The 72089-nt window shown below is 41.1% G+C and overlaps 1 protein-coding gene and 1 long non-coding RNA gene across 3 annotated transcripts in view; one reads left to right on the forward strand and one right to left on the reverse strand.

The window, feature by feature from the left end:
* Window positions 1-10981: 10981 nt before the first annotated feature.
* On the reverse strand, window positions 10982-52656 carry LOC133563757 (uncharacterized). Of its 2 annotated transcripts, XR_009809093.1 has the most exons (5): window positions 52296-52656; window positions 44793-44857; window positions 39891-39950; window positions 12286-12586; window positions 10982-12209 (listed from the first exon to the last, which is right to left on the reverse strand). It is a non-coding gene; the product is annotated as an uncharacterized LOC133563757 (long non-coding RNA). The 2 variants fall into 2 exon arrangements; XR_009809092.1 differs by having other exon boundaries at window positions 10982-12586; window positions 52296-52649.
* Window positions 52657-57188: 4532 nt separating this feature from the next.
* Window positions 57189-72089, forward strand: part of LOC133562880 (LHFPL tetraspan subfamily member 3 protein-like) — a 63530-nt gene continuing 48629 nt past the window's right edge. Inside the window, exon 1 of the mRNA XM_061916690.1 lies at window positions 57189-57921. Within this exon, the coding sequence (XP_061772674.1) occupies window positions 57495-57921 (427 nt within the window). The 5' untranslated portion in view covers window positions 57189-57494. The remainder of the gene's footprint in view (window positions 57922-72089) is intronic.

Consider the following 72089-nt stretch of genomic DNA (forward strand, 5'->3'; position numbering starts at 1 on the left):
AAGTCCCACAGCATCAATGCCATGTCTACAATCAGCTCAGGGGGAGTTTACGGCTTCATTTGCTCACCATAACCTGCCTACCAACAAATATGACACACTGTTTTTTTTAAAATAGGTCCTCGAGGTTATCAAATAAGAAAAAAAAAAGGTATTTACTAATGAACATAAAAAAAAAGTAAGCTGTGAAGGTGTGGCTACCAGAGTGCCCTGTATTAAAATGAGCAACATCCCTAATTAAAACAATATCCAAGACTGTGCACTCATTGCATTGATAAATGTGTGCTTGCTGTGCTTAATGCTATGATGGAATGAATGCAATGTTTTGCCCATAGATTAACTTTTAATGTCATTTAACACGTAACGTGTGCAAGCGGTCCTGACTGTTTCCAGGCCTTGGTGACATCAGCCAAGAAGTCTGACAGCAGTGTGACAAGGAACAGCCTTGCTGCCATTTTAGGAGTTTGTGTTGCTATGTTGTTCAATACACGTTAGTGCTGTGATGTGAAAAACATTTGAGCTGCATTTGAGTCGTACAAGGTGAGCTGTATGGACTACTGTGCATCAATGGAGTGAATGTTTACACTGTATTAACAGCACTGTCAACATTAACCTGTTAACACATGTGATTAGTTAAATTAAATTCATCGTGTTACCATAAATAAATGATTAATTACACTGGGGGTTTTTTATGCGGCGGAAGGCAACGTGCAAACTCTGAATTTTTTATTAGATAAAACTGAGGTATTTAGTTAGTATTGCAGCGACAAACTTTCTTGTCAAGTTTAAAATAGCATCTTAAAGCAAAACATGAACATAAAGATGGCGTAACGAGGCCTTTTAGATTTACTAAGGTCTGACATGTTTCTTAACTTTCCTAGTGGCAGTAGGTAGACGCACAAACTGCGTAACTGGCAACCTGGATGTAAAACACTCACGGACTTTCTAATTGGTTAAAACGGAGGGCGGGACATCGAAAAGAAAATAAGATTTCAGGTCTGTAAATCTTAATTTTGAAATGAGCATATGACGGCTGGACTACTGTTATCAGTTATAGAGGTATCCGAAAATATGATTTATTAATTCCTTTTGACATATCAGGGCCACACCATTTAATGACTTGGCAAGGAATTCGTACATATGGATCCTTTAAGGAGAATTGAAAAATAAAAAAGAATATTGTGGATCCGAATCTTTTGAAATGGATGTCACAGATGCGTTTGAGCCCTCAAACATATTTTTCTTGATGGATTTTGGTTTCCTGCTGGCTCCACTGTGGACGGGACTCTCTCTGCTGTGTTGGATCCACTTTGGATTGATGTCTCACGGTTGTCTTGGATCCACTATGCATTGAACTTTCACTGTAAGATATTAGACCCGCTTGACATCCATTGCTTTCGGTTCCCCTAGAGCAGGGGTCGGGAACCTTTTTGGCTGAGAGAGCCATGAAAGCCAAATACTTTGAAATGTATTTCCTTGAGAGCGATATCATATTTTTTAACACTGAATACAACTAAATGCGTGCATTTTTTAAGTAAGAACGACATTTTTAGAGTATAATAAGTCTTTAATTATTTTTAATAACATTGTTATTTCTTGAACAGGTGCGGAAGAAAACGGATGGATGGATTAAAAGGCATGAGAATGTTTTATATTTTGAACGTTATTTTTAACAATGTGATTACCAGCGGAATTATTCATTACTTATCGTGTTAAGCAATGTCAGCTAAGATTTATCTAGGAGCCAGATGCAGTCGTCAAAAGAGCCACATCTGGCTCTAGAGCCATAGGTTCCCTACCCCTGCCCTAGAGGGAGGGGGTTTCCCACATATGCGGTCCTCTCCAAGGTTTCTCATAGTCATTATCACCGACGTCCCCCTGGGTGTGAGTTTTCCTTGCCCTTATGTGGGCTCTACCGAGGATGATGATGTGGTTTGTGCAGCCCTTTGAGACACTAGTGATTTAGGGCTATATAAATTGCTTGATTGATTGAATCTTAACAGGTCAAAGAGTTTAACATTCTCCTGGAATTAATTGTGTTTTTGTACATAGGGTCAAGTTGCTGTAATAATATTTCTTGCATTTATGACTTCCGCTGCAGCTACTCTGAGGCCTACCGTCAACACAATATGAATTTCTTTAAATGCAGATCAATAAAGGTAAGGCATGCAAGAGCACTGAACAAAAAACATTTTACGGACCATAGGGCGCACCAGATTATAAGGCGCATTAATGAGGTCATATTATATATATTTTTTCTGAATGTAAAACAATTCCTTGTGGTCTACATAACACATAATGGTGGTTCTTTGTTAAATGTTGCATAGATCATCTTTAAGTCGCTTTCTGACAGTCGCTTCAGGATGTGCCGTTTTGTGGGCGGTCTTATTTACGTGGCTCACCTTCGACAGAGTCTTCTCCCCGCCATCTTTGTTGTAGCGGTGTAGCGTGCAAGGACGGGAGTGGACGAAGTGTCAAAAGATGGAACTAACTGTTTTAATGACATCCAGACTTTACTTCAATCAATACTGCATCTTCTCATTCAGAAACAACAAACCAGAAATGTGTCCCGCGAAAAACTGTCTGACCGGAACTCTAATAACTAAATTTTATTTGGTGAATAATAAAACTCACTATACCGGTATGTTTTAGTGCTTTTCATTGCAAGTTTACTGACAAATATATGTACAAACTTTGCACTACTTTATATTAGAAATGGCAACAGCGGAGGATGAATGTCCCATAAAAAGAAGTTCATCGACTATGTCGGCACGGACTACAAAGGCGGAAGCGCGCAGTTTTTCAGGATTCATGCAGATCCCAACTACGATCAGCAGGTACCAGAAGGTAAAAAAAGTTGCTTTCGCATAATATTGCAAAAAAAAATGCCAGATAATAAGTATTACGTTATACACACTCAATAATACTCGTATGTTTAAGCACATCAAGCGGTGCGGCTTCATAGCTTACCAAAGTCATACTAAAATTTTGATGGATTTTTCAGCGCTGTGTGTAATGTTCTATATTTTCAATGGAACATATAAAATATTTATGTTTACTTGAGTCATAATGCCAGCATAGTGCAGTCTACACGTATATCTTATGTTTCACTGCTATCTACTGGTCACACTTATTACACCACGCACCAAATAAAATTGCTTCGAGGTCAGTAAGCAAAACCAGATTTCATCTGTACATTAGGCGCACCGGTTTATAAGGCGCACTGTCAAGTTTTGAGGGGAAAAAATGATTTTAAGTGTGCCTTATAGTCCTTAAAAATATGGTATTATCACAGCATTTTAAAAAATTGGAGCCCTTTGAAGTTTTGGGACATCAAATGTCAATATTTTTGATTAAAACATCATGAAAGAGGTAGGTTGTGTCTAAACAAGTGATATTTGCACATCTCGCTTCTCCATCTAGGTCTTGTCCTGTCCAACACCCTTACACCATAACCATTATGTCGGCCATGTGTGCACACACAAAAACTTAAACACACATTCTGTATATAGTGTGAGACTGGGGGCGATCGTTCTCCATTATTAAAACTAGGTCAGGGAGGAATGGGGCAGTAATTATTTTCATCATTATTAATTTCCACCTCCAGGATGCACCAGGGCTTTTTTGTCCATTTCAATCTTCATTTCAGACCCCCTGCCTGCATCCATACACTCAGGCACCACCATCACCACCACCACTGTCTTTATACAGGCTGCGTGCCAAACCAGGCAGAACAGAGGTCGGGGGCACAAAAGTGAAAAGAGCTAAAAGGGATGCAAAGAGCGCGCAATCAGAGAGGGAGAGATGAGCAGAGGAAGCAGGAGGGGTCGGATTCATCACTCACTGGACCACTACCAGTTGTTTACTCGATATGGCAAATGAAAAGCTGGTGTTGGAGGAGGGGAGGAGGCAAGGAGAAAGAGAAGCCCTGCGGGAGCACTTCAGCTGTGATGGCTTGTACACTCCAATTAGTCCCAAGAAAAGCTACTAAAGGCTGTGGCCCCACACCCCAAAAAAGAAAGTTATAAGGAGAGGGAGCTACTTCGGCAAGGAATCACACCCAAAAACTCAATACCACTTCCCCTCTGAGACATCAATGATATTACTGGGTGGCACGCTGTCAAGGTTGTTAACCCAGCAGTCAATAAACACAATAAAAACACACTTTATTTGAACTGTTTTACACTGGTTTGTATATACCGTATTTTTCGGACAATAAGGCGCACTTAAACTCTTTTCGATTCCTCAAAACTTGACAGTGCGCCTTATAACACGGTAAGCCTAATGTACAGAATCATTTTGTTTGTACTTACGGACCTCAACGCTATTTTATTTGGTACATGGTGAAATGATAAGTGTGACCAGTAGATGGCAGTCACACATAAAAGATATGCGTAGACTGCGATATAATGCCAATCTAAGAGATAGGTGTGACTGCCATTTAATGGCAGTCACATATCGATAAACGTAGACCGCAATATGACTCAATTAAACAACACCAAAATGTTATATGTTCCATTGAAAATATAGAACATTACACACGGCACTCAAAAATCTATCAAAATGTTTTAGTACGACTTTGGTAAGCAATGAAGCCGCACCACTTGATGGATTGTACTGTGCTTCAACATACGTTTATTATTATGGTGTGTGTATAAGGTAAGACATTATCTGGCATTTTGTTTTGCAATATTATGCAAAAGCAACGTTTATTACCTTCTGGTACCTGCTGATCTGTATTTGGGATCTGCATAAGTCCTGAAAATTTATGCACGTCTGCCTTTGTAGTCCGTGGAGACACCATAGTCGAGAAGCTTCTTCTTTTTCCTCTCTCTTCTTGTTATGGGACATTCATCCTCCGCTGGTGACATTTGTAATATAAAGTAGTGTGAAGTTCTTATATCTGTCAGTAAACCCGCCATGAAAGCGCTAATACATACCGGTGTAGTGAGTTTACATTATTCACCAAAGGAACTTTACTTATTAGAGAGTTCCGGTAGGACGGCTTTTCACGGGACACATTTCCGGCGTTGTCCTTTCACTAGTGAGCCACGGATGAGGAGATGCTGCTCTGTTATTGATTGAAGTAAAGCCTGAATGTTATTAAAACAGTTAGCGCCATCTTTTGAGACTTCTTCCACTCCTCTCCTTGCACGCTACAACAAAGATGACGGGGAGAAGACACTGTCGAAGGTGAGCCACGTAAATAAGACTGCTCACAAGACAGCGCATCCTGAAAAAAACTGTCAGAAAGCGACTTGAAGATGATGTGTAAAACATAATCTATGCAACATCTTGACCAAAGAACCATCATTACATGTTATACAGACCACAAGGAAGTGTTTTCACTTTAGAAAATAAAATTATATGACCCCATTATTGCGCCCTATAATCCGGTGCGCATTTTGTATGAAAAAAGACCTGAATAGACCCGCTAATCGGCAGTGCACCTTTTAGTCCGGTGCGCCCTATGGTCCGAAAAATGCGGTGAACACAGCCTCTAATTTATTAAGGGTCTGGGTATTTAGAATAATATATATAATAATGTATTTGGCAATTAATTGATAATGAAACCATTTACAGCTTAAAAAGGCTCATAATTTGGCTGCTCACATATGCAATAACAGATTGTGTCTATTATTTTCTCAAAACTTGTATTAATCTACTTGCTGATTTATTGTTAAAATCTGGTTACTTTGGGCTGCAACACAGTTCTATCTACATTTCTGTTAAAATGTCACGGAATGTCTGGAGACTTTAGACTTAGACTTCCTTTTTAATGTCATTCAAATTTGAACTTTACAGCACAGATAAGAACAAAATTTTGTTACATAAGCTCATGGTAGTGCAGGATAAAAAAAAAGCAATAAGGTGTATGTATAAAATAAATATAAATAAATAGATTATTGTACAGATAAATATATTGCACTTTTTCACATATGTCCACGTTATGGATGTATGTTATATTGTCTTTTTTATTCCAGCGAGTTAATCCATTTTGGGGGGAGTTGAGGGGATAATTTAATTATGACGCCTTCAAGAGTCTTACGGCCTGAGGGAAGAAGCTGTTACAGAACCTGGAGGTTCTGCTTCGGAGGCTGCGGAACCTCTTTCTAGAGTCCAGCAGTGAAAACAGTCCTTGGTGGGGGTGGGAGGAGTCTTTGCAGATTTTCACATTTTTTACATCAGTTTTGTGCGATTCTACAAATTTGGGTACCGAGTACAGGGGCAGTATTGGCCATACAAATGCTGATGCTTAAAATTTTCAGATTATTAAAATAATACATTTTAAAATAAAAATTGTAATCATAAAAAAACACAGGATGGTATAACAATATCAATTAAATATTTAAATTGTTATCGGCTTTAGCGGTTTAGCTCGGTTGGTAGAGTGGCCGTGCCAGCAACTTGAGGGTTGCAGGTTCGATTCCCGCTTCTGCCATCCTAGTCACTGCCGTTGTGTCCTTGGGCAAGACACTGTACCCACCAGCTCCCAGTGCCACCCACACTGGTTTAAATGTAACTTAGACATTGGGTTTCACTATGTAAAGCGCTTTAAGTCACTAGAGAAAAGCGCTATATAAATATAATTCTATAAAATTCGATTCTATAATGTCCTTAAAAAGTCCTTTTGCATCAAATTACTTATTTCCTGAGTTTATAAACAATAACAAATATGATTAAAAACATTTTTGCGATATGAATAATAGACCTCACCACTATAGTATCAAATATATTGATACTATTGCTGTCGATATCTGTATCGATCTGCCCACCTTTGTTAACATTCAAGAGCTCTCGCTTGCATTTACAATGTCCTCCTGTAGTGTGTAGTGTAGCATGTTTAGCTATCAACATGCAGTATCACGATATAACTAAAGCATTAAAAAAGCTCCATTTTCGGCTAAATGCTTCTTGGTTTGAACGTACGTCGTTTATATTGCGCAACCCCAGTTACAATGAGTAGTTTACAATATGGAGTAAAGTCTCTGGACACAGCTCTAAATCAGTTACGAGCTAGGTTTACCTTGAATCTTTATGTCTTATCTTAGCAAGACATTACTGTGCTTCAGAATGTGTAACAACAGTTTAAGGAGGGCACCTGATGGTGTGGCCGCAGTGCACAAAGCAAGGATTATGAATGATATGTTGGATGAGCTTCCAAGGAACCCTGACCTATATCCTATCAAAAATGTTTGGATCAAATAGAACAAGATGTCGCACAAACATTTGGTAGGGCCGGCGTGCCCATCACTCACAGAAAAACAACTTTTCTGACAATGTGCTCAAGGGCTGCAACAATTAATCGATTAATTTCATGACAAAAAGCTTTGATATCCTGTTGCTTCTATAAATAATTTAATGAAATAAAAGTAAATATGTATAAAAACCGGACTGAAACTTAAAATATGCAGACAGTTTCTGTAAGGCCGTTGCAATATAGCTTAAGGGCCGATGTGCACATGTTAAAAGTGCAATTTCAATGATGAAATGCATTTATTGCAAAAACGATTGAAGGTTAATGGATGGCAGAAAAAATATATATTTTAAATATTTTTCGGGAAATACACATTGAGGCTATACTCACTTATTATTTGAACAAACTAATCTATGGATTACTCAAATGCTAAAATAATCGATAACTTCATTCAGAGTGTGCTCTTTACTCTAGAGCAGTGGTCCCCAACCTTTTTGTATAGGCGGACCGGTCAATGCTTAATAATTTGTCCCGCGGCCCAGGGGGGATCCTTTTTTCTTTGTCATGAAAAAGGGACGTTTTTGTCATGAAAAAGGGAGGTTTTTGTAGTTGGTGCACTAATTGTAAGTGTATATTGTGTTTTTTATGTTGATTTAATAAATTAAAAAAATATATTTTTTTTTAAATAAAAATGAATTAAAAATTCTTCTGCGGCCCGGTGGTTGGGGACCACTGCTCTAGAGCACCGGTGTCAAACTCCAGGCCCAGGGCCAAGACCGGCCTGACACGTCATTTAATGTGGCCCGCGAAAGCCTGGGAATAATGTGGATACTTCATCTTTCTTACTAATTGTTTTGATTGTATCCATTATTACAGAAAAAAATGTAGGTAATAACTGAAATGTCACGTTTATATACGTACAAATATTCAATTGTTATTGGTGTTAACTTTTGAGCCCCTCGCCAATCGATTTCGATTCTTGGGGTGAGGATTTGATTCACAAAAGATACCCGATTCAAGACAATTCTCGATTCAAACTGATTTTTGCAATGTCTTTGGTACAATAATAAGAACACCAAAACAAAACAACTTACAGGATACAAAACCTTTTGGTTGCTGACGTAAGACACATATACATGCACCAAGTATAGAGATGGCCTAAAAAATGTTTAATTTTTTATTGATTTGTCAAGAAAAAAAAAAAAAAAATACATTCAATTAGAGCTGGGCGAAATTGGCTTTTATTAATATAGCGATATTTTTATGCCATATTGCAATATACGACATACATTACGATATTTTGCCTTAGCCTTGAATGAACACTTGATGCATATAATCACAGCAGTATGATGATTCTATGTGTCTACATTCAAACATTCTTCATACTGCATTAATAAATGCTACTTTTAAACTTTCATGCAGAGAGGGAAATCACAACTAAGTCAATTGACCAAAACTGTATTCATTAAATACTCTTCATTCTCTCACGGGTGACTTTTTAAATGAAAGAACAAATTAATAGTGATGCTACCTTTTTGTAGTAACACTTCTGCTGCATACTTTGTATATTGCTGTTGTCTGCTTAATATCTTCCCGCTTGGAGCCAAACCACCGCCAGATGATGGATCCCTTGCTGTTTATTTTGGGCATTTATTGTTCTTCCTCCATTGGTGATCAGTTTCGCACCTTCTCTCTCTTGTAATGTCCCAAGCTCCGCTCCGCTTGTACGACCTGCCTCAGCCAACGTAAGCCATGCTGCTACCTCTCTGGTCGGCGAAGGTATATGATGCTACACTCGCGACAGTATGTGACGTATGTAAGAAGGCGGGCTTGTTTTCCGTCTCCGTGAGAAGGAGACGAGGAGGAGTGAGAAACGCCTGAATTTTAATGCCCTCAGCTAACGTTAGCCATGCTGCTACTTCTCTGGTCGGCGAGAGCGTATGAAGGTAGACGCACGAGATTATGTGATGTATGTAAGAAGGCGGGCTATTTTTCCGTCTCTGTGAGAAGGAGAAATGACGAGGAGTGAGAAACGCCTGTAGTGTAATGCCCGCAGCTAAAAGCAACTGTGTGAGAATATATAATCAAATATTACGATAGTCATTTTCTATATCACACAGAGACAAACCTGCGATATATCGTTTACATCCATATATTGCCCAGCCCCACATTAAATTTTTGAACATTTCTAAAAAAAAATTTAAAAAATCGGGATTCGAATGTGATGGAAAACATTTTTTTTAGCAAAGTTAATTATATAGCATATGATAGTGGAAAATAAATGACCAAATAAATGAAAATAACAATAAATACTTAAATATCTGCTTGTCACCTTGACTTACGATTTCAAAGCAAGTTATCCATCAATTAGTACGTACATAAATCAAATAACCAAATGCATAGGCAGTAATATAATGAGGCTTTTTAACTTTTATATTTTTGCATTTACTGTTACATGCGACCCTCAGAGGGCGGCCATGACTGCGATGTGGCCCTCAATGTAAACAAGTTTGACACCTCTGCTCTAGACTAGTGGTTCTCAAATGGGAGTATACGTACCCCTGGGGGTACTTGAAGGTATGCCAAGGGGTCCGTGAGATTTTTTTAAAAATATTCTAAAGATAGCAACAATTCAAATATCCTTTATAAATATATGTATTGAATAATACTTCAACAAAATATGAATGTAAGTTCATAAACTGTGAAAAAAATAAACTATGCAATATTCAGTGTTGACAGCTAGATTTTTTGTGGACATGTTCCATAAATATTGATGTTAAAGATTTCTTTTTTTGTGAAGAAATGTTTAGAATTAAATTCATGAATCCAGATGGATCTCTATTACAATCCCCAAAGAGGGCACTCTAAGTTGATTACTTGTGTGTAAAAAATCTTTATAATTGAATCATTTGTTTATTTTTCAACAAATTTTTAGTTATTTTTATATCTTTTTATCCAAATAGTTCAAGAAAGACCACTAGAAATGAGCAATATTTTGCACTGTTATACAATTTAATAAATCAGAAACTGATGACATAGTGCTGTATTTTACTTCTTTATCTCTTTTTTTCAACCAAAAATGCTTTGCTCTGATTAGGGGGTACTTGAATTAAAAACATGTTCACAGGGGGTACATCACTGAAAAAAGGTTGAGAACCACTGCTCTAGACTGTCTACTCTCTCATTGCAGGAGCTAAATTCAGCTAAAATCAAATATATTGCCTATAACAAAGCCAAAGTAAACTTAAAAGGTTTTAAAAAGAGGTTTTCCTTGATTTTTTTTTTTTTTTTTTTCAAACTTTCCTTGAATGCTTCTGGCTCCTCCCAGTGGAGGTCTGCCACTCATTCAAATGACAAACTCCAAAATCTTAGAAGAAACTCCATCCATCCATCCATTTCTACCACTTATCCGTTTTGGGGTCACAGGGGATGCTGGAGCTTATCTCAGTTACAATCGGGCGGAAGGTGGTGTACACCCTGGACAAGTTGCCACCTCATTGCAAGGCCAACACTGATAGACGGACAACATTCACACACTATGGCCAATTTAGTGTTGCCAATCAACCTATGCCCAGAAAAGTGGAAGCGTTTAAAAAAGGGTCTAAAACGTTTTGGTTTTATCCATTTTTACTGTTGGTTTGATCGCGCACGCCATAAAAAAAGAGCACGTCATCTTGCTAGTTAGCACAATTTACTACAGGACATAAGCACATACACAAAATAAGAAGAGATTAAATATTCTTGTCTGCCTGGTTCACTGGTGGAACTAAAAAACGTGCTGTCTGAGTCTGCAGGCCCCACAGCAGATGCAGTTAAATGGTGACGACACATGGCCTGGCACCATTTAAGTGTGATACATTTTTCAACAGCTCTGAGTCACCGTTGTGAGCTCTGAGCATGGCAAAGTGCGCCGCTCATGGCTGCTGGCATGCACAGACAGCTGGCCTTGGACTTCTTATGCATTTGTTAGACACAGAATCCGCTTGCCAAACGTTCACTGTCACTGAAGCGCCCCCTCTCATGCTGCCGTCATGGTAACAAGAGCTGTGAAAGAACAAGCTGAGAATTATGAGAAAGGGAAATGACGGACACAAGGCCACGTTGTCACAGAGACAGACGAGTGCTCGGTGGCTTTGTTAAACCAACTTTTCCCCCCATCAATCATAACGCATGCAAGAAATTAAGTCTCTTGGGGGGTATTCATAAGCACAATATGAGGAAAGTATTTTCAAGTTTTTATTGCTCAAATGGCAGTTTTATTTGTGTCATTTCAATATTTATTGTAATTACAAACACCTTGACCATCTCAACTTGAAGCTCTTTGTCAGGGTCGAGCAGACTATGTCAACTCTCTTAACCACAGCTCCTGTCGACTATCTGGGGGGGCTGTATAGCTCAGTTGGTAGAGTGGCCGTGCCGGCAACTTGGGGGTTCCAGGTTCGATCCCTGCTTCCGCTAGCCAAGTCACTGCCGTTGTGTCCTTGGGAAAGACACTTCACCCACGTGCTCCCAGTGCCACCCACACTGGTTTAAATATAACTTATATTGTGGGTTTCACTACGTAAAGCACTTTGAGTCACTAGAGAAAAAGCGCTATATGAATATAATTCAATTCACTACTTGTTAGCTTTTTTCCTTGCGAGTGAACGATGATTGTTTATGTCACTTGAACTAATCGATGGGTTATAGTTTTTTTTTTCATTGGCTCTGAAGGAGAGTCCTGAACAAGTCCTACAAAGCTTGGCAAATAAGTCTTGCAGGTTGTTCATTCAATTGTCCAATATTGTTTAAAAAAATATATATATATATATAACAGAGACATGACACAAAACTAATCACATTTGGGCTGTAAGAAATACTAAAAGACATCAAGAAAATAAATTGCAGTAGATCTTGCCCTGTGTAGAGGACTTCAAGTACCTCAGAGTCTTGTTCAGGAGTGAGGGAAGAGCGGCTCGTGAGATCGACAGGAGGATCGTTGCGGCGTCTTCAGTAAGGCGGACGCTGTATCGATCTGTTGGGGTGAAGGAGGAGCTGAGCCGGAAGGCAAAGCTCTCAATTTACTGGTCGATATACGTTACAATCCTCACGGGTACAGGCGGTCGAAATGAGTTTCCTCTGGCGTTGGCGGGGCTCTCCCTTAGAGATAGGATGAGAAGCTCTGCCATCCGGGAGGAACTCAAAGTAAAGCCGTTTCTCCTCCACATGGAGAGGAGCCAGATGAGGTGGTTCGGGCCTCTGGTCAGGATGCCACCCGAACGCCTCCCTAGGGAGGTGTTTACGGCACCTCCGACCAGTAGGAGGCCACGAGGAAGACCCACGACATATTGGGAAGACACAGGACACATTGGGAAGACTGTCTCCCGGCTGGCTTGGGAACGCCGCAGGGACCTGTAAAAAAAAAAAAAAAAATCGTATGTGATTGGATAAACCACTTGTTTGTTATCTTGAATGACATGCTACTTCAACCAATCACATTGAAATCAAGCCGTGACGCTGATGAGTGACGCTGCGAAATCCAAAACAGAATAGCCGACATATTGGATAACGAAAGAGCGAAAAATTCTCTTGTTCATCTTTTAAATAGTTAATATTCACTAGGTTTGATAAAACAGTTGGAATAGCAGCTTGGGCTGCATGCCACCATTGTTGTTTGAATCAAGCAGTAGCTTTTGCGCTACGTCACATCGATGAAACCCCGCCCAGCGATTCTGATTGGTTCATCATTTTTTGCTACCTGGAAGGACTTTGCAATGCCTTCAAGCCCAGATCCTTGTGTGTAGCTCAGTGAACTACAAGGGTCTGACGAGAGTCATGTTAGCAATCAGGGGCTTGTTTGAAATATCTTAAGGTGTAGTTTAACAAGAAAAAACAGCAAGTCACTAACTTTAATAACTGACTCGTAATGATGTTGTAAAGACAGAATATCAAATTCGGGGGGCACATATGCTCAATGTGCATCACAGGAATTCAACATGCTGTTACTTATGATTTAAGAATCAAAAACCAGGCCACATCGCTACAATTGTGGTTCATTGAATTTGCACATCACAAATAATCTCTACATTGATCAAAATAAAATGTTTCCTGTAGATTGTAGCTGAGATAGGCGCCAGCGCCCCCCGCGACCCCGAAAGGGAATAAGCGGTACAAAATGGATGGATGGATGGATGGATGGACATACACATAAGTCTTTGAGACACTAGTGATTTAGGGCTATATAAGTAAACATTGATTGATTGATATGATGGCGCTTGTTTAGCAATGTGTGTGCAGCTGGTAGCTAGGAAAACTGGCTGTTGCTTCAAACTGCGCTTTAAAATTGGCCTGTTGTATGGGAATTGAATATACCTGGCTATCATGCCGATAACTGTATGTGTTATTTTTGCACCACTCCGCTTATGCTTTCATATCCATTTGTGGGACTTCACTCACAGGGGTGTGTTAATTTTTCATTTGTTTCTGATGTAAACAATGTGAACTTTCTCACTGTAATTGTCTAAGTGCTTTCTGGACACAATGAAAACATTTTTTAAATAGTGACCTAAGTAGTTACTTGCCATGCCAATGACAAAGCCAACTTGTTATCTTAACGAGGTAGCTCATTTCGATGGGTATTTAACTCAAGAAAACGTCATTTCGAAAGAACCCTGGAGACAATCTGGCAAATGACAGTCAACTGCATGTGCTGGAGTTCAAGAAAATAATTACAGACTGAAGCCCACAGTCAAGGTGAAAGACATTTGGCACATTAACCTTTTATTTAAAACCAAGTGTTAGCTTGCGTATGCCAAAACCACTAAGTGGACCTAAAATGTACTGCATTATTTAAAAGGACGTACAGGAGATGAGGGGATTGTGTGCTTTGCGTATGGAAGTGCGATGTGGAATCATGGATGTTTTGGCATGCAAAGCCTCACAGATGGATGAGGATCATGCCTTGACTCAGACGTGACATTATATCTCCTAAACTGAGCACAATCTCTTGATAACTGCGCACAGGCAAGGATCTCTTTGAACAGATGATAATGTGCCCTTCATCTTTGTGCCAACAAAAAGATGGAGGATGGACTTTTGGCCTTAATCATATGGGTCAGCACACAAGGTTCTGCTGGTCCTCTGACCTGGAGGGGGCCAACTAGTCATACAAATGCACAGACACACAAGAACACACACACATCTCTTTGCACTAAATATTAGATCAATAAGGACACCCAACCCCTCCCTACCATGCTGTATAACAATGAAACATAGCACAGACAAAGAGTTGCATATATACAGTAGTATATTTGAATTAAAAGTGTCCCAGCTCACAAGTTTTTTGGGATACCAGCTGTCTCGGCGAATTGTTACGCTCTAGTTTGCGACTAACAAATTGGGTTACGAGCCTCCCCACCGTTGGTTGGCATAGCGAATGTCACAATGAACCCTCTAATTGTAGTTGCTTGGTTTTAAATTACGTCAAGTCCAGCACATTAAATATGTGTGGCGGTCAAACCAGCGGCGGTTCTCAATGGGTACTTGGCGGAATTCAGTGTTTATCGTAGAAAAACGCCCTACGCTTGCGTTGTTTCCGGCTCTACAAATCGTTCAAATACCGAAAAGGATCAAAGTTTCTTCAGAGTTCCCCGAAAAGGTAATCATGAAGGGCGAAGGAGTGCAAGATTTCACAAAAGACATTGACAAAAGTGGAACACACTGCAGGAAAAGGGAGCAGAGTTAAAGAATGCACAAGTTTACGGTGATTGATACTTTTATTAGTAGATTGCACAGTACAGTACATATTCCGTACAATTGACCACTAAATGGTAACACCCGAATAAGTTTTTCAACTTGTTTAAGTCGGGGTCCACGTTAATCAATTCGTGGTAAAATGAATTGATCACTTATTTAAAGGTCTGTTTGATATACTTTTAACGTTTCCTATTTAAGTGTTATCTTGATATTAATTGTATTTCATAAATAGGTTTACTACAAGTGTTTCGAAAAGCACAAATTCGGTGAGCCTATATAAATAAATTGTGAGCAAAATCTAAGAGTTATGTTTTTATTAAAGACAGCAATCATAAATTAAGCTTTCCGCACATACACAACGTTGATATCTATACATATATGTTGATAAAGACGGGGAAAAACATGCGTCCTTGTAAATAACGCATGCAACAGCAACAACAAACATGATGGTTGACATGAAGTCAAACCATGAAATCCAACTTTACCCGAGCAAAACGATGCATATTTATGCATGAGTCTTGATACTATTTTCCATGACCCAGGCACACACAAAAAAGGTGTAGGCCTCCATGCTTTTCTAAATTTCCACTACACAAATTTACACTAAAACATATCAAATACAAATTATCTAGACCACAAGAAAGTGTGATAATTCTAGATTAGAACCATTAGGTCCCCTTTAATGAAAGACTATATTCCTTATATAACTTTATTTAGTTAACTGTATAAAAAATACCATAAATGCGACTTAAGGTAAACCGCGAGCAAAATTTAATCATTCGGATTTGACGATAACAATTCTTAGTTGAAGACAGCCCTACCATTGTTGCTGGCTGAGCAGTTTGCTCCTTAAGGAACATTCACACATTGCCGGTTTAGACGGCAATGGCAAAACTTGGTCATTTGTCACTCATTCGCCATGAACCCCAAAAACCCCAGGGACCAGACAATAAAATGAAACATGTTTAATTTTCTTTGCGGTCTTGGTAGTTTGAAGTGGACCGTGTTCAAAACATTTGCACGGCTAAATCTTTGACAATACTGTGTTAACACTATCATAATTCAGTCAAATTCCTCCTCCCGGACATTTACGACGTGAACATGGTGACTACCAGGGATGGCAGAGTTAAAAACAATAGGGCACATTCATTACCATGAATTGATTAACATGGACCCCGACTTAAACAAGTTGAAAAACTTATTCGGGTGTTAGCATTTAGTGGTCAATTGTACGGAATATGTACTGAACTGTGCAATCTACTAATAAAAGTTTCAATCAATCAATCAAACCGGATTAAAAGACGCACAGCTGATGAGTGGGTCTATTCAGGACTATTTTCATATAAAAAGCGCACCGGATTATAAAGCGTATTAAAGGGCTCATATGATTTATTCTAAATTTAAAAGACTTCCTTGTGGTTTACATAACAAGTGATGTTAGTTCTTTGGTGAAAATGTTGCATAGATGATGTTTTACAGACCATTTTCAAGTCGCTTTCTGAGCGTCTCTTCAGGATGCGCCGTTTTTCGGGCGGTCTTACTTACGTGGCTCACTTTCGACAGCGTCTTCTACCCGTCATCTTCGTTGTAGCGTGCAAGGACGGGAGTGGAAGAAGTGTCAAAAGATGGAGCTAACTGTTTTAAAGACATTTAGACTTTACTTCAATCAATAACGGAGCAGCATCTCCTCATCCGTGGCTCAATAAAGCAACATCGACGACGGAAATGTGTCCCGTGAAAAACCGTCCGACCGGAACTCTCTAATAACTAAAGTTCCGTGGGTGAATTATGTAAAGCCGCTACACCGGTATGTTTTAGTGCTTTGATAGCTAGTCTGCTGACAGATAATAACTTTACACTACTTTATATTTGAAATGGCAACAGTGGAAGATGAATGGCACATAAGAAGGAAGAGAAAAAGAAAAAACTTATCGTCGAGGGTGTCTCTACGGACTACAATGGCGGAAACGCGCACATTTTCAGGACTTATGCAGATCCCAAACACACATCAGCAGGTACCAGAAGGTAAGAAAAGTTGGTTTAACATAAGAATGTGAATATGTGCCATTTTTCAGGTCTTTATACACAAACCATAATAATACTCGTATGTTTAATGCGCCGACAATCCATCAGGCGGTTCGGCTTCATAGCTTACCAAAGTCGTACTAAAAACATTTTGACAGATTTTTGAGCGCTGTGTGTAATGTTCTATATTCTCAATGGAACATTTGAAGTTTTGGTGTTTACTGGCGTCATCTTGCCGTCTACACATATCTCTTATGTATGACAGCCATCTACTGGTCACACTTATTACACTATGTACCAAATAAAATAGTTTTGAGGTCGGTAAGCACAACCAGAATTATGCCATACATAAGTGCACTGTCGATTTTTGATAAAATGAAAGGATATTAAGTGCGCCTTATAGTCGGAAAAATACGGTAAAAACATGCTTTGACTATAATTGTAGCATTTACAGTAAACTCGCAATGGAAAAGGGAGCAAGGCCTCATGCAAGCACTTCAATGTAATCATCAATATCAAGGCGAAAATACACATTACCAGAAACAAGCGCATGCATTTTCACCGACAGGCCATCAAACACTCGTCCACTCAATTAAAGGCTAACGGTCACAAAATACATTCGCTGGACCAATCGGCAATGGGCCTCCCCCACTCGCTTCTCCCCAACCTCCCAGCATGTTGCTCATTTAATCAGCACCTTCCCTTTATCAGCTGTCATCTCTTCCTCTAAATGGCCATTGACTATACTTAGAGTTTATGTTCTTTGTTCGTTTTTATCACACGTGTCTGCCAATCCAAGCATGTGTATGACTACATCCAAACAATAGATATTTTTCTATTTTTATCATTTTTTTCAGAAATATCTGTTCTCCTCTGTAAGTGTGACTGCAGCAGTTCCAATAATGACCTCTACTCTGTGGTTGCCCACATCTCCAGGCACTCTCCTACGCTCATGCATGGCTGTTGAATTGTTCTTATGCCTTAATTCATCCAACTCTCCATCACATGGTTAGATTCAAGCTGGGGGCCATGGTGGAAGATCTACTTTTCAACAAGCCCCTGGCACTGCTTTAACAAAAGTAACAAAACGCACTACTTTTGTAGAAATACCCGCAAAACATCCGCTTTAATTTATGCAATTTAGTGAATGAAAGGGATCTAAAGGCAAATAGCTGGGATCAGACCCAGGCACATAGTGTATGCAAACAACTACAAAGCCCACACAAACAAGCCATGCCTCATTAATCTATCACGGCATCAGGCATCCCTTCCTCCCTCTTAGCTCCTCCAAAAAGCATTTGCTAGTGCCTCCGATTTATAGTTGCCCTCCTCACACTCAGATGTGATGAGATTATATACAGTGAGCAATTATTAGCCAAATGGGGAAAAAAGATGAGAAGATAGATTTGAGCTCCCCTGGAACATTCCCTGTTAGTTCTTGTTGTCCTGCCATAGGTTTACAAAGAGCAAGGAAACGCATTAATGCTCTGGGCAACAGCGGCATAATTATGACTAACGAAACGCAGACTTTTATAGCCAAACATGGGCCTAATTGTAATTTGTGTTCATTATGTCATAAAAGAGAAAGCCACACTCTGTTGCATTGGCATAACCATTATAAAGATGCAGAATCAAGGTCACCTCGGCAGATTATCGCAGCCTGTAAATGAGTTCAATTAAACAAGATGCTAATGACTGTCAGCTAATGACCAAGTCCCACAATTTGCAGCTCAGTTATGGCGTAAGCAGAGCAAAACCTAACCTGCAACATTTAAACTTGAGCGTAACACTGCTTTGTCAATGGTTTCTAATTTATTATAAAATTACTAAAAACAAAATAAAGATGCTGTCATGACAGCTTTGGATTTGTGTTTATTTTCCTCTGCTTTGCCAGCCCTGTTCCTCTGGAAAACTGAACCACCTTTCATCGATAGTGGCTATGCTACTGACACATGCATTGTTTTTTTGTGCACACCCTAGCTGCACTAATTTCTGTGCTATATAAATGATTTTTATAGCTGCATGCTGTCTCTTGTCTCTGGGATCAATTTGTAAGCAACGCAGTCACCTCGAGACATCTACAAGAGTGTGGAGAGAAATCCAGTGTTTTTTCCACTCCTATTTGCTTTTTGTTTTATAGTATTTAACATTATTTTATTTCTTTTTCTGTCCCAATTAGAAAATGGTAACCCTTGAATAAAGTGGGTAAACATGTTTTTAATGACTGACTGCACATATGCTTCAAAGCCTCTACATGTTAAACACATTGTGTAAAAATATTAGATATGTAAGTAAGAATATTTTATTTCTAAAGCGCTTTTCACAAATAAAATCACAAAGCGCTGTACAAAACATAGGTGAAGTGAAACAATTCAATTAAAACAACAAGGTCAAAATCATAAAAAGGATACAAACTGGATTAAAATTGATAGTTAAAAGTTGCATTAACTAAAGAGTCTGTAATCTATAGCCTGGAATGCCAGGTCTACACAGGTTTTAAAACAAGTTTTGTGGATCTTTAGAACACATGGAGAAAGGTTAGGAATAAATATGGTCAGATTCTTCCTACTCCCTTTCAGACATGTTGACATGGTGTAAATGTAACCATATTTGTCCGTTAATCCAATTTATGAAGCATGTCCAACACAAATAAACCATGAGCAATAATTAAATCAGTGCAAAAAGCTCTTCAATATTCAGACCCTGCAAGAATTTGCAATTGAGCCACTTCATTCAAACTGACCAAATTTAAGAAAATAAAGTTGCAGTCTATCAACTTTGTTCAATTACCGCAATGTCCCCGTAGACTGTGGTCAATCATCACTTTTGTCAATCAAACTTTTGGATCCCTCCTGTTATTGTTACATTGACACTGCAGACCATACTTTTATTTTTGCTAGTCTTGGTTTTAGAGCAACAACTCAACGGTATATAACACTACTTCTCCGGTTAAAAGCCTGTAAAATATTTGACTATAATGACAACCCTTTTTATATTAACGAGAAAATTGAGGAACCACAATAACAAAGATATTATGGTGATAAACAACATTTTGGTAATTTTTTTAAAATTAATTTACTGTCAAGTAAATGGGGCTCCCGGTGGCAGAGGGGTTAGTGCGTCTGCCTCACAATACGAAGGTCCTGAGTAGTCTGGAGTTCAATATACGGGCTCGGGATATTTCTGTGTGGAGTTTGCATGTTCTCCCCGTGAATGCGTGGGTTCCCTCTGGGTACTCCGGCTTCCTCCCACTTCCAAAGACATGCACCTGGGGAATAGGTTGATTGGCAACACTAAATGGTCCCAAGTGTGTGAATTTGAGTGTGAATGTTGTCTGTCGATCTGTGTTGGCCCTGTGATGAGATGGCGACTTGTCCAGGGTGTACCCTGCCTTCCGCCCGATTGTAGCTGAGATAGGCGCCAGCGCCCCCCGCGACCCCAAAGGAAATAAGCGGTAGAAAATGGCTGGATGGATGGGACTGTCTATGAATTTCAAGAAGGGATCTCATCATCAGCTGAAGATGACACATGAGGGTCATAAGCCTGTGCCTGCTCACCGCAAGCCAGCACGGCCCCTTCTGCTCGCCATTATTTCCACCAAGCTATTTAACGAGCCGTCATGTTAAATGTTGAATGTCTGACCTAGGCAGTGATGTCAAGGAAATATCAGCAGCAACTGGGGGGACAAAGCGGCCAAGAAGAGACACAAAACAAAGTTTGCTTGCATCTTATGTGAGGCCATGAAAAAAAAAAAAAAAAATCTCACAATGAAAACTGACGTCAAAATAAACTCCAATAACAATTATATAAATGCACCCGGTCACAACATTAGGAACACCTGCTCACTCGCTGGTTGATTCAGAGCTGCATAAAAAAAAGTTATTTATCAACATGTGACTGCATGTCGGTGTTATCTACTTGCCAAGATTATATGAAAATAATATTTTATCCCACCTTTTTTGTTGATTTGCATAGTCTGTAGTTAACCCCCCTTCCGACTAGGAACTCAACTTAAATGCTTCCGCCTCTCACTGACGTCACAACTTAGCCATCAGCAAAACCCAGGGGAACAGAGGCCCTGCTTAAACGCATTAAACCTTTTGTTAGATACTACGGCATTGTATAAATTGACTCTCCAACGGAGACAAAATTGATCGTAGATGTTTTTGTTGTTTGATATACAGTACAGGCCAAAAAGTTTGACTCACATTCTCATTCACAACACAACTGATGGTCCCAACCCCAATGATGAAGCAATAAATTCACTAATCAACCCTAGTAAGGCACACCTGTGAAATGAAAACAAATTCCGGTGACTACCTTTGAAGCTCATTGAGAGAATGCCAAGAGTGTGCAAAGCAGTAATCAGAGCAAATGGTGGCTAATTTGAAGAAACTAGAATATAAAATGTGGTTTTCAGTTATTTCACTTTTTTTTGTTGAGTACATAACTCCACATGTGTTTATACACAGTTTCGATGCTTCAGTGAAATCTACAATGTAAATAGTTATGAAATTAAAGATAATACATTAAATGAGAAGGGGAGTCCAAAACGTTTGGCCTGTACTATATGTAACTAAGCAAGTTGCTAACAGCTGAGCCCCTTTTAAAATGGGTCTATTTATTTGTAGTTCTTATATTATGTTTCTAAAATGGATTAATTCATGCGGAAAGTGTGTCTGAAATCAAACGAGGACATGACCATATACTATACTAATAAATATTTAAAGAAATTACATTTTGTAACAGCACAAATACCACCTAAAATCAGTCAAACTCAATGAAGCACAATCGATGTACCGGTTTTGTTAAGAGTAGTGCAAATGTTAAAGTACATGAAATTGTCCTCTGAAATGTTTATGGGTTGAGCCGCACTGGAGAAAAAAAAGAGACTGAAGTTTGCAGAGGCGATGCTGAATACAACCGCTAGTCTTGATCATTAGCAGTGGAAGCACAAAAATATAGCAGCAATTGTCTGCTGACCAGCAATAATAGATTTATATTTTTCTCGTCAGGAACAGCATGTACGAGCGGACACTGTATGAGGCGACATCTTTTTCTTCACCGCCAACAGGTTGCTTATTTTATTAAAGCATGTCTTCATAACGTTAAGGACACCATCGACATGAGTGAGCACAACATGAGCAGTGGAAACATGGGTTTATTTATTATCAAGTTCCCATCTAGTTGTTGAAACTAAATCCCCAGTGACTGGCTAATTGTTTTCGTAGCAGCTAAGCTAGCATGTCGTGAAACTGCGTTACTGTGTACACGTGATACCGGGCCAGAATGTAATCATCTGTTCCTATACCGTAAGCGATTTAGCGCTATGCAACATCTCATTTTGAGTTCTTCCCCGTGTTATTATCTTGTGTCCTTGTCGCTCCAAACTGAACACCTCCGTTCCCGCGTTGACGAGCTGTGTGTCTCGTCATTCCTTGTTCCCTGCGTCCCGGACTGCCTCTTAGATCTCGACCTCCCACTAGGACATGGACCTCCTACGCTCCCGACTTACTGCTTGTTTCACGGATCTATGAGCCTGCCCTGCCCCCCTTTTGCTCAACATTTACGGTAACACTCAGTTAATTCATACACACTATACACTCTCTTGGATTTTGTCACATTCCCCATTGTTTTGTTTATTTTTGTTTATTATATACATATTGGATATATATACATAAATCATAGAGTTAAATAGGCAGCACAGTGGAACAGGGGGTAGTGCATGTACCTCACAATACGAAGGTCCTGAGTAGACCTGAGTTCAATCCCAGGCTCGGGATCTTTCTGTGTGGAGTTTGCATCTTCTCCCCATGTCTGCGTGGGTTCCCTCTGGGTACTCCAGCTTCCTTCGACCGCCAAAATCATGCACCTGGGGATAGGTTGACTGGCAACACTAAATTGGCACTTGTGTGTGAATGTGAGTGTGAATGTTATCTGTGTTGGCCCTGTGATGAGGTGGCGACTTGTCCAGGGTTTACCCCTCCTTCTGCCCCCAAAAGGAACAAGCGGTAGAAAATGGATGGATGGATAGTTAAATACTACGCCCCCTTAGGTCTACTCTTCCTGTATGTAACATTTCTAGCTAAAAGTTAATGTTTTGGGTGGCTATTACGGCGTTCAAGGTAGCAAGTTGAGGTACTACTGTAATGCCATTAATTTGAAGAGATTGACACTGCCTGTGCCTCCAAAATGTAGTTGTACGGTCTGTGCCCTCTGTATTCCCTCTCTTGGTTAGTTATTGAGGCCAAAAGCAGGTCAGCAGCCTCCCAGGACCAGTAAACTCAGCAATATCACAGGCCAAGCTCCCACAGTGTCATTGCCACAGCCCACGGTGATGTTGGCACACTTCCGATGCCAAATTTCCAACTGGATCCTGACAAGGACAAAAAAAAAGGTTTCCATCTCATCCGCTGGGGCCGGAGCCCCACGCCATGGTTGAACAGGAAGAATAAATCATGCTAGTATGACTGGGAATGTGTGGAGCCAGAAAGCCTCAAGGAACAACAGAGTGGCTTCAGAGCTTCTTTCATATGAACAGACTGCCAGCCTCATGGCTGGGGGAGCTGAGCCCTTCGAAACGCAGGCTGTTGTGAGAGAAACACTGAATTATGCATCCAAGAAGGGAGGGGAGAGGCTGCTTGGTCCAATACCACCCCCTCCTCTTTTACCTCTTTTACCATTCACTGACATAAGCACAGCGAGATGGAAGTTTCGTAGGTCAATTTTGCACACAGGATTGATACACTGTCAGGCGTCTTTCTTTTCTTTTCTGCACCATTTCACTAAATTGGGGCTTGAGGAGGAGATTCCTCCTCTCCTCCCTCTTACCCGACAAGGGGCAGGTTGAGGTACATCCTGTCGCCTCTAGCGAAGACATGTACTCAATGACACATTAATGACACATTTGGGCCTGTGAAATCCGCTGGGGGAGGGGTCCTTAAAGGTCTGCTGCATCGATTTTAGAGATGAGTCTTTTGCTATGCCTCCAATGAGCAATGAGGTCAGAAGGTTATGCTTTAAAAAATAATCAATTCCTTGTTAAAACGTATTCTCCTTTGGAAAGGGTTAGAATGGCATTTAAATGAAGACTAAATACATTCACCTTTGTCAGATATGATTATGAATAATGACTTGTTTCCCTCCTGTTGTTCTGGAGGAATTTCAGAGGTGCACTCTTTGTCTCATTAAATGCTCCTGCACTGTTACTCCTCCTCCTCCTCCTCATTTGAACTTATTGCTCCTTGTTCTCTTGACAGTTCATTGACAGGATGTTGCTTCTATTTCTGGTTATTGCCGTGGGCTATACATTCTGCATAATGTACATGTACAGCTGAAACCCACATATGCAACACCTGCCATCTTTACACACTAAAACATTACTTTCTGTAACAAGTTGTTTATTTTACACTTATTTATGGGCTACAAATGTTGATTATATTTATATAAAACAAACAATTGTGAGTAATGTCGTGCCTCTGCTAAAATAATAAATAGCCTACATTTAAAGCTAGAACATTGGTTCTAGCTTGGTATGCAACAGCAGAGTGTCATGTAAGCAGCATCCAGATTGGACATTTCTGGTTGATTTCCATCATTCCAAAAAACAGGAAATCATAGTAAGTTGCAAAATAACACAAAAAGGTCCATGGCACAATGACTATTTTCTAGGGGTGTAACGGTACACAAAAATTTCAGTTCGGTACGTACCTCGGTTTAGAGGTCACGGTTCGGTTCATTTTCGGTACAGTAAGAAAACATCCATCCATCCATTTCCTACCGCTTATTCCCTTTCGGGGTCGCGGGGGGCGCTGGCGCCTATCCCAGCTACAATCGGGCGGAAGGCGGGGTACACCCTGGACAAGTCGCCACCTCATCGCAGGGCCAACACAGATAGACAACATTCACACACTAGGGCCCATTTTTAGTGTTGCCAATCAACCTATCCCCAGGTGCATGTCTTTGGAGGTGGGAGGAAGCCGGAGTACCCGGAGGGAACCCACGCATTCACGGGGAGAACATGCAAACTCCACACAGAAAGATCCCGAGCCTGGATTTGAACCCAGGACTGCAGGAACTTCGTAAGAAAACAACTAAATATAAATGTTTTGGTTATTTATTTACCAAATTTGTAAACAATGACAATGGCTTTATCCTTTTAACATTGGGAACATTATAATAAGTCTACCCATGTTAATCCACATTAAACTGCCTCAAGTTGTTGCTTTGATTAAATAAAATGACAAAACCTTTCTTCTACATATAAAAAGTGCAACATTAAACACTTTCAAGTCAACTCATCATGCTTAATTTATTACAGCATTTGGGAAGCCTGTAGTTGACTTTTATTACACACACACACACACACACACACACACACACACACACACACACACACACAGCAAAATGAGCTAACGTAACGCTAAAAGCTAATTAGCCTTCACCTCAACTATTAGCTGAGCTGCAGTTTAAGTTTCTAGAAGGTCAACGGGCTCATAGTGATGTTTGTAATAGTTGTGACTGGGAAGTGTTTTTTTATAATTTGGGGAGTGTACGATGTCCGCTGCTCACCTGCTAAACACATATCTGCCCATCTCGACGCCGGAGCACTAACGCCATGCTTTCTGAATACGCACTGCTGATTGGCTTTCTATGTAACCAATCAGGTGGTTGTGTGGGCGGGACAATGCTGGGTGCTCACTGATCAGACAGGAGGAGGAAAGCAGAGCAGCTTGCTAAGACTTTAGTTTACAAACTCGTTCGATATACCCTCGTACCGAATCGAAACGGTTCAATACAAATACACGTACCGTTACACCCCTACTATTTTCTGTATCCATTTGGGTTATGTTGACAACCGCTTAATTTTTTCTTTTAATTCATGACGTCCTTAAAATGTTGCTGCGACTTTCAAGAACATCACTTGAGGTTGTCTGGGGTTCACAGAAGTTAAATAGATGAGGTAATTCATGCATCATCTTACGAGCCAAAACATGGTCCTGCCTTGAAAGTAGAGCAGAGGGTCCCAATGTGTCCTCCACACTCTCTCCCTCGCGCTCTCTGCCTCAGACAAATGGAAAGAAGTCACACATAAGCAGGCCAAGGATAGGTGGACAATTGCGACATGAGCCACAAGCTGGTTATTCCATCGAACCTCCACCCCCAAACACCACATTTGGAGTGTTGTTCTGTGGGAGACACTGAAATCCCCACCTAAGTTGCCTTATAACTGTAAAGGCAATAAATACAGCAAATTAAAGTCTAAATTCACACAACTCGTATGCTGGTTTAAAAGCCAAGGTGTAAAAATATATTTTAAGACGTGTTTTAAAAGTCATTAAAGAAAGAGCTGTCTGAATAGCAAGTTTTGGAGCAACAGCAAAATGCACAATCCCCTGTGGATTTTAACCACATCTTTGAGGCGACAAGAAGAAATTGATCAACTGACCTCAGAGACCTTGTGGGACTTTAGTTAAATCTTTTATCTGACATGCAGTACAGTCCAAAAGTTTGGACACACCTCATTTCAATGCATTTTTTATTTATTTTCATGACTATTTACATTGTAGATTGTCACTGAAGGCATCATAATTATGACAGCTGAAGTGAAAAACATTTCAGGTGACCAACTCTTGAAGATCATCGAGAAAATGCCAATAGTGTGGAAAGCGGCAATGAGAGCAAAGGGTGGCTATTTTGAAGAAACTAAATAACACGTTTTCAGTTATTTCACCTTTTTTTTGTTAAGTACATAACTCCACATGTTCATTCATAGTTTGGATGCCTTCAGTGACAATCTACAAAGTAAAAACGCATTGAAGGAAAAGGTTTGTCCAAACTTTTGGAATGTACTGTATATTTTGACACTTATCCATTAAGAGAATAACCAACAATAAAATTTAAACATGAATTCTAGAATAAACTGGGAGCCAGTGACGGGATGCTAAAATAGGGGTAATGTGCTCATGTTTTTTGGTGCCAGTTTAAAGGTGAGCAGCAGCATTTTGGACAAGCCGCAATCATGCGTTTGAGAACTGGTTCATACCACCACACAGGTAGTTGCAAGTAGACCAAATGTGACGGAAATAGAAACATAGTTTACACGCTCAAAGCTGTTAAGATAAAACCGATCTCATTTTTGCAGAAAAGCCTTAAATGGTAAAAAAACGGATCAAACAGAGTTAATTTGCCGTTCCAATTTAAAATCATAATCGAACCTAAAACCAAGATTTGTGACTGTGGGTTTAAGATAAGGCATCAGGGGGTCCAGGTCAGGCATGATCCTTCTGGTTTAGTTTTGAGTTAAATAAAACTACTTCTGTGTTGTTCTCAGATTTTATTTTTTATTTTTTTTCCCCAAGATGGCGCTGCTGTAGTGGCTGTGGTTGGCAGGAACTCTGTGCTCTTGTGTCTTCCTTTTGTGTTTCCCTCTTCTTTTCATGTGTTATTATAGTTTCTTGCCTTTTGGTCCGGGACCCTTTGGGACTGTGTGACAAGGGGTAGAACTTTCGTGACCTCTGTGGTGCTTTTTTGGTGGACTTCTGGATCTGCCTCCCGGGAGCCTTTTGGCCATGGAAACCAGCTGCCTGCAGTCTGCCACACCGGAGTCGGTTTGGAGGGACTGGAGGAGATGCGGATGAGGGGACAGGGCTGCGGAGCTAGCACTGAGCGCTGGGACGGAGAGGCTTCGCGGTGTCTTGGCTGGGTGAACAGGTGTCGTACACCTCAGTCACCTTGGACGTATCCTCGCTCATCCATGCGGACTGGACACTGGCCGGGAGTGGAGTCGGCTGTCTTGGTTGCTTTGTTGGGTCTGCTCCTGTTTCTGGCCATACTCCCTCCACCCCAGTGGACGATGGTGTGGAACACCGCAGAGGCCACCACAGTGTATATGTTTCTTTTACTTTTTATTCATAGCTGTATGTAGAAGTGTCTGGTTGTATCTGCTGCTTTAATGTCTTTAATGTGTTCTGTGTTCTTTGATGTTTGAGGTTTCCCTCTTACATGTGTTCTATGGCTATGAGTTGGTTTTTTCCCTTGGCCTCAGTCTGCACCCCCTCTCCAGGGCCCAGGCAAAGACCGATTTTTTTTTAATTTTATTTTTATTTTATTTATTTTTTTTATAAATATGATGCATATGCAGGATGTACACTGAAAATAGGACTGGTCCAAGGATCGAGCTCTGAGGGACACTGTTGGTCAAAGAAGCACAGGCTGAAACAGAATAATCAATTTGGATCTTAAATAATCTCTATGTCAGATATGACCTGAGCCATTCAAGGGTGTGCCTCTTAAACCCACACATTATTCTAAGAGACAGAGCTGTGAGATCTAGTGTGTCAATTGCAGCAGTTGGATCTAAAAGAATCAAAATGGCAGAATTTTGAAAATCAGCGGATATTAAAAGGTTGTTAAAAACCTTTATAAGTGCAGATTCAGTGCTATGAAAGGCTTTAAAAACGACTGAACAACATCAAGAATTGCATGCAAGTCAAGACAAGACTAATTTTAAAAGCACAGCTTTCTCTAAAATCTTTGAAATAAAAAATAAGCTTTGAATTTGGTCTAAAATTTGATAAAATGGGAAACCTAAGTTGTATTTCCTTAACAGAGGTTATAAAACAGCTTGCTTAAAATAATTTGGGACAGTTCCTAAATCAACCTTGCTGTTAATTATTTCCTGGACGTGGGGGGCGATGACATCCCCGTCGTCTTGCAACTAACGAGGTGGCATTGAGTCCGTGGGACATGTTGCAGGTTTGAGCAGTGATACAATTTTGTTGAGCGAGGACAGAGACAAAGGCTCAAACTGCTTGAAGGTTAATGAACAGGTGACAAAAATAGAAAGGTCAAAATATGAGGGAGCAGAATGATCCTATAGCTTTGACAAATAAATAAATAAATAAAAGACTAAAATCAAATGTCGACTGCAGAGGACACTGGTTCTCCAGAATATACATATCAAGACTAATAGTAAAAGGAGAAGTCCAGCTCCCTGGTCCTCAGCTTTCTGGAAATGTGGTCCTTAAAAGCCTACTGAAATCCACAACTACCCACCACGCAGTCTGATAGTTTATATATCAATGATGAAATATTAACATTGTAACACATGCCAATACGGCCTTTTTGGTTTACTAAATTGCAATTTTAAATTTCTCGGGAGTTTCTTCTTGAAAACGTCGCGTAATGATGACGTGTACACGTGACGTCACGGACTGTTAGGAAATATGAGCGCTGCACACACACAACAGCTAAAAGTCATCTGCTTTAACCGCATAATTCCACAGTATTTTGGAGATCTGTGTTGCTGAATCTTTTGCAATTTGTTCAATTAATATTGGAGAAGTCAAAGTAGAAAGATGGAGTTAAGAAGCTTTAGCCGCACAAACACACGGTGATTCCTTGTTTAAAATTCCCGGAGGTGAAACTTTACTATGGATCACAGCGGTCAAGCGAACATGGATCCCGACCGAGTGTCAACCAGCAAGTTTCGGTGAGAAAATTGTGGTAAAGTGTCGCTTCTTACCGGAGATCAGCTGAGTTTGTGCCGACCATAAAGCTGTCGTCGACTTCCCTGAGACACCGGCGTCAAGACACCCATGGACACACACCTCAGACTATCAGGTACTGTTAAACTCACTAAAACACTAGCAACACAATAGAAAGATAAGGGATTTCCCAGAATTATCCTAGTAAATGTGTCTAAAAACATCAGAATCTGTCCCAATGCAATCGAGGTTTTATTTTTGTAGTCCGTCGCTATCAATATCCTCAGACACAAATCTTTCATCCTCGCTCAAATTAATGGGGAAATTGTCGTTTTCTCGGTCCGAATAGCTCTTTTTGTTGGAGGCTCCCTTTAAAAATAATGTGAGGAGCCATCAACAGGTGACGTCATCGTCTGCGACTTCCGGTAAAGACAGGGCTTTTCTGTTAGCGACCAAAGTTGCGAACTTTATCGTGGATGTTCTCTACTAAATCCTTTCAGCAAAAATATGGCAATATCGCGAAATGATCAAGTATGACACATAGAATGGACCTGCTATCCCCGTTTAAATAAGAACATCTCATTTCAGTAGGCCTTTAAAACAATGTAGTTGAATATCCTTGCTTTAAACCCTTTGACAGACTGTGCATCCAGTCATAAAATGATCAATTAATCCAGCCAGCATCCATGTGTACATGCCTGTGCAATAATATGTAATATAGTATTTATTCCAGATACTATAATATATTTTCATGGCTATAGTACTGGCAAACAGTGACAAGAAGTCATATTTGCAGATACAAACATCTAAATGAGTGCATAAATATAAATGGCATGCTTCAGGCTTAAAACATGAATAAATGACCACCTCGGGCTATTGATCTTTCCCTCTTTCTTCCCCCACTTGGAGCGCAGATGCATGGATCAAATTTGAAGCTCTTTAAAGCGCAGCAAAATAATGATTTTAATATGTTGAGTGTACAAACAGCCTGTTGCATCTTTAGTGGAACTACTACAGCATATTTGTACAGCCGACTCAGCTGACTCCAAATTTGAAGTATTGCTTAACCCTAGTAGATGGGTGAGATGACTCGAGTGGAAATATAGATATCTGAGGGATTAACTCCAAAAAGGATCCTTATATTTGGTGAGTTTGACTAAAACTTTTGGGTTGCAGAATCACAAAGTAAAGTTGGTCTCATCACCTTTTGCGGCAAAACAAAATATCCAGTCGCACATGTTTAGAGGTGCAACAATTACTCAATTCTATCGAATAATTCGGTAAGAATAACGCTTTGATTTATATTCTGTTGCTTTGGTTTATCGTTTGAGTGTAACTCATAAAAAAAATAAAATCCGGACCGTGGGAAGTGCCACAAATTTTAGAAATATGTGGACATAGTTACCACACAGACACGGCAACATAGCGCACGTGTGGTGGTGTGTGGATGCGGAGGTTTTTTTTGGGGGTGTTGCTTGAACGCACACATGTTTAAAGAGCAAGATGTGGGGTGTGAGTTGGGCGGGAGCAGAAGATGGGGCCCTTGACGGTCCGATCTTTGGTTATAGAAGTTAGCTCGTGTGACGTGTAACGTCAACTCGCTGGGGGAAAATAGCCTGAGCTGGCTTCCCCTCGAGGCACAGCAAGGGCTCTGAACACTACATTCTGGACGCTACATTCCAGATATTAGACAGTATCACCTTCAGTTACTTGTTGCAGGAGGCCGACTCTGCATTCATTTAGCACCGAAATGAGGAACAGTCTGGTTACTACAGTTTACATCTTTATGAAAACAGGTTTAGGTACACATCCCTACTTTCAAATGCCACATATTCTCTTTTATATCAGAACATAGCAACCTCTTTTCTCTTCCATCCACTGACTTGCAACATCTTTACCACTTCACATTGTTGAAAATGACTCATGATACAATATACATTTTTAATGTGCAGTATAATTAAATATTGAGAGGTTCCATGCCCCTTCTTTATTCTGAGACTGGAAAAAAAAACAAGACTCAATAATGAATGAAAGAAAGGTTTGCTAAAAAAGAGAACCAGCGTTGTGCGACTAAGCTGAGGGCTGACAGAAAAGGTGATAGTGATGGAGAGGAGGTGGAAAAAGTTACTGATTATCAATATCCTGAATAAAGGCTTGAGACATTTTGTAAGTGAGTAGAAAGTGGTCAAAACATGTCCACATATTGTCTTGGTCCATATGTACACACAATGTAGCAGGCAGCTCAGTAAACTGTTCAGTCACGCACAGCAAACGGAATCTGGTCTGTCTCAGTCACAAAGGCAAACACTCAATACACACACACGCACACGCACACACCACCTCTGTGAATATATATTTGTCACGATAAAAGCACATTAATAGCTCAAAAAGTATTTTGTCACAGAAAATCTTGAATTTACACAGCAAAGCTTATAATAAAAATGAAGCAACCAAGGCTTCTGTCAGGGTGCCACCTAGTGGCATAAAATTAAACATTTAATATTGATGTTGAGGAAACTACTCACAAATGTAGGGATGCTTGACAGCAAAATACTCATTGCATTGGGATTTGCACACAAAGTAATTATCATATATGTGCATTCATTTATTGGTTCCTTTTAGAACCATTACCCTGTTTAGGGTCCCAGCAAAGTTGGAAACAATTCTAGTTGAATTTGGGCAAGGGGCATGCTGCACCCTGGACTAGTTGTCAGTCAATCACAGGAACATGGATACATACTGTATGTCCAATTCAAAATAATTGCATTTAAAGTCCACAAAAAGAGATGTTCAAAATGCACATTGAAACATTTTCCTAATGACTATCAGCCAAACACTGCAAATACATATTTCAAGCAGTATTACTGCCTTATATAATTTTGGTAGGTCTAAGAAAGTGTTGCAAATTTTGCACAAAAAAAAATCTGATTTTGTAAAAAGAGAAAAAAATATGCTACATACACGATTAGTCAAAACAGTTAAGTAATGCCACTTTAAAGGGTCCATTTTAAGCAAAACCAACTATTAACCTATTGGTACTTGCTTATGTTTATTTGGGATCTGCACAAGTCCTGAAAATTTGAAATCAAACCGAAGAGGCATTGCAGAGATATTTACAAAAAATTAGCCTCTCCCTACTTTCTCCAAACGTTCCATTTGGAATGTGTCCGTCCTGTGACGTTTTTCTGACCTGTATCTCTATATATGGTAAAGGCTTATACCCATAGGTCTTTGTGTGGATCCGCCTTCTTATCGCATAAACATTTGTAGTCCAAACGGGTTACGACCAACGTATGACACAGAGACCGAAAATGCCCTGGTTGGTTGTTTTAACCAGCACAAGTCACTACACAAACATTCAGCCTAATCTGCCTTACTTTTACCTTTTATAATTCGAGGTACTGTGTCTTCCAACTTGGAATAAGTCACTCAGAGTGTGTGCAAAGAAGAGTCCTGCTTCTCTCAACATTTCACAAAAAGATGGATTTTCCGAAAAACTACTTTTATTGGTGTGCTCGGTGCCTACTAGTTATGGCACTGGAGGAGACAATGAAAGAGTAAGTAATAAATTAGAAATGTGTGAGTGACACGTTAGCAATGTTAGCTCATGTTGTGTAGCTAACTTAGCCTTCTAATGTAAGACAATGGCATTCCCGTCCTATGGCAAAATAAACAATGAGTTTCTTAAAAATTAAGAGTTAATTGGATCATTGCCTACTGTGTTTGGCAATGGACCAGTTAATAATATAACCCGTTAATACATTCATGATATCGCGCTTAGCTTGGCTTAATGCAGGCGGCTTGACCACTCATTGTTTGCCAGCGTTCAAAGCAGCAGCAGTGAAAGCACTAACACGATATAGTGAAGTGAATTATATTTATATAGCGCTTTTTCTCTAGTGACTCAAAGCGCTTTACATAATGAAACCCAATATCTAATTTTTACATTTAAACCAGTGTGGGTGGCACTGAAAGCAGGTGGGTAAAGTGTCTTGCCCAAGGTCACAACGGTAGTGACTAGGATGGCGGAAGCGGGGACCGAACCTGCAACCCTCAAGTTGCTGGCACGGCCGCTCTACAAACCGAGCTATACCGCCTCCACATTTCTATAGAATAGAAATGTCCTGATCTGGAAGCTCTGCTGCCACCTGTGTTCTTTTTGTTGCAGTGCCTGGTTTCTGGGTCATGAGGCTGAGCCACCTGCGTGCACACCTGATACTCATTTTCTCCTGACTACTTATTCTCTCCAGTCCAATCATTTTGCAGATTCTTAAAGATTCACCTTTCCAGTCATGCTCATCTCCTCTACTTTGGCTCCACTCACGCTTTTTGATTCCTAGGCTGTGGCTCCGTCCTGGCGTTGCAGTGTAGTGTTGACGGTTACCTCTCCACACATTTTGTGTGCACTTTGTTTCTCGACACCTTGTTTGCATCCTTCGTTATTCACCTTCATTTATTTTAAGTGCGCTTTTTGTTATTTTTCTCTTTTTTGCTCTGCGTTGGGGTCTCACTACGGCTAAGCCGATTGTGACAAGAAAATCATTTTGCTGTTAGTATACAGGTGGATATGTCCAGGAACTTTGAAGAGATACAGACTCTGTAGATGTTTAAACTTTGTGTATAGTTACAGACCTGTAGCCTCAATTATCTGGGATGATGTGGTGTAAAGTCACTTCAAACAGATGGCTGTTGCCTGCCATCAATGTCAAAATTGTACAGTAAAATCAGGAAAAGTAAAAAACATCTGTGCCAGGCAGGGGCGAATGCTGACTCAGCGTGAGGGTGTGTGGAGGAGGTTTAATTTGCATCTAATAACGCCGTCTCTTAAAACGAACTCTTTTGAAAGGGAATAAAAATATGGCTTACAAATAGGTGTGTAAAACAAAATCCATGCCAATATTTTCACCAAAGAACATAGTCATAGTCATCATTGTCACCGACGTCCCACTGGGTCATTATTGTCACCGACGTCCCACTGGGTGTGAGTTTTCCTTGCCCTTATGTGGGCCTACCGAGGATGTCGTAGTGGTTTGGGCAGCCCTTTGAGACACTAGTGATTTAGGGCTATATAAGTAAACATTGATTGAGAACCATCATTACACTCATGTATACTAAAAAAAAAAGTGTTTTAAAAATAGAAAAAAATAAAACATTTTGACCTCTTCAAATGGGAACTGCCCTTTTTTTGACAAGTTAGTCTATAGTTCACAATAATTATGAAAGGCCTGATGACGGATGTAATTTTATAAACATAAATTCCAAACGATGAATAAATTTGATCAAAAGTCCATTTAAAATGCAGCCTATGGCGGCCGCTCTGCCTATATAGCTCATAAAAAAACATTCAAAGACATCCATTAAATGTTTTCACTTTACTGTAAATAACCATACACTCCTGACTGGGGGTAGATCACTGTACAATACAGCACAACCATGTTGAAGAATTAAAAGTATAGGATCCATTTAACACCTTTTACTTCACCTAAACACCAGCAAGGTTTGTTTATTCTCATTAGCATTAATAAAGTCATGCTTAAGTTCATATGCCCAACAGACATACAAGATGTTACAAGGCTCATTAGCGTGCCAGCGGGTTATTGATCTAATGAGGGCATGTAAACATATTAATCAGAGGGAGACAGCAGAGCATCAGAATTACAAATGATGAAGCTGAGTTTCAAGTAGATTCCTTCCCTTAAAAACATCTCAGGAGCGAACAACATTGGCCGCTCCTTTCTCTGCAGCTTGGCCACACCTAGATCCACTGGATTTCTAACTTCCAAGCAAATGTCACATGTATCTAATTTGTTCTGTTCAGCATATGGATTACCAAACATGACCTGATATATTCGACCATACACAGTGAACAAGTACCATACCAACAGCAGAAATAATAAAAAAAAAAACGAAACTCAGTTGACAGTAAAAAGTCGTTGACGCAATTGTTGGATATGAATTCAAACCATAACCAAACATGCATCAATATAGCTCTTGTCTCAAAGTAGTTGTGCTGTCACATCACATGATGACTTATTTGGAGTTTTTTGCCGTTTTCCTGAGTGTAGGGTTTTTGTTCTTGTCTTGCACTCCTATTTTGCTGGCTTTTTCTCTTTTTTTGATATTGTCCTGTTACAGTTTCATGTCTTCCTTTGAGCGATATTCCCCGCATCTACTTTGTTTTAGCAATCAAGAACATAGTTGTTTTTATCCTTTGTGGGGACATTGTCGATTGTCATGTCATGTTCGCATTTACATTGTGGACGCTATCTTTGCTCCACATTAAGTCTTTGCTGTGGTCCAGCATTCTGTTTGTTTACTTTGTAGCCAGTTCAGTTTTAGTTTCATTCTGCATAGCCTTAACTAAGCTTCGATATCTTTTCTTAAGAGCACTCACCTTTTGTTTATTTTTGGTTTAAGCATTAGACACCTTTTTACCTTCACTCTGCCTCCCACTGTTTCCGACATCTACAAAGCAATTAACTACCTGCTGCCACCTGCTGATATGGAAGAGTATTACACGGTTACTCTGCCGGGCTCTAGACAGCACCGACATTCAACACATAATTTGCACACTATAATTACTAGTTTGCAAAAAAAATGTTTACCCCAAATAAGTGAAATTAGATGATCTCCCACGGCACAGTGGTTGAAAAACACTGGTCTAACCCATATTCCAACAACACAACCTCAGTGTGTGGATTTTGAATGGTCTCCAGCTTTCATTTGGCTGTTTTTATAGTTTGTGTAGTGATGGGTGTTAGAATTAAAAAGGATGAGGGGGGGGGTCGTGCTGGCAAATGCTCTGATTGATCCACGATGGTGGATGAAAAGCTCTAGCGGGGGAAACAAGAGCATTTTGGAAACACCAGTCTGTTTAAATTACAATGAAAATACATAATGAGGCTTCTTGACAGCCTTAGCTTCAGTGTCAGAATTGCGATGATGCCTCAACAAAGTGTTTTGTGTCACAGCGGGAGCCACCTCCACTAAAGGCAAAACTAAGCACCAACTGGGGAACAAAAAGTCCTTTCAAGATAGACTTCTAGCAAGATGATGCGTTCATGCACAGCTTTTTAAAACAGTTGCTCTACGCTGGCTGAAAGATTGAGTCTTTTGAACAGCTCTTTTACGTGAACACTAAGAACTACACTGAACAAAAATATCAACGCAACACTTGTTTTGCTCCCATTTTTCATGAGTTGAACTTGAAGATCTAAAACTTTTACTATATACACAAAAAACCTATTCCTCTCAAATATTGTTAACACATCTATCAGGGAGCATTTTTTCTTTGCCAAGATAATCCATCCCACCTAATAGGTGTGGCATGTCAAGAAGCTGATTAAACAGCATGATTATTGCACAGCTGTGTCTTAGGCGGCCTACAAAAAAGGGTAACTTTGAAATGTGCAGTTTTATCACAGCACAATGCCACAGATGTTGCAAGATTAAGAAGCGTGCAGTTGCCATGCTGACTGCAGTAATGTCCACCAGAGCTGTTGCCCGTGAATTGAATGTTCATTTCTCCACCATAAACAGTCTCTAAATGCGTTTCAGAGAATTTGGCAGTACATTTAACAGACCTCAGAACCGCAGACCACGAGTAACCACACCAGTTCTCGACCTCCACATCCAGCAGGTGCACATCCATGATACCCTGACACCAGCCACCCGGACAGCTGCCGCAACAATTGGTTTGTATAACCAAAGAATTTCTGTGAGAAACTGTCTGAGCTGCCTGCTCATCGTCTTCATCAGAGTCTCCACCTGACTGCAGTTTGTCGAAGTAACCGACTGGGGTGGGCAAATGCTCACGTCTGGCACGTTGGAGAGGTGTTCTCTTCACAGATGAATCCTGGTTTTCCCTATTCATTGCAGATGGCAGACAGCTGTGTGGCGTTGTGTGGGAAAGCGGTTTGCCGATGTCAACGTGAGTCAAGTGGCCCATGGTGGGTTATGGTATGGTGTATTTCATTGAAGCCATTGTGAATGCAAGCAGATACCGTGGCTAGATCCTAACCCCCATTGTTGTGTCATTCACTTGAGACTATCACCTCATGTTGCAGCTTGACAATGCAGTCCCATGTTGCAACGAGCTGTACACAATTCCATGAAGCTGAAAACATTCCAGTTCTTGCATGGCCAGCATACTCACCGGACATGACACCCATTGTGCATGTTTGGGATGCCCTGGATCGGCGTATATGACGGCGTGTTCCAGTTCCTGTCAATATCCAGCAACTTGGCACAGCCATTGAAGAAGAGTGGACCAACGTTCCACAGGCTACAATCAAAAACCTTATCAACTTTTTGCGAAGGAGATGTGTTGCACAGCGTGAGGCAAATGGTGCTCACACATGATACTGACTGCTTTTATGACCCCCCCATAGACCTCAATAAAGCTGAACTGCACATTTCAGGGTGGCCTTTTATTGTGGGAAACCTAAGGCACACCTGTGCAATAATCATGCTGTTTAATCAACATCACGATATGCCACACCTGTGAGGTGGGATGGCAAAAAAGAAGTGCTCACTAAAACAGGTTTGTGAACAATATTTGAAAGGAATAGGTATTTTGTATATAAAGTGAAAGTTTTAAGATCTTTGAGTTCAAATCATGAAAAATGGGATCAAAAACAAGTGTTACGTTTATATTTTTGTCCAGTATATGTCATAGAATGGTAGAAGATGTTCAAAATGTTCACTTACAGTAGATAACATTTCAAAAAGGTCTTTGTTCTTGATCACATCTCGACACCACACACACAAACTCCAGACAACAATGGTGAGCCAAAGCGAGCTATAGGAGTAACAGGCATTTTTTTTTTTTCACTTTAATTATATTTGGCCTAAAATGTATATTGTGATAGCAATTGCAGCCTTTTGTGACTATATATTATATAGTCAATGTATATTGACTATATAATATCACAATATACATATACGTTACTGTACAATAGAACAATTTCAGAACAGGTTTAAAGTCCTAAGGAAAGTCAAACTGTTAAATGGTTATTTGACAAGTGAAAATATACAAGTAATACAACATAATGTTACAATTCTAGAACTAGTACTAAAGGAGGAAAATATTTATGTAGTAGGTTTATTTCCTTACTACAAATGGTAAAATAAACAGAGATTTAGTCTTTGATGCTAAATCCATCCATACATCCATCCCTTTTCTACCACTTATTCCCTTCGGGTTCGCTGGAGCCTATCTAAATGACACCTAAAATACAAAGAGCAGGAAAAATTGCTGCCTTGTGTCATACTGTGAATTAGGTAAAAAAATCAGTATTAGGCGTCGCTACTTAAAATAAAGAAAATTACATTGTACACATACCTCAGATAAAAAAAAAAAAACATTACACAAAATAGCCAGCAACATTTTGTGCTGTATATTTTCCTGATTAAAGCAGTCTAAATTTTAATCTGCTGTGTTGCCTTTTGATGTTCAGAATTCTGGTCTTCTGTAACTCAAAAGGCCTCTGCTCTGGACAGAAAGCCACAATACCTTGCAGAGGTTGTTTAGCTGAAATAACTAAAGAGTGGCTATGTACTAAATGCAAGATATTTTAACTAAGACTTCAACTAACTATTACAATACAGTAGTCATCGACTATCTTAATATTTAGTGGACAGACCGGATTATGGAACAATGGCGGTAATTTAGCCTTTAGCATTGGCCTTTTGCTTACTAACAGTAAAGATGACTACTTCATTCACAAATATTTATTCAGACTTTAACTGAGCTGCTCATTAAGCTCTTACAAAAATAAATAACTATTCAACTTTTGTCCATTTAAAGTATTTTGGAATTTTTTTTTGTGGGGAATGAGTTTTACAACACCCACCAGAGGTTGAATAGAGGCAACTGGACTCTTCTTGTTTGTTGAAGTTTCAGAGTTGCATCTGTTCAACCTTTGTAGATTACATAACCTGATGACTGAAATTGTACACTTTTATTTTTATACTATTAGACTCCAAATAGAATTGAATGAGATGCACAGGTTCTAGATACGAAGACATGGGAAACAAATGCTTTGATAAACATTTTTTTAGTCCAAAGTATAAAACTAGCACAAAATAAGGATTATATTTTTCTGAAATATAAATATTTCCTGCTTAAAAAGGGGCTATTTGCAACATTTACAAAGATGCCGAGAGGGTGCGCACTTTGTAATATATTTTAGACAGTATATCCCACCCTCTCTAGGGCTTCTCGTCTTTAATTATGTACGTAACATGCATAAAAACCGCCAACAATACTCCATATACATTTGGTGATTTGAATATTAACCATGTATTAGTGATATTGTTGTTATAAGGGCTGACGCAGACAAATTATAGCAGCACCGTGATCACAAGCTTGTGAGCCAATGTTTACATCATCGAGTGGTCTGATGCTTCCTGTAAGTTTATTCTAGATCATAAAGCATGCACCTCACCTGGACAGAAAAAGTCTGAGTAGGCATCAGTCACCATCTCATCGCAGGGCCACATGGAATCTGTAAAGTATTTGGGTAGTGTTAAAGCTGCCGTAGGCCAACACAGCTCAACTAACTTTGTGGCACTTCAACTATAGCCACAAACAAGACAATTATCAACACATGAGCATACACTCATTTATGTGCCCTAGAAAAAACAAGCAACAAAACAGTCTTATCTCAACACATGCAGGCCTTCTCTCTTTGGCATTCATTCACTCACACAAACGCACACACGCGTTCGCAGACATGCCTTTCTTTCATGCCTAAATTCATGGAGGCAAATCTCTCTCATCCGCTACCAACCATTTGTTTCCTCTTCAACTCTCACAGCCACTGTTCCCCTGCTCCTCGGTCTCAACACTGCCTCTGAAATCTCCAGCCTGGCAAACACTGACCAGTTGAGCTTTGCTGCTTTCTGCACTTCCCGTCTCTAAAATTAAACTTGTGTCATGCAAAGACTGTAGATTTTCACCAGGCAATGATCACATGTTTGACAAGATGGAGGAAACTTTCCTCAACTTAAAATAATGCAAATTTAGTGTCTGGGTATTCGTTAAGACCAGGGCAATTCAACTGCCGGCCTGGTGGACAAATGCCACCATACTGATCCCTGAGTTGGATTCAAAATTTGGGAGAAACATTTTTGCAGCAAATTCATAAACATAGTACAGTGCTCCTGTTACATAGAGCTGTGTTTTTCAACCTTTTTTGGAGGCAAGGCACATTTTTTTCCATTGAAAAAATGCGGAGGCACACCACCAGCAGGAAATATAAAAAATGAAACTCAGACAAAAGTTGTTCTCACAAGTGATGGATATGAATTCAAACCATAACAAACCATGCATCACTATAGCTCTTGTCTCAAAGTACTGTGACAACCTGTCACATCACGCCAAAACTTAAGTATTTTGGTGTTTATGTGTGTAGAGTTTGATTCCTTGTCTTGCGCTCCTATTTTGGTGGCTTGTCCTCTTATTGGTATTTTCCTGTAGCAGTTTCATGTCTTCCTCGAACGCTATTCCCTGCACCTCCTTTCTTTTCGCAATCAAGACTATTGAAGTTGTGAAGACGCTATCCTTCTTTGTGGGGACATTGTTGATTGTCATGTCATGTACAGGATTTACTTTGTGGACGCTGTCTGCTCCACACGCTGTAAGTCTTTGCAGTCATCCAGCATTCTGTTTTTGATTTCTTTGCAGCTAGTTCCGTTTTAGTTTCGTTTTGCATAGCCATCTCTAAGCTTCAATGCCTTTTCTTAGCGGCACTTGCCTTTTGTTTCTTTTTGGTTTAAGTGTTAGATACCTTTTTACCTACACGCTGCCTCCGGCATATTGTGATCACGACAAACCATGTTCTCGACATCGACAAAGCAATTAGATACCTTCTGATATGGAAGAGTATTACACGGTTACTAGGCCGAGCTCTAGACAGTACAGACACTCAACAACAGCACATTTGCGGATTATAAATACTGGTTTGCAAAAAACATTTTTAACCCAAATAGGTGAAATTACATAATCTCCCACGGCACACCAGACAATATCTCATGGTACATGAAAAACACTGTCAGAGGAACTTGGATCACTGTAAACACATTGGCAAGTTATTGCATTGACATTTTAAACTTGCAAACATAACACTGGTGATTTACGTAAGAGGTGTTCCTCAATGCACCCATTTAAGCCCTCTACTTTTTAACAGTTAAAAAAAATGTTTGTAATGTGATTCATGTAACAAATTGTTTCTGTAGATTTACTGTAGATGCAGTCAGTAGTCATTGGTTCAACATCTTAAGTTATAGTAAGGGTGTTCTTTAAAGGCCTACTGAAACCCACTACTAGCGACCACGCAGTATGAGTTTATATATCAATGATGAAATATTAACATCGCAACACATGCCAATACAGCCTTTTTAGTTTACTAAATTGCAAATTTAAATTTCCCGGGAGTTTTTTCTTGAAAACGTTGCGTAATGACGTGTACGCTTGACGTCACGGGCTGTTAGGAATATGAGCGCTGCGCACACACACAGCTAAAAGTCGTCTGCTTTAACAGCATAATTACACAGTATTTTGGACATCTGTGTTGCTGAATCTTTTGCAATTTGTTCAATTAATATTGGAGAAGTCAAAGTAGAAAGACGGAGTTGAGAAGCTTTAGCCTTTAGCCACACAAACACAATGTGATTAATTTCAGTAGGCCTTTAAAGGCCTACTGAAATGAGATTTTCTTATTTAAACGGGGATAGCATTCTATGTGTCATACTTGATCATTTTGCGATATTGCCATATTTTTGCTGAAAGGATTTAGTAGAGAACAGACGATAAAGTTAGCAACTTTTGGTTGCTAATAAAAAAAAGCCTTGCCTGTGCCGGAAGTAGCAGACAATGTGCGCGTGACGTAGGGCAGGGCGATATATCGCAAGTTTGACTCTGTGCAATATAGAAAATGACTATATCGTAATATTCGAGTATACGTTGCCACGCAGTTGCTTTTAGCTGCGAGCATTACACTACAGGCTCTTCCCACTCCTTGTGTCTCCTTCTCACAAGAGTGTAAGCGCAGGTTCTTACATACGTCACATACTTTCACGTCATATGTCAAACACGTATACACCCTCGCCCACGAAAGAGGTAGCAGCGTTGCTAACATTAGCTGTGATGCGAGCGGACTCGGAAGTGCTGATTCTCATCCCAGTCGAGTGGTATTACAAGAGAAAGATGGTGCGACTATGGTAACAAATAGTGGTGCAACGGATCAACATTGATCCGTGATCTGTTCGGATCAATGTCTTCAGTTCGGCACACACGTGATCCGCGGTCTGATTTATGAAAAAAAAGACGAAAAGTTGTTCGCACGGCGTGGTAATGGCGAGCGGAGTAGCGGAGGAACTTGAACGGCCCGTACCATTTAATTGGTGTGTTTATAAATGCAGACTCCATTGTGCAAAACGAGGGTTTTAAACATGCTGAAAGTGCGTCAGCAACATTACGACATCCCGTCGCGCACCAACTTCAATGATAAGATTTTGCCAGATTTTTATTAGCGAGAGAAGAAAAAAGTTGTGGACGAACTATCCCGAGTGTCATCTGTTGCGCTCACGACAGAGGTCCATGAGGTCCAGGGGAACTATGTGACCATAAGCGTTCATTTCATCATAGCAGAGTGGGAGATGAGAAGACACGCCCCCTCTACGAGAGTCACCTTGCGAAGGTACCGACACGAGCAGTGGAGGAATGGAAGATAAAGGATATCCCAGTCACAACTGATAATGCCAAAAATCAAATAAATGCAGTGAATGAGGCAGGACTGGGACCGCAGGTAGGGTTTAGTTTATTTATTTAGTTTAAGGATCCCCATTAGTCTACACCGTGCTTTGCACAATAGTGAATTTGGCATCACATCTCAGTCAATAGGATGGAGCGCCTCCTTGGGAAGATCAGGAAGGTTTCCTATTTCCACCCAAGCACAACAGCTGCTCTTGTGTTTAAGAAAAAGAAAGATATGCTAATGCAACAAGGTGGAACTGCACTTTTGATATGTTGCAGCATCAGGCAGCTATATACTCTGCATTGACCCACAAGACACTGAAGACAAATGTCAAAGACATCATCATCCTGTCTGATGATGATGTGAGAGTGGCAGAGGAGGTCCTCCAGGTGCTTAAAAGCCTAAAAACTGTTACATCTCTGCTGAGCACTGAAACTTCATCTGTGTCAATGATCCTGCCACTGAAAACAAGTTTTCTACAATCTACAAGTGTGGAAGACAGCAGCATCACTCCAGATGTCAAGCTTTACATCACTACCTATATTTCAAGGAAGCTGTTGTGCATTCTTATGTTGCACTTTTATTTTTATTGTTTTATTAATGGTCATTAGTCCAAGTTTAAAGAAAGTAGAAATGCCTTTTTATGTGCCAGTTTTTCATTAATTATGTTAAAAAGAAGAAAGATATGCCTTGTGCACTTTAACTTGATTTTATATATTTTTCATTTAATAATTTAAAAGTGTTACAAAACAAAACTATTTTTTTATGTCTTTTTTTTTTTTTTTGCTGATCCGAAAAATGATCCGATCCGTGACAACGATCCGTGAAACGATCCGAACCGTGAGTTTTTTGATCCGTTGCACCCCTAATAACAAATGAAGGAAGAATTAATTTCCAAGAAAAACAGCAGGGGGTCCATCGTCTGGCGGTGGTTCGGCTTCAAGCTGGAATATGTTGAATAGACAACTTTAATTTGTCAAGTGTGGGGCACAAGCATTTGTACCGAAAGTAGCACTACTGCTAATATTTAACATCACTTGAAAAGTCACCTGCTAATAACTTTAATAAATACAGTTTTGGTAAATTGACTTAGCTGTGATTTCCTTCTCTGCATGAAAGTTTAAAATGAGCATATATTAATGCAGTGTGAAGAAGAATGTTTTAATGTAGACACGGAATCATCATACTGCTGTCATTATATGCATCAAGTGTTCATTCAAGGCCAAGGCAAAATATCGTAATGTATATCGTATATCCCAATATGGCATAAAAATATCGCGACATTATTAAAAGCCAATATCGCCCAGCCCTAGCGTGACATCACGGGTCGTAGAGCTCCTCACATCTGAACATTGTTTACAATCATGGCCACCAGCAGCAAGAGCGATTCGGACCGAGAAAGCGACGATTTCTCCATTAATTTGAGCGAGGATGAAAGATTCGTGGATGAGGAAAGTGAGAGTGAAGGACTAGAAAAAAAGAAGCGAGGGCAGTGGGAGCGATTCAGATGTTAGACACATTTACAAGGATAATTCTGTAAAATCCCTTATCTGCTTATTGTGTTAGTGTTTTAATGAGACTATATGGTACCTGAAAGTCGGAGGGGTGTGGCCACCGCCAGTGTCTCCGGTGGGAGGAGGTAAGAGAGTCCGCAGCTGCAGGAGGAGAGCAGACTTATTACCACAATTTTCTCACCGAAACCTGCCGGTTGACATGTGGCAGCGGCGATGACCAAGAAGAACGTGGAGTTGGAATATAATTACAACACTTTATGTACATATTTATATAATATTTACATATTCATATAATATGTAACCACAAGCTACATTCAGAGACAGAGTCCCTATTACCTTTATGAGCGGTCGAGCAAGTCAAAAGCCGAAAATATATATATATATATATATATATATATATATATATATATATATATATATATATATATATATATATATATATATATATATATATATATATATATATATATATATATATATATATATATATATATATATATCCATCCATCCATCCATCCATCCATCCATCATCTTCCGCTTATCCGAGGTCGGGTCGCGGGGGCAACAGCCTAAGCAGGGAAACCCAGACTTCCCTCTCCCCAGCCACTTCGTCTAGCTCTTCCCGGGGGATCCCGAGGCGTTCCCAGGCCAGCCGGGAGACATAGTCTTCCCAACGTGTCCTGGGTCTTCCCCGTGGCCTCCTACCGGTTGGACGTGCCCTAAACACCTCCCTAGGGAGGCGTTCGGGTGGCATCCTGACCAGATGCCCGAACCACCTCATCTGGCTCCTCTCGATGTGAAGGAGCAGCGGCTTTACTTTGAGTTCCTCCCGGATGGCAGAGCTTCTCACCCTATCTCTAAGGGAGAGCCCCGCCACACGGCGGAGGAAACTCATTTCGGCCGCTTGTACCCGTGATCTTATCCTTTCGGTCATGACCCAAAGCTCATGACCATAGGTGAGGATGGGAACGTAGATCGACCGGTAAATTGAGAGCTTTGCCTTCCGGCTCAGCTCCTTCTTCACCACAACGGACCGGTACAACGTCCGCATTACTGAAGACGCCGCACCGATCCGCCTGTCGATCTCACGATCCACTCTTCCCTCACTCGTGAACAAGACTCCTAGGTACTTGAACTCCTCCACTTGGGGCAGGGTCTCCTCCCCAACCCGGAGATGGCACTCCACCCTTTTCCGGGCGAGAACCATGGACTCGGACTTGGAGGTGCTGATTCTCATTCCGGTCGCTTCACACTCGGCTGCGAACCGATCCAGCGAGAGCTGAAGATCCCGGTCAGATGAAGCCATCAGGACCACATCATCTGCAAAAAGCAGAGACCTAATCCTGCGGTTACCAAACCGGAACCCCTCAACGCCTTGACTGCGCCTAGAAATTCTGTCCATAAAAGTTATGAACAGAATCGGTGACAAAGGACAGCCTTGGCGGAGTCCAACCCTCACTGGAAATGTGTTCGACTTACTGCCGGCAATGCGGACCAAGCTCTGGCACTGATCGTACAGGGAACGGACCGCCACAATAAGACTGTCCGATACCCCATACTCTCTGAGCACTCCCCACAGGACTTCCCGAGGGACACGGTCGAATGCCTTCTCCAAGTCCACAAAGCACATGTAGACTGGTTGGGCAAACTCCCATGCACCCTCAAGAACCCTGCCGAGAGTATAGAGCTGGTCCACAGTTCCACGACCAGGACGAAAACCACACTGTTCCTCCTGAATCCGAGGTTCGACTATCCGACGTAGCCTCCTCTCCAGTACACCTGAATAAACCTTACCGGGAAGGCTGAGGAGTGTGATCCCACGATAGTTGGAACACACCCTCCGGTCCCCCTTCTTAAAGAGAGGAACCACCACCCCGGTCTGCCAATCCAGAGGTACCGCCCCCGATGTCCACGCGATGCTGCAAAGTCTTGTCAACCAAGACAGCCCCACAGCATCCAGAGCCTTAAGGAACTCCGGGCGGTTCTCGTCCACCCCTGGGGCCTTGCCACCGAGGAGCTTTTTAACTACCTCAGCGACCTCAGCCCCAGAAATAGGTGAGTCCACCACAGATTCCCCAGGCACTGCTTCCTCATAGGAAGACGTGTTGGTGGGATTGAGGAGGTCTTCGAAGTATTCCTTCCACCTATCCACAACATCCGCAGTCGAGGTCAGCAGAACACCATCCGCACCATACACGGTGTTGATAGTGCACTGTTTCCCCTTCCTGAGGCGGCGGACGGTGGTCCAGAATCGCTTCGAAGCCGTCCGGAAGTCGTTTTCCATGGCTTCCCCGAACTCTTCCCATGTCCGAGTTTTTGCCTCCGCGACCGCTGAAGCTGCACACCGCTTGGCCTGTCGGTACCTGTCCACTGCCTCCGGAGTCCTATGAGCCAAAAGGACCCGATAGGACTCCTTCTTCAGCTTGACGGCATCCCTCACCGCTGGTGTCCACCAAGGGGTTTTAGGATTGCCGCCCCGACAGGCACCAACTACCTTGCGGCCACAGCTCCGATCTGCCGCCTCGACAATAGAGGTGCGGAACATGGTCCACTCGGACTCAATGTCCAGCACCTCCCTCGTGACATGTTCAAAGTTCTTCCGGAGGTGGGAATTGAAACTTTGTCTGACAGGAGACTCTGCCAGACGTTCCCAGCAAACCCTCACAATGCGTTTGGGCCTCCCAGGTCTGTCCGGCATCCTCCCCCACCATCGCAGCCAACTCACCACCAGGTGGTGATCGGTAGAAAGCTCCGCCCCTCTCTTCACCCGAGTGTCCATAACATGAGGCCGCAAATCCGATGACACAACTACAAAGTCGATCATGGAACTGCGGCCTAGGGTGTCCTGGTGCCAAGTGCACATATGGACACCCTTATGCTTGAACATGGTGTTTGTTATGGACAGTCCGTGACGAGCACAAAAGTCCAATAACAAAACACCACTCGGGTTCAGATCCGGGCGGCCATTCTTCCCAATCACGCCTCTCCAGGTTTCACTGTCGTTGCCAACGTGAGCGTTGAAGTCTCCCAGTAGGACAAGGGAATCACCCGGGGGAGCACTTTCCAGTACTCCCTCGAGCGTTCCCAAAAAGGGTGGGTACCCTGAACTGCTGTTTGGTGCATAAGCACAAACAACAGTCAGGACCCGTCCCCCCACCCGAAGGCGGAGGGAGGCTACCCTTTCGTCCACCGGGTTGAACTCCAACGTACAGGCTTTGAGCCGGGGGGAAACAAGAATTGCCACCCCAGCCCGTCGCCTCTCACTGCCGGCAACGCCAGAGTGGAAGAGGGTCCAATCCCTCTCGAGAGAAGTGGTTCCAGAGCCCTTGCTGTGCGTCGAAGTGAGTCCGACTATATCCAGCCGGAATTTCTCGACTTCGCGCACTAGCTCAGGCTCTTTCCCCCCCAGTGACGTGACGTTCCACGTCCCAAGAGCTAGCTTTTGTAGTCGAGGATCGGACCGCCAAGTGCCCTGCCTTCGGCTGTCGCCCAGCTCACAATGCACCCGACCTCTATGGCCCCTGCTATGGGTGGTGAGCCCATTGGAGGGGTGACCCACGTTGTCTCTTCGGGCTGTGCCCGGCCGGGCCCCATGGGAACAGGCCCGGCCACCAGGCGCTCGCCATCGTGCCCCACCTCCGGGCCTGGCTCCAGAGGGGGGCCCCGGTGACCCGCGTCCGGGCGAGGGAAATCTGGGTCCATGATGTTTCTTCTTCATAAAGGTCTTCGAGCTGCTCTTTGTCTGATCCCTCACCTAGAACCTGTTTGCCTTGGGAGACCCTACCAGGGGGCTTTATGCCCCCGGACAACATAGCTCCTAGGATCATTGGGACACGCAAACTCCTCTACCACGATAAGGTTGCAGCACAGAGAGGAGTATATATATATATATATATATATATATATATATATATATATATATATATATATATATATATATATATATATATATATATTTATATATATATATATATATCTCTTTAATATTTTTTTATTTATTTGTGGCGGGCGTAATTCTTCCATGGCGGGCCGCCACAAATAAATGAATGTGTGGGAAACCCTGCATTCATACAACAGAGTAACTCATAGCTTGGTGGTGAGCCATCAGATAATTCCAATGCAATAAAGCATGTAAAACAGTGGTCCCCAACGTTTTTTTAACGCTTAAGAATTTGTCCCACGGCCCGGGGGGGGTCCTTTTTTTTTCTTCTTTTTTTTTCTTTTCTTCTTTGTCATGAAAAAGGGACGTTTTTGGCATGAAAAAGGGAGGTTTTTGTGGTTGTTGCACTAATTTGAAGTGTACATTGTGTTTTTTATGTTGATTTAAAAAAAAAAAAAAAAAAAAGTTTTACTTTATTTATTTATTTTTTTTAATAAAAAATTATTCTGCGGCCTGGTACCAATCGGACCACCGATGTAAAACACAACACTATATGAACAAAGAGTTTGGGACACTTTCATTAATAAAACAGGAATTAAAGTTGTGTAAAAGGTATTTCAACTTGCGCACTTACACTTAGCATTTTGAGTACGGAAGTGAATGTTTTATTGAATTTACTTACACACTTTAAAGCCTACTGAAAGCCACTACTAGCGACCACACAGTCTGATAGTTTATATATCAATGATGAAATATTAACATTGCAACACATGCCAATACGGCTTTTTTAGTTTACTAAATTACAATTTTAAATTTCCCAGGAGTTTCGTCTTGAAAAACATTGTGTAATGATGACATGTACGCAGGACGTCACGGGTTTTTAGGAAGTATGAGCGCTACGCACACACAGGTAAAAGTAGTCTGCTTTAACGGCATAATTACACAGTATTTTGGAGATCTGTGTTGCTGAATCTTTTGCAATTTGTTCAATTAATATTGGAGAAGTCACAGTAGAACGATGGAGTTGGGAAGCTTTAGCCTTTAGCCACACAAACACACGGTGATCAGAGCGCGGTCAAGCGAACATGGATCCAGACCAAATGTCAACCAGCAGGTTTCGGTGAGAAAACCCGTGGACAATCCCCTCCGACTATCAGGTAATATTAAACTCACTCAAACACTAGCAACACAATAGAAAGATAAGAGATTTTACAGAAAGATCCTAGTAAATGTGTTTAAAAACATCAGAATACGTCCCGATGCTATCGCGTTTTTTTTTTAACTCGTTTTATTTATTTTTTTCTTCTAGTCCGTCGCTATCAATATCCTCAAACATTAATCTTTCATCCTCGCTCAAATTAATGGGAAAATTGTCGTTTTTTCGGTCCGAATAATTGTTTTTGTTGGAGGCTCCCATTAAAATCAATGTGAATATGTGAGGAGCCCCCACACTTGCGACGTCATCGTCTGCGACTTCCGGTAAAGGCGAGGCTTTTTTAGGAAGTACCAAAAGTGGCGAACTTTATCGTCGATTTTCTCTACTAAATTTTTTCAGCAAAAATATGGCAATATCGCAAAATGATCAAGTATGTCACATAGAATGGACCTGCTATCCCCGTTTAAATAAGAACATCTCATTTCAGTAGGCCTTTAAAATGTGAGTATAGAAGTGCACAAACTGGCTTTGTAATTGTGGCTCCCTTATAGCTTTCACAAGAGAAAGTCAAACAAATAAATACAGTAGATCAGTGGTTCTCAAATGGGGGTACGTGTACCCCTGGGGGTACTTGAAGGTATGCCAATGGGTACGTGAGATTTTTTTCTAAATATTCTAAAAATAGAAACAATTCAAAAATCCTTTATAAATATATTCATTGAATAATACTTAAAATATGGATGTAAGTTCTTAAACTGTGAAAAGAAATGCAACAATGTAATATTTCGTGGACATGTTCCATAAATATTGATGTTAAAGATTTCTTTTTTTTGTGAAGAAATGTTTAGAATTAGTTGGCCCTGCGATGAGGTGGCGACTTGTCCAGGGTGTATGCCGCCTTTCGCCCGATTGTAGCTGAGATAGGCACCAGCGCCCCCCGCGACCCCAAAGGGAATAAGCGGCAGAATATGGATGGATGGATGTTTAGAATGAAGTTGATGAATCCAGATGGATCTCTATTACAATCCCCAAAGAGGGCACTTTAAGTTGATGATTATTCTATGAGTAGAAATCTTTATTTATAATTGAATCACTTGTTTAGTTTTCAACAAGTTTTTGGTTATTTTCATATCTTTTTTTCCAAATAGTTCAAGAAAGACCACGACAAATGAGCAATATTTAGCACTGTTATAGAATTGAATAAATCTGAAACTGATGACATAATGCTGTATTTTACTTATTTTTTTCTACTAAAAATGCTTTGCCTCTGATTAGGGGTTACTTGAATTAAAAAAAATGTTCACAGGGGGTACATCACTGAAAAAAGGTTGAGAACCACTGCAGTAGACATTGAAAAGGTAAAAGAAAACATTTTTGGGTGTAATACTAGATGATAAAATTAATTCGAACTCTCTTGTGAAAAATAAACAACATAAAGTAGCAAGAAAATCGTCAATTAATAAAGCTAAACATGTTGTAGACATAAAAATCACTTCATATTATTTACTGCTCGCTAGTGTTACATATCTTAGTTATTGTGTATAAATATCGTAAATAACTACAAATGTGCGCTTCCTTCACTAACGGTGTAACAGAAAAGATCAATTAGAATAATAAATAATGTTGGATATAGAGAACATACAAACCCTTTATTTAGTAAATGACAATTGTTGATATTCGACAATTTGATACATTTGCAAACAGCTAAAATGATGTACAAAAGAATGTATAACAATTCGTCTCCAAAAAAGAGAAATACAACCATAATGGAAAAAATAGAATTTCAAACATTTGTATGCACATACAACACTTAAAACCTTTAGTATAACAGGATGTGGAACTAAAATTATGGAACTGATTAAGCAAAGAAATAAAAAAAAAAGCACCAATAGGAATCAGTTTAAGAGACGTAAAACTCTTCACAAAGTACACAGAACAAAAATTATGATAAACATATTGAACCCTTTTTTTAATTTTTGTTTTCTTAATTGAGACAATTATCCATGTATTTATTTATTTATTTATTTTTTTACTATGGTATATTATTTATTAATTATTCACTGTTCTGTTATAGAGAAAGAGGAAATTGGATAAAATTGCTAAAGTATGAAAAGGGGTCGGATTAAATAAACTCAGTTTCTTCCTATTCCTTTTCGGACGTGCTGTTATGAAACAACTGGAAATGTGTGATGCATCAAATAGTAACGTAGGCGTGTTCCAAATAAACTGAAACTGCATGTGATCATTTTTGCTTATTCGGAGCAAATAAAGAGTTCAACACCAATTGATTAAATAAAACAAGTGTACCAATTTTTATTCTGAACTGTAAATCTGAGTGTTTGTGTGTATGTAAGTGTGTGTGAGTGCGCATGCGTGTATCTGTCACAGTTAGCTTTAGTTTAAGTTAGCCTACAGCGTCCTCTGCTGGGCTGATAAAATCCTATAATTTAGAATAAACCTCACGTTTCAGATAACCATGATAAATGAATTATAAAAACAGACAGGGAGAGCAGACATTTCTCACCACACTTTTAGTGACTTACCTACTTAGTGGGAGTTCAATTCCACCGGGCGGAAGATGTCAGACAGGGCCTAAAACTGGGGCAGATTAGAATCAAATTGACGTGCAGTTTAGAAGGCAGGGGTCGTTTTTACACTTCATAAACATAACATTTTCTAGAAAATGTCAACAAATAAAAGCTTAACAAACCATAACTTTATCTGCGAAGCTTAAAATAAGCGTTAGCTTGGTGACAACATGGTTAATATGTTTGGCAATCAAGGATCAGGTGCGAACAAGAGGGAAGCCCACTGATTGGTTAAAAAACCGGAACAGGGCGTTAATATGGGCGTGGCCATTTAATTTGGGATTAGTGCTGATTGGATAGAAAATTGCGTTAAAGTACCCTTTTTATCAGTCATTAGGGGGAACGTCACAATTTTATTTTAATTTTTTATTTTTATTTTTATATTCAATTTTGTTTAATTTTTTTATTAATCAATTTAACAAAACAATATACAATGATACCATAATAATGCAATCCCCTTCCAAAACCAAGCCTGACCCAGCAACATTCAGAATAGCAATAAACAAAGCAAATGAGAGGACAAACAAACAAGACACAGAACAAACCAAAAGTAGTGAAACAAAAATGAATATTATCAACAACAGTATCAATATTAGTAACAATTTCAACATAGCAGTGATTAAAAATCCCTCATTGACATTATCATTACAGACATTTATAAACATCACATGAATAAAGGCTTTTTCTCGCTTACAATATTAATGTTATTAGTAGCGCCCGTATTTCATGCCGACTAATACAAGCTTAATGCAAATGTCTCAGTTATTTAATTCCAGAGGGTAATCTGGAAATAATTTGCAGCCAAATAAGAGTCCTGTGTTTATGACAAAGTCTAAAAAGTCACTTGTGACTTCTGCATTGATTGATTGATTGATTGATTGATTGATTGAAACTTTTATTAGTAGATTGTACATTACAGTACATATTCCGTACAATTGACCACTAAATGGTAACACCCCAATAAGTTTTTCAACTTGTTTAAGTCGGGGTCCACGTAAATCAATTCATGGTAACTGACGAAGTGAAGCAGGTGTGGTCTTCTGTGTTTTCTTAGTTTTTTATTTATTTTGATTTCTATTTATTGTTTTAATTAGTTTTACCCTTTAAAATCGTTTTTAACCATAATTGTTTTTATATGGTTTTTATATTGGTTTTATTTTTTATTCAGTCGTTGGTGGAGCTAAGGATAATATTTGAATATTGTTTTCAATATTGTTTTGCAGCACTTTGGAAACATTAGTGTGGTTTAAATGTGCAATACAGATAAAGTGGATTTAATTGATTGGTGACGTTATGGCGTCTGTTAAGTGATGAACCTTTTTTCTTTTTTAACATTCTTAATTTTATCCAAGCAATATTATTTAACTTGTGTGGCTATATTTATTTCACATTAACATTTATGGCGTTTTTTTTTTTTTAAATAAATTACACATTTAAATATTTTCGGGGCCCAGGTACAACATCCCCACTTACTCCTCTGCTGCTCATATACAGTATGTAATTAATTATGTGTTAATTGTGCAATATGTGTAATTAATGCTAATATTCCCTTCTCCTGCAGGTATGTAGCTTTTTTCCAAGACATTCTTTGAAGTGAACGTGGGAAATTTCAGATAAGAAGACTCCCAATCCATCTGAGGTGAACTCTCCCTGTAAATCCAAGTGTTAATCCACTGGAGGCAAGCTTTAAGGCACACCAGCAATCATGGGAGCAAATTTAGGACAATGCAGCCGAGTCAGGGCATTCGGTTAAAAATGTCTGTAATTCCCAATAAATTTGCCGTGTGATACGTGCGTTAAACCCCACTGGATTGAAAGATAAAAGTATCACGATTTAATTTCAAATCCATTATATACAGTGTCTTATGTAACTGGCTCTGGAGGATGCACTGATGGAAACAAAGATTGCTTAACAATACCATCTGCTGGTTACTCTTCAAAAATACAAACACAATAGAATAATTGCTGACATGCAATATTAGGGGTCGGCAACCCAACATGTTTAAGAGCCATAGTGGACCAAAAATACAAAAAAAACAAATCGGTCTGGAGCCGCAAAAAAATCAAAAGCCTTATATCAGTGTTTGAGGTGGCGACTTGTCCAGGGTGTGCGCCGCCTTCCGCCCGATTGTAGCTGAGATAGGCACCAGCGCCCCCCGCGACTCCAGAGGGAATAAGCGGTAGAAAATGGATGGATGGATGGATATCAGTGTTATGTCTTAATGAAATTAAACAATGGATGTCCGCTAACTTTTTGCAACTTGATTGATTGATTGAAACTTTTATTAGTAGATTACACAGTACAGTACATATTCCGTACAATTGACCACTAAATGGTAACACCCCAATAAGTGTTTCAACTTGTTTAAGTCGGGGTCCACGTTAATCAATTCTTGGTAATGCACACACTGATGACTGGTGACGACCCATCAGGAGCAAGGGTGAAGTGTCTCGCTCAAGGACACAACGGACATAATGAAATCGGTAGAAGGTGGGGATCAAACCAGGATCCCTCAGGTCACTGGCACGACGACTCTCCTGACCTGTGCCACCTCCGTCTCCAAAAAAGTATCGAAATACATTTTTGGTACCGGTACCAAAATATTGGCATCGGGACACAGCAACCCCCATGATCTCGAAAGGGACAAGCAGTAGAAAAATGGATGGATGGATGGATGGGACACAGAAACCCCCATGATCCCAAAAGGGACAAGCGGTAGAAATTGGATGGATGGATGAATGGGACACAGCAACCCCTATGATCCCAAAAGGGACAAACGGTAGAAATTGGATGGATGGATGGATGGATGGGACACAGCAACCCCCATGATCCCAAAAGGGACAAGCGGTAGAAAAATGGATGGATGGATGGATGGGACACAGCAACCCCCATGATCCCAAAAGGGACAAGCGGTAGAAAAATGGATGGATGGATGGATGGGACACAGCAACCCCCATGAGCCCAAAAGGGACAAGCAGTACAAAAATGGATGGATGGATGGATGGGACACAGCAACCCCCATGATCCCAAAAGGGACAAGCGGTAGAAAAATGGATGGATGAATGGATGGGACACAGCAACCCCCATGATCCCAAAAGGGACAAGCGGTAGAAAAAATGGATGGATGGATGGATGGATGGATGGATGGGACACAGCAACCCCCATGATCCCAAAAGGGACAAGCGGTAGAAAAATGGATGGATGGATGGATGGATGGGACACAGCAACCCCTATGATCCCAAAAGGGACAAGCGGTAGAAAAACGGATGGATGGATGGATGGGACACAGCAACCCCTATGATCCCAAAAGGGACAAGCGGTAGAAAAACGGATGGATGGATGGATGGGACACAGCAACCCCTATGATCCCAAAAGGGACAAGCGGTAGAAAAACGGATGGATGGATGGATGGATGGGACACAGCAACCCCCATGATCCCAAAAGGGACAAGCGGTAGAAAACGGATGGATGGATGGATGGGACACAGCAACCCCCATGATCCCAAAAGGGACAAGCGGTAGAAAAACGGATGGATGGATGGATGGATGGGACACAGCAACCCCCATGATCCCAAAAGGGACAAGCGGTAGAAAAATGGATGAATGGATGGATGGGACACAGCAACCCCTATGATCCCAAAAGGGACAAACGGTAGAAAAATGGATGAATGGATGGATGGGACACAGCAACCCCCATGATCCCAAAAGGGACAAGCGGTAGAAAAACAGATGGATGGATGGATGGGACACAGCAACCCCTATGATCCCAAAAGGGACAAGCGGTAGAAAACGGATGGATGGATGGATGGGACACAGCAACCCCTATGATCCCAAAAGGGACAAGCGGTAGAAAAACGGATGGATGGATGGATGGGACACAGCAACCCCCATGATCCCAAAAGGGACAAGCGGTAGAAAAACGGATGGATGGATGGATGGGACACAGCAACCCCCATGATCCCAAAAGGGACAAGCGGTAGAAAAACGGATGGATGGGACACAGCAACCCCCATGATCCCAAAAGGGACAAGCGGTAGAAAAACGGATGGATGGATTGATGGGACACAGCAACCCCCATGATCCCAAAAGGGACAAGCGGTAGAAAAACGGATGGATGGATGGATGGGACACAGCAACCCCCATGATCCCAAAAGGGACAAGCGGTAGAAAAACGGATGGATGGATGGATGGGACACAGCAACCCCCATGATCCCAAAAGGGACAAGCGGTAGAAAAACGGATGGATGGGACACAGCAACCCCCATGATCCCAAAAGGGACAAGCGGTAGAAAAACGGATGGATGGATGGATGGGACACAGCAACCCCCATGATCCCAAAAGGGACAAGCGGTAGAAAAACGGATGGATGGATCGATGGGACACAGCAACCCCCATGATCCCAAAAGGGACAAGTGGTAGAAAAACAGATGGATGGATGGATGGGACACAGCAACCCCCATGATCCCAAAAGGGACAAGCGGTAGGAATTGGATGGATGGATGGAAGGGACACAGCAACCCCCATGATCCCAAAAGGGACAAGCGGTAGAAATTGGATGGATGGATGGAAGGGACACAGCAACCCCCATGACCCCAAAAGGGACAAGCGGTAGGAAAATGGATGGATGGATGGGACACAGCAACCCCCATGATCCCAAAAGGGACAAGCGGTAGAAAAACGAATGGATGGATGGATGGGACACAGCAACCCCTATGATCCCAAAAGGGACAAGCGGTAGGAAAATGGATGGATGGATTGGACAACACTAGTATGGGGACCCTATAAATCTGCGCTACGCCCTTGGAGAGAATCAGCCACGCCCCTCCCTCCCTCCCCGCCTCTCCAGCGGGTTGAAGGACGCAGATATATTTGTGCGTGCGCACTGGACGCAGACATTACGGTAATACGGCGTCGCCGCAAGCCCCCCTCAGGCTGATGTTCTCATCATCCTCCGACCCCTGCATCTTCTAAACGCCCGTCCAGCCGTCATCTTGTTGCTTTCCTTGGCGTCTTTTCCGACGCCACGTCACGCGATGATGTTGCCCGACAGATGCTGCCGTGCTCGGCCATAGATTCATCTCCACCCCGCTCCTCCTCCTCCACCAAAAGCAAGAAACCCCGCGTCCGCCTTCGGGTCGTGGTCTCCCGCGTACGATGCTCCCTGTCAGCGCCGCATCCATGCTGCCGTCCGCAGAAGCCGCCAAACTGTACCAGACCAACTACGTCCGCAACTCCCGCGTCATCGGGCTGCTGTGGGCCATCTTCACCATCCTGTTCGGCATCGTCAACGTCATCATCTTCTCGCAGCCCTACTGGATCGGCGACGGCATGGACACGCCGCAGGCGGGCTACTTCGGCCTCTTCCACTACTGCGTGGGGGACGGCGTGTCCAGGGAGCTGGCGTGTCAGGGCAGCTTCACCGAGTTCGCCGCCATCCCCTCCAGAGCCTTCAAGGCAGCCTCCTTCTTCATCGGCATGTCCATGATGCTGGTGGTCTCCTGCATCGGCTGCTTCTCGCTCTTCTTCCTCCTCAGCACCTCCACCGTCTACAAGATATGCGGATGGATGCAGGCTGCGGCAGGTAAGACCACCGGGACACCTTTTTTTTTGCAGCAGGGAGCCGCTTTCATGCAAGCATTGTTGTCAAAAGATGGAGCAAATAAGTGCATGAAATGAAGTTAAAGCAGCCATGATTGTCACACACATACTAGGTGTGGTGAAATTATTCTCTGCATTTGACCCATCCCCTTGATCACTCCCTGGGAGGTGAGGGGAGCAGTGAGCAGCAGCGGTGGCCACGCCCGGTAATCATTTTTGGTGATTTAACCGCCATTTCCAACCCTTGATGCTGAGTGCCAAGCAGGGAGGTAATGGGCCCCATTTTTATAGTGTTTGGTGTGACTTGGTCGGGGTTTGAACTCACGACCTACCCGTCTCAGGGCAGACACTCTAACCACTAGGCCACTGAGTAGTCACCATAACATTAATAATGTCAAATATACGGCCCAAGGGCCGGATCAGGTCCACAAACAATTTTTATGTGTGTATGTGTGTAAGTGCGTGTGTGTGTGTGTGTATATATATATATATATATATATATATATATATATATATATATATATAGCAATTGCAAAAGGACTGCCTACCCCCAGACTAAACGACTCTGAAACCAATAATGAATGTAACTGTCGCAAGAAACCTGATTGCCCTCTCAACGGAAGGTGCTTACAGACATCAGTCGTTTACCAAGCAAAGGTAACACGCAAGGACATTAACACATCCGACACGTATGTAGGATTAACCGAAGGAGCGTTCAAAACAAGATGGAACAATCACAACGCCTCCTTTAGAAACCAGACTTTGCGGAATTCTACAGAACTCAGCAAACACATTTGGAACCTCAAATACAATAATGTTGAATATTCAATAACATGGCAAATTCTTGCATCCAGCACACCTTACAACAGTGGTAATAAAAGATGCAACCTATGCTTAAAAGAGAAACTGTTTATTATATATCATCCAGATATATCATCCCTCAACAAGCGCAGTGAAATCATTTCAACATGCCGCCACAAACGGAAACACCTCCTAGGTAACACATGAGCCAATCACCACACCCTACGCCTGCTTGTACCCACCCACTCTGTGCCCTATACAAACCATTGTATGTGAATGCTTCCATTAAAATCTCCTGATGATTGAGGGAACCCCTCATGAAACAGTTCTGTAGAGATGAAGTAGTCTTGTGATTTTTTTCCCACACCTACATATTGCGCTCTACCACGGTATCGAGCACTATTCTCTGGATAATCCAATCAAGACACATATATATATATATATATATATATATATATATATATATATATATATATATATATATATATATATATATATATATTTATATGTATATGTATATGTGTATATATTAGGGCTGGGCAAAGATTAAGAATTTCAATCGAAGTTAATCGCACTATTTCTCCGATTAATCGCGATTAACTGCATTGTATACGCAAAGCCCAATAATGAATTCAAAAGTAGTGTGTAGTGCACCTTTATTGGAATATTCTCCCACATGAACAAAAGCGCCAAAACATTTGTTGTGCAAACACAATTTAAATCAGTCCTTGTTAAACAGTAGCAGTTAAATAGCATATTTTATGAAAATCAACTCAAACAATGTAAATACAAACATTTAAGCTTATTGCCACTGCCAGGGTATTTAAGTTATCCTGTTTGTTATGGAAAATAAATATAATCTACATACAAATCTCTGAGCCACAATCATAACATCTGAACAGGCAATTTCTGAGGTAACAGCAGAAACATTTTTTTTATCAGGGATCTTATGTTTAAAAAACCTATATTATAGGTAGTGGGCTGTTTTAGGGAATTTTTGATCAAATTATCCGTAGTAGCAATATTAATAATGTTGTGTTTATTTTGCGTAGTGCACTTAAAATAATTATGACCATATCTAGGAATTGATATGATGGGAATTTTCCGATTGTTTGCTTGGTGCTTTGATAAACTGAAGGCATCATATACATGGTACTATATTGTGATGTTATGAGCCAGGGAAAAAAAGAACTACCCTACCCAGCATGCAACAGGAGTGACGAGCATGCGCAGTAGCCCGGTATAGGTTGTGTCGCCATGACGGCATCTTGTATGTTGTGATATGCACGCTCTGAAAGTAAACGTTAAGAACTCAGCCAACACTCCTGGTCTGCATTATTCATAAATAGACAGACAACACATATACTCCGCTGCTTCACAGGCCGCTGGATGTAGCCGGCAAAGTATTCCCATGCTAGCTAGCCGGTCTAGCAAACACGCCTCATTCAGTCCAAAACGGCCCGATCTATCCACATCCAGAATTGTCTGGCGGTCGTAAGTGATCCCGGAGTGACCACGCTGTAAGCCAGCCAGGAAATTTGCAGAATTGTCCGGTATTTTTGCCAAATGTTCCATCTTTACCAAGAGCCCCTTGACGCCGAAGTACATCCGGGCGTCACCATCTTGCTAAGAAAAAGCGTTCACAAAATAAAAGCATGTAAACAACATACGCAAATGTGCGATAAAATAATTGTCGGCGTTAATAGATTGATGAGTTAACGCGTAATTAACGCATTAATTTGCCCACCCCTAGTATATATATATATGTATATATGTGTTTATATATATGTGTTTATATATATGTGTATATATATATATATATATATCCATCCATCCATTTCCTACCACTTATTCCCTTTGGGGTCGTGGGGGGGCTGGTGCCTATCTCAGCTACAATCGAGCAGAAGGCGCGTACGCCCTGGACAAGTAAGTCGCCACCTCATTGCAGTATATATATATATATATATATATATATATATATATATATATATATATATATATATATATATATATATATATATATATATATCTTGAACAGTGTTTTACAACCACTGTTTAACGTGAGATACAGTCTGGTGTGCCGTGGGAGATGATGTAATTTCACCTATTTGGTTTAAAAATATTTTTTTTGCTAATCAGTAATTATAGTCTGCAAATGATGTGTTGTTGTTGAGGGTGGGTGCTGTTTAAAGTTTGGCAGAGTAACCGTGTAATACTCTTCCATATCAGTAGGTGGCGACAAGTAGCTAATTGCTTTGTCAATGTCGGAAACAGCGGGAGGCAGCGTGCAGGTAAAAAGGTGTCTAAGGCTTAAGCCAAAAATAAACAAAAGGTGAGTGCCTCTAAGGAAAGGCATTGAAGCTTAGGGAAGGCTATGCAGAACTAAACTAAAACTGAACTGGCTACAAAGTAAGCAAAAACGGAATGCTGGACGACAGCAAAGACTTACTGTGGAGCAAAGACGGCGTCCACAATGTACATCCAAACACGACATGACAATGTCCACACAAAGAAGGAGGAAAACAACTGAAATATTCTTGATTGCTAAAACAAAGTAGACATCGCTCAAAGGAAGACATGAAACTGCTACAGGAAAATACTAAATAAAGAGAAAAAGCCACCAAAATAGGAGCGCAGCACAAGAAGTAAAACACTACACGCAGGAAAACAGCAAAAAAGTCCAAATAAGTCATGATGTGATGTGACAGGTGGTGACAGTACACCTACTTTGAGACAAGAGCTATAGTGATGGATGCTTGCTTATGCTTTAAATTCATACCCAACAATTGCGACACTGGCTTTTTACTGTCAATTGAGTTTCGTGTTTTAATGATTTCTGCTCGTGGTGTGCCTCCGGATTTTTTCAACGCAAAAAATCTGCATCGGCTAAAAAAAGGTTGAAAAACAATTTACTAGAATATCATTGAATATTATGTATTAACACCATAGTGTTCTAGTAAACATTCTGGGATTAATAAATAATAAGATATACATAGACACTAAAGTATAATAACCTTTTATTTAAATCCTTTCATTTAAATCAGTGGTCCCCAACCACCGGTCCGGTACTGGTCCGTGATGCATTTGCTACCGGGCAGCACTGAAACAAAAATGAATGTAGAAACTCCAGCATTTTCTCAGACTTAACTTTTTCCCATCCACTAAACACAGCAATAAGCCTGTTTCTAGATGTAGATCACGACTAATTTGTTGGAAAAAACGGGACAATGCACATTATTGCCAGAGGTGGGTTGTAACGCGCTACATTTACGCCGTTACATCTACTTGAGTAACTTTTGGGATAAATTGTACTTCTAAGAGTAGTTTTTATGCAACATACTTTTACTTTTACTTGAGTATATTTATAGAGAAGAAACGCTACTTTTACTACGTTCCATTTATCAACATTCAGCTCGCTACTCGCTACTTTTGTTTATCGATCTGTTAATGTTTGTTTTGGTTTATGACAGAGCTTCAAAGTAGAATCTACGCATGCCTGCGTTTCACCAATCACATGCAGTCACTGGTGACGTTGGACCAGTCAAACAGAGCCAGGCGGTCACATGACCCGACTTAAACAAGTTGGAAAACGTATTGGGGTGTTACCATTTAGTGGTCAATTGTACGGAATATGTACTGTACTGTGCAATCTACTGATAAAAGGTTCAATCAATCAATCAAAAGAGTAAAGGAAAAAAGACACTTTTTATTTCAACCGTACTTCCCGTCAAAAGCCTAAAGACTGATCGCACAGTTCCTGTCTTCACAATAAAAGCGCCGCTCCATTGCGCCTGCGTTAACAAAATAAGAGTCTCCGAAAGCCAACGCAAACAAGCGAGCAAACTACGGAGTCTGCCGCCAATGTATTTCTTGTAAACTGTATAAAAACGAATATGGAAGCTGGACAAATAAAATGCCCAAAAAAAAGACTTTCATGTGGTATTAGACAGAAAAGAGGAACTTTGAAAATGTGGACGTCTGATTCCAATCAATGCAAGTCATCAGAATCAGGTAATACACCAACTTATATTCTTGTCTTCATGAAAGATAGGAATCTATGTGTTAAACATGCTTGTATATTCATTAAAACACCTTCAACATGTCAACAAAAACGGCAAATATATATATAATGTATGTATGTATATATATATATATATATATATCTATATATATATATGTATATATATAGATATATATATATATATATATATATGATATGTGTGTGTATGTATATATGAGGTACATCACTTCGACTTGGTCATTTATTAAGTAATTGATAAACGTTTGAAAACTTATTGGAGTGTTACCATTTAGTGGTCAATTGTACGGAATATGTACTGTACTGTGCAATCTACTAATAAAAGTTTCAATCAATCAATCAATCAATCAATCAATCAATCAATCAATGCCTACTGAGGCTATGGTGCTGTTAAGTTATTGTGGCTCAATGTGCCTTATTTTTTTAATTTTAATGTAGTATTATTTAATATATAATATTGTTTTAGTTGCTTAAGAGATATTCCTGGCTCTGAATTTGCTCATTGCTATTTTTATGTTTTTGTGCATTATTTGTTGCCGTAATCAGGTTACTCATCAGTTACTCAGTACTTGAGTAGTTTTTTCACAACATACTTTTCACTTTTACTCAAGTAAATATTTGAGATACTACTCCTTACTTTTACTTGAGTAATAAATCTCTAAAGTAACAGTACTCTTACTTGAGTACAATTTCTGGCTACTCTACCCACCTCTGATTATTGGACACGTAACATGTTAATGTGCCAGATTGTAGCCGTTTTTCAGGCTCATTTTTTTTGTTCTTTTATCTGCCACACGCAGAAAGCCGGTCCATGAAAATATTGCACACATTAAATCGGTCCCTGGTGGGAAAAAAGTTTGGGGACCTCTGATTTAAATGACCCATCGTAATCCCAGTAATTTCATTATGACATACCAAAATACCCTAAAATAAGAGAACCTAATAATTCACAAGTAGTGGCAGATTTACGACAGCACAACAGCAATAAGTAAGCTCTACCAAGTAGTCTACACCCCGTGAAATAAATCATTACTCGGCACTAAGAACCGACCAACCCACGATACCATAATGGGAACGGTTTTTGAGGTTGAGGGCCAAGTATTCTTGGGGGTCTCTCTCAGTCAATTATTCCTGGCATTTGGTTCCTACTTCAGGGCCATATATTGGGTCTCTCCCCACACGTTTATTGACGCTTGTCCCTCTCGGGATCGCGAGGGATGCTGGAGCCTATCTCAGCTGCATTCCGGCGAAAGGCGGTGTACACCCTGGACAAGTCGCCACCTCATTGCAAGGTTTGTGTCATGCTTGTTGTCCTACAGAAAATATATTTTTTCCTTCATCTTTTTCCATTTTCACACATCTCTAAAAGAGGTCCAGGGAGCGGAGGGCGGCGCTAAAGAGCAGCATGCGGCTCTAGAACCCTGGGTTGCTGACCCCTGACTTAGTCCCTGGCCCCTGAGCTATAAGGTCCTAATACCTCGCACTAAACGGTGTGGCTATCCATCCATTTTCTCCGGCTTGGCCCTTTTGGAGTCGCGGGGCCTGGAGCCTATCCCAGCTGTACGGAAGGCGCTGTACACCCTGGACAAGTTGCCACTTCATCACAGGGCCAACACAGATAGACAGACAACATTCACACACTAGGGACCATTTAGTGTTGCCAATCAACCTATCCCCAGGTGCATGTCTTTGGAGGTGGGAGGGGCCTATCCCCAGGTGCATGTCTTTGGAGGTGGGAGGGGCCTATACCCAGGTGCATGTCTTTGGAGGTGGAAGGGGCCTATCCCCAGGTGCATGTCTTTGGAAGTGGGAGGAGCCTATCCCCGGGTGCATGTCTTTGGAGGTGGAAGGGGCCTATCCCCAGGTGCATGTCTTTGGAAGTGGGAGGAGCCTATCCCCAGGTGCATGTCTTTGGAGGTGGAAGGGGCCTATCCCCAGGTGCATGTCTTTGGAAGTGGGAGGGGCCTATCCCCAGGTGCATGTCTTTGGAGGTGGGAGGAAGCCGGAGTACCCAGAGGGAACCCACACAGTCACGCAGGAGAACATGCAAACTCCATACAGAATGATCTCGACCCCGGGATTGAACTCAGGACTACTCAGGACCTTCATATTGTGAGGCACATGCACTTACCCCTGCTCCACTGTGCTGCCCCTTTTTATTTTCACGACCCCCTTCCTTTAGAAACAGCTGCTGCCATGTAATCAGGGAAAGTCCAAATAAAAGAGGAGGCGTACAATCTTTTGTCAGAGCGTGGTGAGACTGTACAAAGAGTGCAGTCCAGACGTCTCTCCTCAATTGAGCCAAATTTAATTCTGTCTGTTTAATTGCTTGCTTCTTGCCTTGTTTAATCAGTGTTTGAACCTGACAGTTATACTTGTGTAGCGCTTTTCTACCTTCAAGGTACTCAAAGCGCTTTGACACTATTTCCACATTTACACTCACATTCACACATTCACACACACATTCACACACTGATGGCGGGAGCTGCCATGCCAGGCCCTAACCATGACCATTCAGGAGCAAGGGTGAAGTGTCTCGCTCAAGGACACAACGGACGTGACGAGGTTGGTAGAAGGCCGGGATTGAACCAGGAACCCTCAGGTTGCTGGCACGGCCACTCTTCCAACCGCACCACGCCACCCCCTCACAACATTTGAGCACACAACGCTTCATCCTCAAAGTCTTGCAAGTGCTGATGTTGCCGGTGGCCTTCGTCCTACCTAAAGAGTTACTCAAGTAAAAGTAGCATGTTCCTCCCCACATGTGTCGACGATTTACTGTACATCCATCCATCCATCATCTTCCGCTTATCCGAGGTCGGGTCGCGGCGGCAACAGCCTAAGCAGGGAAACCCAGACTTCCCTCTCCCCAGCCACTTCGTCTAGCTCTTCCCGGGGGATCCCGAGGCGTTCCCAGGCCAGCCGAGAGACATAGTCTTCCCAACGTGTCCTGGGTCTTCCCCGTGGCCTCCTACCGGTTGGACGTGCCCTAAACACCTCCCTAGGGAGGCGTTCGGGTGGCATCCTGACCAGATGCCCGAACCACCTCATCTGGCTCCTCTCGATGTGGAGGAGCAGCGGCTTTACTTTGAGTTCCTCCCGGATGGCAGAGCTTCTCACCCTATCTCTAAGGGAGAGCCCCGCCACACGGCGGAGGAAAATCATTTGGGCCGCTTGTACCCGTGATCTTATCCTTTCGGTCTTGACCCAAAGCTCATGACCATAGGTGAGGATGGGAACGTAGATGGACCGGTAAATTGAGAGCTTTGCCTTCCGGTTCAGCTCCTTCTTCACCACAACGGATCGGTACAACGTCCGCATTACTGAAGACGCCGCACCGATCCGCCTGTCGATCTCACCATCCACTCTTCCCCCACTCGTGAACAAGACTCCTAGGTACTTGAACTCCTCCACTTGGGGCAGGGTCTCCTCCCCAACCCGGAGATGGCATTCCACCCTTTTCCGGGCGAGAACCATGGACTCGGACTTGGAGGTGCTGATTCTCATTCCGGTCGCTTCAAACTCGGCTGCAAACCGATCCAGTGAGAGCTGAAGATCCCGGTCAGATGAAGCCATCAGGACCACATCATCTGCAAAAAGCAGAGACCTAATCCTGTGGTCACCAAACAGAACCCCTCAACGCCTTGACTGCGCCTAGAAATTCTGTCCATAAAAGTTATGAACAGAATGGGTGACAAAGGACAGCCTTGGCGGAGTCCAACCCTCACTGGAAATGTGTTCGACTTACCACCGGCAATGCGGACCAAGCTCTGACACTGATCATACAGGGAGCGGACCGCCACAATAAGACAGTCCGATACCCCATACTCTCTGAGCACGATCGACTGATACTTTATTATTGATCATGCAGGCACAATCTGACCTTTAGTGCCTTCGCCCGTCAGTTCGACATGTTTTGTGTTGATGACTTCCAGCAGCAGCTCGTCATTCATCCCTGGTCAAATGTGGTCCACGTTCGTTGTCAGCTTCAAACAGCCGCTGTCTTGCTGGCGACACACCCGAATGAGGTCGTACGTTATCTGGAGCAGGTCCGGCTCCGTGTTTTGCGATGGGCTGAATTAATGCAATCTGGCACTTTTAATGAGCAGACCGCTGGGCTTTGTGCGGCTGCAGCAAAAAGATGAAAGGGAAAACCGAGTCTAATGAGCGAGCCTGATTGCTGAGCACTGTCGAGCTGCGTTATTTGTCCATGAAGCTTCAAGCAGAGACGCTCTCACTTACCTGCAACATCTGGCATCTGTTCTTTGCTGCACCGCACTAATAGTCTCTTGATAGGAACATACTAACAACTCACAGTACTGTTACAGTGATATGGTCTTGTTTTATGCAGTAAACAACGAAGTCAATTGACCAAAAGTGTATTTATGAAACAGTTATTAAGCAGTGACACAAACATTCATGTCATTTCCAAAACAGAAAGTGCAAGATTGTCAGAGACATTTTAAAACAAGCTATGAGTGCACTTTTGTGCATGATGTCACTAAGATGACATATCAAAACAACACTAAATTAAAGTGCACTTTTTGTACAGAACGCCACTACAATAGTTTAAAACAAATAAAGTGCACTTTTGTGCATGATGTCACTAAGATGACATATCAAAACAACACTAAATTAAAGTGCACTTTTTGTACAGAACACCACTACAATAGTTTAAAACAAATAAAGTGCACTTTTGTGCATGATGTCACTAAGATGACATATCAAAACAACACTAAATTAAAGTGCACTTTTCGTACAGAACGCCACTATAATAGTTTAAAACAAATAAAGTGCACTTTTGTGCATGATGTCACTAAGATGACATATCTAAACAACACTAAATTAAAGTGCACTTTTCACACAGAACGCCACTACAATAGTTTAAAACAAATAAAGTGCACTTTTGTGCATGATGTCACTAAGATGACATATCAAAACAACACTAAATTAAAGTGCACTTTTTGTACAGAACGCCACTACAATAGTTTAAAACAAATAAAGTGCACTTTTGTGCATGATGTCACTAAGATGACATATCAAAACAACACTAAATTAAAGTGCACTTTTTGTACAGACCGCCACTACAATAGTTTAAAGCCAATAAAGTGCACTTTTGTGCATGATGTCACTCAAGATATTTCAGTAAGTGTCAAATAAAAATGAGCTGCATAATAGGATATCAAATAGTGTATGTCCTTCACTATGTGGATGTTATCTCTTTCTCTTGTTGACTATTTTTTTCATACGGTGTTGATCTGTAAATCGTTGCTTCGGCATTTTGTGGGTGTGGCACCAAACGGAGATATTGGACATGCATAGTTTTGTTGAGACGCACTTTCAGTGCCGTCTCACCCAGGCCGGGAGCAGGAAAACAATTCGAGGAGGCAGGAGTTGAGTCGAGTAGAAGTATTTTATTTAACGCAGTCTGCAGAGAGCGGAGATCGTATAGTACACTTGAACAGTAGTACCAGGAAAACCCAAAGCGATCTCTCTGAGAGTTTGTTGTACAGCAGCTATATACCCTGTGCCAGTAGTTATCTGATTGGTCAGTCTACTGACTGACGTCAGTTGCTATGTGTCTCGTGTCTAGGAACCACTCTTGGTCTCCTGTTAAGTTGGTTGTTGCTCAAGCATCTGTTTCCTGTTAAGTTCGTTATTGCTCAAACATCTGTTTCCTGTTAGTGCAGTGTTTGGCACACTGAGCCAAATTGAGGTCAGGACATTTCCTGCATGTTTGCTCCACTCTGAACTCTCGGACAGGATTCTTTGTACACTCATTAGTTTCAAGCACTCTTCTTTCTTTAGCAGGTGACTTGCATTAGTAGAGCTGCTACTTTTTGTACACTTTTGCCTCATACTTGACTTATTACGCTTGTCTGTTCGACATCTTCCCGCTTGAAGCCAAACCACCGCCAGACGATGAACCCTGTGCTGTTTTTCTTGAGAATTGGTTCTTCCTTCATTTGTTACCAGATTCGCACCTTCTTTCTCTAATACTACCACTCGCACCACTCCGTTAGCACCACAGCTAATGTTACCCATGCTGCTACCTCTCTATTCAGCGAGGGTGTATACGTATGTGACCTATATAAAAAGGTGTGCTTGTTTTATGTCTCTGTGAGAAGGAGAGACAAGAAAGAGTGAGAGGAGCCTGTAATGTAATGCCCGCAGCTAAAAGCAACTGCGTGAGAATGTATACTCCAATATCACGATGTAGTCATTTTCTATATCGCACAGAGACAAACCCGCGGTATATCAAGTATATCGATATCGCCCAGCCCTAGTCCATCCATTCATTTGCTTATGTGTTGCGGGTTTGCTGGAGTCTATCCCAGCTGACTTCGGGTGAGAGCCGGGTTGATAGTTAATGGTGTGAGAGTCCAGTCCATAGTGAATCTAACATAATAGTGTGAGAGTCCAGTCCATAGTGGATCTAACATAATAGTGTGAGAGTCCAGTCCATAGTGGATCTAACATAATAGTGAGAGTCCAGTCCATAGTGGATCTAACATAATAGTGAGAGTCCAGTCCATAGTGGATCTAACATAATAGTGTGAGAGTCCAGTCCATAGTGGATCTAACATAATAGTGTGAGAGTCCAGTCCATAGTGGATCTAACATAATAGTGTGAGAGTCCAGTCCATAGTAGATCTAACATAATAGTGTGAGAGTCCAGTCCATAGTGGATCTAACATAATAGTGTGAGAGTCCAGTCCATAGTGGATCTAACATAATAGTGTAAGAGTCCAGTCCATAGTGGATCTAACATAATAGTGAGAGTCCAGTCCATAGTGGATCTAACATAATAGTGAGAGTCCAGTCCATAGTGGATTTAACATAATAGTGAGAGTCCAGTCCATAGTGGATCTAACATAATAGTGTGAGAGTCCAGTCCATAGTGGATCTAACATAATAGTGAGAGTCCAGTCCATAGTGGATCTAACATAATAGTGTGAGAGTCCAGTCCATAGTGGATCTAACATAATAGTGTGAGAGTCCAGTCCATAGTAGATCTAACATAATAGTGAGAGTCCAGTCCATAGTGGATCTAACATAATAGTGTGAGAGTCCAGTCCATAGTGGATCTAACATAATAGTGTGAGAGTCCAGTCCATAGTGGATCTACCATAATAGTGAGAGTCCAGTCCATAGTGGATCTAACATAATAGTGTGAGAGTCCAGTCCATAGTGGATCTAACATAATAGTGTGAGAGTCCAGTCCATAGTGGATCTAACATAATAGTGAGAGTCCAGTCCATAGTGGATCTAACATAATAGTGGGAGAGTCCAGTCCATAGTGGATCTAACATAATAGTGTGAGAGTCCAGTCCATAGTGGATCTAACATAATAGTGTGAGAGTCCAGTCCATAGTGGATCTAACATGATAAACAGAGTCTAGTCCATAGTGGATCTAACATGATAAAGAGAGTCTAGTCCATAGTGGATCTAACATGATAAATAGAGTCTAGTCCATAGTGGATCTAACATGATAAAGAGAGTCCAGTCCATAGTGGATCTAACATGATAAACAGAGTCTAGTCCATAGTGGATCTAACATGATAAAGAGAGTCTAGTCCATAGTGGATCTAACATGATAAAGAGAGTCCAGTCCATAGTAGATCTAACATGATGAAGAGAGTCTAGTCCATAGTGGATCTAACATGATAAAGAGAGTCTAGTCCATAGTGGATCTAACATGATAAAGAGAGTCTAGTCCATAGTGGATCCAACATAATAGTGAGAGTCCAGTCCATAGTGGATCCAACATAATAGTGAGAGTCCAGTCCATAGTGGATCTAACATAATAGTGAGAGTCCAGTCCATAGTGGATCTAACATAATAGGGAGAGTCCAGTCCATAGTGGATTTAACATAATAGTGAGAGTCCAGCCCATAGTGGATCTAACATAATAGTGTGAGAGTCCAGTCCATAGTGGATCTAACATAATAGTGAGAGTCCAGTCCATAGTGGATCTAACATAATAGTGTGAGAGTCCAGTCCATAGTGGATCTAACATAATAGTGTGAGAGTCCAGTCCATAGTAGATCTAACATAATAGTGAGAGTCCAGTCCATAGTGGATCTAACATAATAGTGTGAGAGTCCAGTCCATAGTGGATCTAACATAATAGTGAGAGTACAGTCCATAGTGGATCTAACATAATAGTGAGAGTCCAGTCCATAGTGGATCTAACATAATAGTGTGAGAGTCCAGTCCATAGTGGATCTAACATAATAGTGTGAGAGTCCAGTCCATAGTGGATCTACCATAATAGTGAGAATCCAGTCCATAGTGGATCTAACATAATAGTGTGAGAGTCCAGTCCATAGTGGATCTAACATAATAGTGTGAGAGTCCAGTCCATAGTGGATCTAACATAATAGTGAGAGTCCAGTCCATAGTGGATCTAACATAATAGTGGGAGAGTCCAGTCCATAGTGGATCTAACATAATAGTGTGAGAGTCCAGTCCATAGTGGATCTAACATAATAGTGTGAGAGTCCAGTCCATAGTGGATCTAACATGATAAACAGAGTCTAGTCCATAGTGGATCTAACATGATAAAGAGAGTCTAGTCCATAGTGGATCTAACATGATAAATAGAGTCTAGTCCATAGTGGATCTAACATGATAAAGAGAGTCCAGTCCCTAGTGGATCTAACATGATAAACAGAGTCTAGTCCATAGTGGATCTAACATGATAAAGAGAGTCTAGTCCATAGTGGATCTAACATGATAAAGAGAGTCCAGTCCATAGTAGATCTAACATGATGAAGAGAGTCTAGTCCATAGTGGATCTAACATGATAAAGAGAGTCTAGTCCATAGTGGATCTAACATGATAAAGAGAGTCTAGTCCATAGTGGATCTAACATAATAGTGAGAGTCCAGTCCATAGTGGATCTAACATAATAGTGTGAGAGTCCAGTCCATAGTGGATCTAACATAATAGTGTGAGAGTCCAGTCCATAGTAGATCTAACATAATAGTGAGAGTCCAGTCCATAGTGGATCTAACATAATAGTGTGAGAGTCCAGTCCATAGTGGATCTAACATAATAGTGAGAGTCCAGTCCATAGTGGATCTAACATAATAGTGAGAGTCCAGTCCATAGTGGATCTAACATAATTGTGTGAGAGTCCAGTCCATAGTGGATCTACCATAATAGTGAGAGTCCAGTCCATAGTGGATCTAACATAATAGTGTGAGAGTCCAGTCCATAGTGGATCTAACATAATAGTGTGAGAGTCCAGTCCATAGTGGATCTAACATAATAGTGAGAGTCCAGTCCATAGTGGATCTAACAT

This window comes from Nerophis ophidion, linkage group LG12 (genome assembly GCF_033978795.1).
Source record: "Nerophis ophidion isolate RoL-2023_Sa linkage group LG12, RoL_Noph_v1.0, whole genome shotgun sequence".
Taxonomy (NCBI): domain Eukaryota; kingdom Metazoa; phylum Chordata; class Actinopteri; order Syngnathiformes; family Syngnathidae; genus Nerophis; species Nerophis ophidion.